Genomic DNA, 72089 nt, shown 5'->3' with positions numbered 1-72089 from the left:
TATTTTCGAAGAAGTTCCAGATGACTCCAGAGAATTTCTCCCCGAGGGACCCGCTGAAAAAAATCTTCTTGGTTGAGACTACATAATTCTCTTCCCAGAAATGTTGAGTGGGGTGAGGTCTATATCAGTCATGCTGAATTCCTTCATTACCCAAACTACCCAATGCAGGACTTGGTCTGTGGACCACTGTATAGGATCATAGGGTATCCCAAGACGTTCTTGCTCTTTTCTATAACCTTCCAGTGCAGCAGCCCATCTTGTCACTTGTTCTGACGTTTCATCTGAAATGGTTGTGACGTGTTTTGTGCCATCAAGGGTTATCACTTGAGCTTCCTCAGCAAGATGCGCTTCAGCTTCAGCATGGTGGGCATCTGGATCAATAACTACTTCAACAGTTTCTGCAGGCTTAACAATTTCAAGGATGTTTAACTTCGGCTCAATTCCTTGGTAAGAAATTACCTGTACACTGAGTTGTACAGTTCCATCTGTCTTTACTCCTTGGTCAAACAAACTTCGTTCAGGATCCAGCTGGATGTCTTGCAGGCAAATTTCATGAGCATCCAATGAACACTGTAGTCTTGGTTCTAGTAGTTTCTTTAAATTGCCTATTGGCTCATTGATATCTATGGCTTGGCTTACACATTCAGCTGGGGTGTAGGTCTGTTCTACAATGCTTTCTTCTGTACATTCTTGTTTCTCTGTTCCATCAATCTCAACTTCTATCAGCTCTTCTGCTTCTCTTTTAGTCATGGTCGACGTATTTCAAAGATCAATTCTGCTCCAGAATCGGCCCTGTCGCCCTCGCCCCTATTTCTCAGCCGGCTGAGACCGGTAGCAGCCCCGGCTCCACGTGCAGCGTCTCTCTGGGTAAGACTTGCAGGTCCCGCGACTCGAGAGTGAGGCCCCGGGCCCTTCCCGCGGAATGGGCGCTGAGGAATCCCAATCCCGCCTCCCAGGCGCCCCCGGGTACAGGACTACAATTCCCAGCAGGTTGCGCGACACAAACGCCCGAGGCAACGGGGGCTCACGAGGCACAACGCCCCAAATCCGTTTAGTATTACACTCTCTTGCTTTCCCAGTATTCATACACCTCAATAACCCCAAAGAACAAGGACACTGACTCGCACGGGGGTGTTGCGCTGGGGGGGAGAGGCCAAAGTGTGCATCTTCTTTGCTTTTAAGGACTTCAGTCATATTGTATAAAAGCCCACCCTCATTAATTTGGGCTCACCTTAACTAATAACATCTTCAAAGGTGCTATTTACAAATGGGTTCATCCCCACGGGACCAGGAGTTGGGACCTGAACATGCCTTTTCGTGGAGGGTGAGGGGGCTGAGAATGATTCAGTTCTCATCAATCCACACTCTGGACCCTGAAAAGATGTTTCTTTTCCCACATGCAAAATATATTTTTTCCATCACAATGTTCCAAAAATCTTAAATCATTTCAGTAATAATGCTAAGTACAAAGTCTCATCAAAATTAGTTATAGGTGTGGCCCATCCGGGAGCAAAATTCTCTCCAGTGAACATGTTAAACCTAGAAAACAAGTTGTCTGCTTCCAATATACAATGGTGGGACAGGAACAAGGTAAATAGTCCCATTCCAGAGGGAGAATTTGGTAGGAAAACAGGGGTCTCAGGTCCCAAACGAGTCTGAAACCCAAGCAGGACAAACACCACTAGATTTCAAGGTCTGAAAGTCATCTGCGACTTGATTCTTTGTCCTCTGGTTCTTCCAAGTACTTGTGCAGTGGTTGTGCTCTCCCCAGAACAATGGATTATAGGTCCCACCCTCTCTGAGCATTGAAAGGTGGCTAGGCAACCCATGAACACTGAAACAGAGGGCCCACCATCTTTGATCATTAGGATGGTGGCACTCTCTCTGAACAACAGGTTGCAAGGTCCACCCTTTCCAAGCATAAGAACCAACCCACCATCTCCACAGACATGGGGAAGTTAGCTCACTTCTTTGATTAGAGATCTCTTTGGTTCACACCTCAGCACATACAAATTTTGCACAAACCTAGTAGGCTTTGCATGCCGTTCAGTGGGATCCAAACCATCAAACAATAGAACTTTCCACAGATCCTTCCTGGATAGCTACATTTCCATTCCTGACCTCCACTGAAACGGCTGACAAGTTCAACCACATGTTCAACTTCTTTAGCAAAGTGTTGTTCATGTAAATCCTCACACGGAGCCCTGTCCTTTGGGGACTCACTTCCAGAAAGTTCAGGGAGGTCCCTGATAGAGCTGTTTCTGGTCCTACTCTCAGAGCACAGTAACCAAAAAGCTGAGAAGTTTCAAAATCAATAATTTTTGGATCCTTTGTGCTTAAGAGTTCAATTCTATGCTTAACCCTTTTCTCTTGCATTTTGCTATAAGCTGCAAGTAGAAGGCAGGCTACATCTTCCACACTTACCTTGGAAATCTCCTCAGCTAAATAATCAAGTTCATCCCATTCAAGTTCTGCCTTCTATTCAGTATCAGAACACAATTTTTCCAATTTCTCTTCCAATTTTTCCAATAACAAGGGTCACTTTTCTTCCAGTTTCCATAACACGTTCGTCATTTCCTTCTAAGGCCTCTTTAGAAGCACCTTCAATATCCATATTTCTACCAACAGTCTCTTAAAGCAATTCAGCCTTTTTCTATCAAGTACCTAATAATTCTTACAGCCTCTTCCCATTATCTAATTCCAATGTTGTTTCCACAGTTTTAGGTATTTGTCTTAGCACCTCACTTTCTAGTATCAAAAACTGTTTTAGTTTCCTAGATGGTAAAACAAATACTGTACAATGGTTAACACAATAACAGGAATTTTTTGGCTCACAGTTTCAGGGGCCTTTGCTGCCTTATCTCTTTACAGCAGCATCCCCAAACCTATGCAAAACTAGTGAGTCCCTGAAGCTGCCCTGCTCTCTCAGGGTAACATGTCTCTACCTGGAATAGTGTTTATTCAGTTTTTCAGGTGTACCAGGAAGGGGAAATTCAAAAGGAATGTGACATAATTCTTGTATCCAAAGGGCTTTACTTATTGGACAGGGTTCAGTACAGTCATCATGTGAAAACTTCCTTTACATCTGCAGGTAAACATAAGCACATATTCAGAATTCTACAACTCCTTTGCTATACCTCTGTCCATAACTGGACACTCTGTTATTCTGTTATACAGTAATTTATTTATATGTACATCTCCCCTATTCTTTTTGTAAGGTTTATTACTTTTTCATGGAAAAATATGAGCCCTCCCTGGTTCATTGCTGTTATTTTAATACTTTTAGGTGAATTAGTCATAAATGAATGCTAAATGTAAAGTAAAAGCAGGTTTTAAAATGTGAAATGTAATTGTAATATATTTATGCATAAAGTACTTCTTCCCTATTATATATTTATTGAGAGATGAATTTTAAAACTTTGCTTAAATTGTGTATTTGTCCATTTTTCCTTTAGTTCTGTTAATTTTGGCATTTTATATTTTGCAGCTATGTTATTAGTTTCATAAAAGTTTTGAATTGCTGAATATTCTTGGGGGATTGGCCAATTTATCATTATGAAATTCTCTCTTTAACTCTAGTAATACTTTCAGCCTTAAGGTTTATTTTACCTGACATCACAATAGCTACACAGTTATGTTTTAGTGTTGGATAGTATATATTTTTCTATTTATTTTACATTAAATCTTTATGTTTCCTATTAATAAGGACTTTCTTTTTTAAGCATTAGATATGTGTCTGTTTTCATATTCTCACACAATCTTTGTCTTTTAATTGGAGTGGTTAATCTGTTTACATTTAATGTAAATATTGATATATTTAGGTTTACATCTACAAACTTGCTTAAATAGCAGGTTTTCTATTTGTCCCAAATATTCAACATTACTTTTTCAGTCCCTTTTATTTCTTTTTTTGGGTTAAGTTTTATAATTAATTTTTCCCTTTCCACTTTATTACCTTTTTAGTGAAACAATATTGTGCTTTAAGTTTAATGAAAATTCTAGATATTGCAACATGCAAGGGAGATTATTAAACTCTAAAGAATTGGTACTTTTTCTAAGTCCCCGGCAATATAAAAACCTTAGAATTTATCCTATAATTACTCCCACCCACTTTTATGTTAGTGTTGACATGTATCTTGTGACATGTATAATTTAAAAACCAAAAACATCACTGATATATTTTATACAGTCTATATTCATTTATTGGTTTAATATTTTTAATTCATTTTTATTGAGATCTATTCACATATATCATGTATGCATGTATGCAGTCATACAAAACAAAGCATACATTCAATTGTTTATAGTACCATTATATAGTTGTGCATTCATCACCAAAATTAATTTTGACATTTTCATTACCATACACACAAAAACAATAAGAATAAAAACCAAAGTGCAAAAGAACAACCAAAGTGAAAAAAAACACTGGGTGCCTCCCCCCCACCCATTTTTCTACTCCTCCATCCATAAACTGGACAAAGGGGAGTGTGGTCCATATGGCTTTCCCAATCACATTGTCACCCCTCATATACTACATTTTTATACAATCATCTACAAGATTCATGGGTTCTGGGTTGGAGTTTAATAGTTTCAGACATTTACTGCTAGCTATTCCAATTCATTAGAACCTAAAAAGGGTTGTCTATATGGTGTGTAAGAGTGCCCACCAGAGTGACCTCTCGGCTCATTTTGGAATCTCTCTGCCACTGAAGCTTATTTCATTTCCTTCAACATCCCCCGTTTGGTCAAGAAGATGTTCTCCATCCCATGATACCAGGTCTAGATTCCTCTCTGGGAGTCATATTCCACGTTGCCAGGGAGATTCACTCCCCTGGGTATCAGATCCCATGTAGCGGGGAGGGCAGAAATTTCACCTGCCAAGTTGGCTTAGCTAGAGTGAGAGGCCACATCTGAGCAACAGAGAGGCATTCAGAAGGAGGCTCTTAGGCACAATTATAGGCAGGCCTCACCTCTCCTTTGCAGCAACAGTCTTGCCAAGGGCGAGTCCGATGGTACAGGGCTCAGCCCATCAAACCACCAGTCCCCAATGTCTGTGAGCACATCAGCAACCATCAAGATGGGGAAGCCCAATACCCCTGCATTCTCCACCAGCTCTTCAAGGGGGCTCTGCATATTTTTTTCATTGTTTTTCTTTTTTTAAACTTTTTTTTTGAATTAACTATATCAAAAAAAATTTTTTTTAAAAGATATACAATAAAAAAACATTTCAAACAGACCATAACAAGGGAGTCAGAAAAAGACAACTAACCTAAAATAACTACTTTACTTCCGACATGTTCCTACTCTACCCCAAGAAAATAATCTAATATAGCAACATTTTTGTGAACTTGTTCCTAACATACCCATCAGAAGTTAACAAATCATAGGCATTCCTGGACAGTCCCAGGACGTTAAATTTATCCATGATGGCTTATCTGTTTTTATTGGGTTGTTGTTCCCCCTTCATTAATTGCTATCACTAGTTCCCCTACATTCTACATTATAAACCATTTATTTTAGGAGTGTGTTGTTTAACCTCCAGGTGTTTGTGAATTTTCTAAGTCTCTGATGGTTATTGACTTCTAATTGTATTCCATTGTGATCAGACCATGTGCTTCAAATAATTTCAATTTTTTTTTTGTTTTAATTTATTGAGGCTTGTTTTATGTCCCAGCATATGGTCTGTTCTGTAGAAAGTTCTGTGATCACTAGAGAAGAATGCATACCCTGGTGATTTGGGATGTAATGCTCTATATATGTCTGTTAAATCAAATTCATTTATCAGATTGTTTAGGTTTTCAATTTCCTTATTGGTCTTCTGTCTCCCACAATTATTGTGGAAACATCCATTGCTTCCTTTAGTTTTGCCAGTGTTTGTCTCATGTATTTTGTGGCACCATGATTGGGTGCATAAACATTTATGATTGTTATTTCTTCTTGTTGAATTGCCCCTTTTATTAGTATGTAGTGGCCTTCTTTGTCTCTCAAACATCCTTTCATTTAAAGTCTATTTTATCTGAGATTAATATTGCTACTTCTGTTTTCTTTTGGTTGCAGCTTGCATGAAATATTTTTTCCATCCTTTCACTTTCAATTTCTTTGTATCCCTGTGTCTAAGATGAATCTCTTGCATGTAACATATTGATGGTTCATATTTTTTGATCCATTCTGCCAATCTATATCTTTTAATTGAGGATTTTAATACATTTACATTCAACATTATTACTGTGAAGGCATTTCTTGAATCAGCCATCCTATCCTTTGGTTTATTTGTCAGAAATATTTTTTCCCTCTCTCTCTCTTATTGTCCTTTAATGAACCAATATTGAATATCTTTAGTACTGAACCTTTCTCTATATCTCTCTCCTTTCTTTGTTTCTCTGTCAGTAGGGCTACCTTCAGTATCTGAAGTAGGGCAGGTCTTTTATTAGCAAAATCTCTCAGCATTTGTTTGTTTGTGAAAAATTTAAGCTCTCCCTCCAGTATGAAGGAGAGCTTTGCTGAATAAAGTATTCTTGGTTGGAAATTTTTCTCTCACAAAATTTTAAATATGTCATGCCACTGCCTTCTCCCCTCCATGGTGGCCGCTGAGTAGTCACTACTTAGTCTTATGTTGTTTCCTTTGTATGTGGTGAATTGCTTTTCTCTTGTTGCTTTCAGAACTTGCTCCTTCTCTTCAGTATTTAACAGTCAGATCAGAATATGTCTTGGAGTGGGTTTATTTGGATTTATTCTATTTGGAGTTGGCTGGGCATTTATTCTTTGTGTATTTATATTGTGTAGAAGGTTTGGGAAGTTTTCCCCAACAATTTCTAGACCTTTACCCTTCTCTTCCCCTTCTGGGACACCAATGAGTCTTATATTTGGACAATTTATTTTATATATCATATCCCTGGTATCTCTCTATTTTTTTCAATTTTTTCCCCATTCTTTCTTTGGTTCTTTCATTTTCTGTTTTGTGGTCCTCAAAGTTGCTGATTCATTGTTCAGCTTCCTCTAATCTTGTACTATGAGTATCCAGAGTCTTTTTAATTTGGTCAGCAGTTTCTTTTATTTCCATAAGATCATCTATCTTTTTATTTACTCTTGCAATTTCTTCTTTATGCTCTTCTAGGGTCTTCTTCATGTCCTTTATATCCTGTGTCATGCTCTCATTGTTTGTCTTTAGTCCTTTGATTAATGCTGCAAGTACTGTGTCTCCTCTGATCTTTTGATTTGGGTGTTTCGATTTGGGTTATCCATATCATCTGTTTTTTTCATGTGCTTTAAAATTTTCTGTTGTTTTTGGCCTCTTGGCATTTGCTTTACTTGATAGGGTTCTTTTAGGATATGTAGGATTATTCAAAGTCTATTCTCTGATTTGTCAGATCTACAGCTTGGTGGCATACACTTTCTCTAACTAACCAGGAGATGGCATCCATGATTCACCTATTCCCCTTAAGCCAATTCTCCCCATCTTTGTCTTTGTGCTGTGTGGGGGTCTGATTCATGTGGGGTCCAATTGGTGCACCAAATTTGGGTGTGTTGTTGGTGCTGTCCACCATGAATGTGGGGCATGTGTCTGAGTGGTTAGGGAGGGAGGGCAGCTTTAATAATCAAACCTCCCAGGTATTCCTGGAGATTTAAGGCTGTTACAAGAGTCTAAACCTTCATTTCAGTCTAGCCATACATTGTCTCTGCTGCTGATGCACAAGGCCTTGGTATTGGCATATGGTCCCTGGGATTTCTGAGTGGGCCCCTCTTCCAAGCTATGCCCTTCTAGGGCCTCTGCTGAGGGAAGATTGTGCTACATCACAAGTGCATGCCATCCCTCAAGGGAAGTTCTGGGCAGCTGGGCTGTGTAGTGCATTCCCAGCCTGCTGTAAGGATGGCTGTATGGGATGTGTTAATTTTCCCCTTTTCACACAGCCCCACCTTCTTTTGGGTTTTTTAAAAGAGAACCAGTCCACCTCTAAATGCCAACCCACAGTTTCCCCACATTACAGTGTGGCTGCTGGATATTCAGCAGTCTTATTCACTCATTTCAGAACACAGACTCCTGGTTTCAAGAAGGAAATGGTCCCTGTGGATTTAGGAGACCTTGTCCAGCTGTTGCATTGCTGAAACTAGTGTTCTGGGTCACTTTCTGGCTTTTATCTAGTATTTTTCATGGAGGTGATTTTTTGCCCTGTCTCTCCTAGCCACCATCTTATGTTCTCCTATATTCATTTAAATCTACCTATCTATTTAACCTTTCTTTTGTTCTTTGTTCCTAGCTGAATCTTCATGTTTTTCATCTATAATGACTTTTCATCTGCATAAAGGATTTCTCATAGTATTTCCTTTAATTCAAATGTTGTTGACAACTCCATTTTTGTTTGTCTAAAATGTAATTATTTAACTCATATACAGAAAAAATTCCAAAACTAACACACATGTATCTACACACACATGCATATAAAACTGTGTATCCCAATATTTGAAAATTTGGATAATTATAGTTTCTGATTTGATTGGTATAAATGGCACCACTTATAAATGGGTGGATTCATGAATTAATTAGCACCACAACCTATACCAAATACTTTTCTGCTCAATTTGTTACTTAATTACTAAGAATAATTTATTAATTTATTATTGCTCTTCTCCAGCAATTTTTTGGTCAATAGCAAATAATTTATCTTAAATATTGAAAATTTTAATTAAATTTACAATATTATTCACAAAATTGACAGAGAATTCCCCTTTGAAGAATTAGTTTCCTAAAATTTATTTTGATTTTTTTAATTAGATGAAAAAAAAAAGAACTGTTATTGAAATTAACTTGACTGATTTTCTGTTTGAAGTATCTGATTATACTGATAAAAAAAAAACTGGGAAAATTTAATTGTTTGAAGGACCTTTCTGGTAATGGAACCAAATCATAAACAGCTCTTGCTTCACTTTTCTAGGTGTACAAGAAAGCTTGGAAGAAAAAATAATCAAGCTTATCTCTGTAAAACAAAAGAATTAATCTAAATGAAAAGTCACACTTCACAGAGAAATGCGTAAATGAATTTTCTGCAGTTACAAGAATTAAACTGTCATCTTCAGGCACAGTCTTTTGGATGAAACAACTATTTTTTTTAATAGAATATGTTGAGGCTTTTTCAGTAAATTTGTGTGTTCTGGTTTTCACATGGTCACTGATACCATGAAGGCTACCAGGTAAATGGAAAATGTTGACATCTAGTTTGCATAGGTTATATATTCATCATCAAATTTGGAACACAAAAATCTAGTATTTTCTTTTCATTAAATATGCAGCTTCAATTTTCTGAACTTGTTGCTACTGAAAGAATTTATTGCAAAAATTTAAAAACTGTATTATTTAAATTAGTTAGTTATTAATATTCAAAGATTTAGACCTTATAATATATTATAAACCATTGCAGCAAGTGCATTAAGCCTAGTTTCACTAGAGTCTCTTGAGGAGAACTCACCCATATTTCATGTATATCTAAGCTATAATTTCTGACATTTTCACTGACCTTGCCAACCAACCACTTTGTGTACCTAGTAAACCAAATGGCTGTCACAAGTAGCACCATCCTTGATAGATTCATCTGTCCATACTCTCTTGTCGATGAGAATAATGAATACTCTCTTGAAAGCAGTTGTTAGTTACTTTGTGTTTGGAAAGAGTAAGGAAAAGAGAGATAGGTTGTCACTGGTAGTCTTTCCAGTTTAGCCAAATATTAAAGTTATAACTTTGTACACTGCACGTTTCTTAGATATTACTGAATGAGACCATTGGATGAAGCTAGTAGCACAAATTGATTGTATACCAAATATATCCTGGTTTATTTCAATGAAGCTGTTACTAAGAATGCTTCACTAAAATAATCCAGAATAAATACTAAACCACATGGGATGCCAGGACAGGCATAAACTGGGATTCTCCTGGGTAATTTGGGTATATGTTCTCCCACATTAGTTGTGATCCAACATTGAAAAGTGCAAGACACAGTGAATTCTATGACCATAACTGAATTTGGTTAGGGTTTATTGGTACTGTAAAGAAAGAAGAATGATCTATTTTTAGAATCTGTACTTTAAGATAACAGCTAAAATCATGCTTTTGTACAACAAAGGATTTTGTCAGAAAAGTAAAAAGGCAGCCTACACAATGGGAGAAAATATTTGGAAACCACATATCAGATAAAATTTTAATATCAAGAATGCATAAAGAGATCCTAAAACTCAACAACAGAAAGGCAAACAACCCAATTAAAAAATGGACAAAAGACATGGATAGACACTTTTCTGAAGAGAAAATACAAATGGCTAAAAACATATGAAAAGATGATCAACCTCACTGGCTAGCAAGGAAATGCAAATCAAAACTGCAATGAGAGATCATCTCACACCTACTAGAATGGCGGCAATTATCAATAAAACAGAAAATTACAAGTGCTAGAGAGGATGTGGAGAAAGAGGCACACTTATTTACTGTTGGTAGAATGTAGAATGGTGCAGCCACTCTGGAAGACAGTGTGGAGGTTCCTCAGGAAGCTAAGTATAGAATTGCCATATGATCCAGCTATTCCATTACTAGGTATATACTCAGAGGAACTGAAAGTTAAGACATGAGCAGACATTTGTAAACCAATGTTGATAGTGCCATTATTCATGATTGCCAAGAGATGGAAACAGTCCAAATGTCTATCAACAGACAAGTGGATAAACAAACTGTGGTATATACATATGATGAAATATTATGCAGCCATAAGGCAGAACAAAGTCATGGAACATATAATTATGTGGCTGAAACTTGAGGACATTATGTTGAGTGAAGTTAGCCAGAATGTCTCACTAATACGAAGTGACTTAATCAGCAAATTTTGAAAGTCAAAATCTGAGAACACAGTTTATCAGGAGATAGAAAGAGGGTAGAGATTGGGCATTTGATGCTGAATGAGTATAGAATTTTCAACAGAATTGATTGTATAGATCCAGAAATGGATAGCATAGTGCTGTGTGATGGTAGCACAATAATGTGAATACACTGAACATAGATGTCTGTGAATAAAGCTGAAAAAGGAGTGCTAGGAGAGGTATGGCACCAAAAGGAAGGATAGACAATAAAGACTGGGACTGTATGGCTTGATGAAACCTAGCATGGTCAATGATGGAGACTAAATGCACAAATATAAAAATGTTACATGTGGGAGAATAACTGAGTATCAACCTTGCAAGGTGTTGATAAAGGGAAGGTATTGGGGAAAAATATAATCAAAGCAAACTGGAGTCTATGGTTAACAGTAACATTGTAATATGCTTCCATTAAATGTAACAAAGGCAACATATCAAAGCTGGGTGTCTATGAGAGGGGGGATATAAGATAGGGATAAGTGATTCTTGGTTGTTGTCTGACCTTATTATTATGTTGTAATGTATGGTATTTTAATTTTTTTATCTTTTTTATTATTCTTAAAAATTTTTTTTGAAGTAATGAATATGTTCAAGTGCTGATTGTGGCGATGAATGCGCAACTATATGATGATACTGTGAACAATTGATTATACACTGTGGATGATTGTATGGTGTATGAATAATAAGCAGAGGGATACAAGTGCTGGAGAAAATATGGAGAGAGGGATGTACCTATTTAGTGTTGGTGGGAAAGTAGAATGATGTAGCCTATCTGAAGGACGGTGTGGTGGTTCCACAAGAAGCTAAGTGTGTGGGTACCGTAAGATCATGCAATCTCATTATGGGGTATATTCTTGGAAGATCTGAGAGCAGGGACATGAATGGACATTTGCACATTGGTGTTTATGGTCGCAGTATTCACTATTTGCAATAGATGGAGGTGGCCTAAAGTCACATTGACTAACAGAATGATGAACTGTATGTATGCATACAATAGAATATTGAGCAGCTGCAAGAAGGAATGAAGCTGTGAGACATGCAACTAGATGAACGGATATTGAGGACAGCATTTTGAGTGAAGTACACCAGAAACAAAAAGACAAACATTATAAACTCACTAATATGGACTAACTACAATGTGTAAACTCTGAGAATTGAATCTTAGAGCACAGCTTATCAGGGGAATGCTTATTGTAATGGTTCCTAGATTGTAAGCTCTTACAGCAGTCACACCTATTCCTGAGTTGTAATGGTTATCTCTAAATTCTGAGTTGCTGAGCTCTTTGCATATAACCTGATCAGTCTCTGGAACTTTGGGTAGTGACACCTGAGACCTAGAGCTAGAGCTTGGCAGCTATGAATGTCAGTATTACCTCATACAGCAAATATTTAAAAGGCTGAAAAAGAGTTCAGACTTCAATTAGAGATATAAATGAAGCAGATCTGGTTAGGACTAAGGCAAATGAGGCCAAAGGGTAAAGGATGATATTGACTTGTGTTTTGAAACTTCACCTTTTGTGTGAGACCAAGGGAAGAGATGTGTATTTGGTGCAGGATCTATATTTTCTGCAGCACACTAAATAATTTAACTTGTATGGTAAGTTTATTCAAATACCATAATTACACAAAGTTTGAATAGGAAGTGAGATCTGGTAGGTTTGTACAGGTTAGTCCAAATACATCCCAAAGTAATTTGGGCAGAAAGTAAAAGTATATTTGCAGCTTTCCCCTGAGAAACTGGGGAAAAATGCAGAAATGTTGGACTCCCCCTCTTGGGTTATTACTGATATTCTCACAAACATTGAGGACTAACAAGTTAGTAGGATAAGCCCTCAATCTTGGGGCTTACCCTTATGAAGTCTGTTACTGCAGAAGAGAGGCTAAGCCTTCTTATAACTATGCCTAAGAGTCTCCCCCAGAGAATCTCTTTGTTGCTCAGATGTGGTCCTCTTCTCTCTCTAAGCCCACATGGCAGGTGAAATCTCTGCCTTCCCCCCATGTGGGACATGACTCACAGGGGTGTAAATCTCCCTGGCAATGTGGAACATGACTCCCAGGAATGAGCCTGGACCTGGCATCATGGGATTGAGAAAATTTTCTTGACCTAAAGGGGGAAGTGAAATGAAACAAAATAAAATTTCAGTGGCTGAGAGATTTCAAATGGAGTCGAGAGGTAACTCTGGTGGGCATTCTTATGTGCCATATAGATATCCCTTTTTAGTTTCTAGTGTATTGAAATAGCTAGAAGGAAATACCTGAAACTGTCGAACTGCAACTAAGTAGCCTTGAATCTTGAAGATGATTTTATAACTATGTAGCTTACATGGTGTGACTGTGTGATTGTGAAAACCTTGTAGTTCACACTCCCTTTATCTGGTGTATGGACAGATGAGTAGAAAAATGGGGAGAAAAACTAAATGAAAAACAGTATTGGATTGTGGGGATGGAATGTTTAGGTGTTCTTTTTACTTCTATTTTTATTTTTTTTTTTGAATAAGAAAAATGTTCAAAAATTGATTCTAGTGATGAATGCACAACTATGTGATGGTACTGTGAATAACTGATTGTACACTGTGGATGATTGTAGGCTATGTGAATATATCTAAATAAAACTGTATTTAAAAATGATAACATCTAATATGCATAAAATTGTTCTGATTTCTTGAGCCAGGAACACTTTTTTTTTTTTTTAAGATTAAATTCCTTCTGGTAACCCTGAAATATTCTAATTTCATCTAGTTTTTCTCCCTGGGACCTACCTTCATCTCTCTTCCTATCCTGATTCTATTCTTATGTTTATACAAATGAAGCTTTTTGTGTGAATGAATTCTGGCCATTAAGAACAGAGGTTGAATGGTTGTGGCAAAGCCAGTCTCACAAGGATTGAATTAAAACTAAATCATGGGTTTTACTTATTTTTTTAATTTTTATTGAGATTGTTCACATACCATACAATTATCCAAAGATTCAAAGTACACAATCACTTGCCCCTAGTACCCTCATACAGTTGTGCATCCATCACCACACTTAATTTTTGTCAATTTTTAGAACCTTTTCATTACTCTAGTTAAGAAATAAAGTGAAAGACAAAAAAAAGGAAAAAAAAAAAAGAAAGAAAGAAAGGGAAACTTGAATCCTCCCATATCCCTAACCAACCCCCCTCAATTGTTGACTTGTAGTATTGGTATAGTCCATTTGTTACTGTTTATGAAAGAACATTGAAATACTACTAACTGTAGTATATAGTTTGCAATAGGTATATATATTTTCCCTATATGCCCCTCTATTATTAACTTCTAATTGTATTGTCATACATTTGTTCTGGTTCATGGAAGAGATTTCTAATATTTGTGCAGTTAATCATGGACATAGCCCACCATAGGATTCAGTTTTATACATTCCCATCTTTTGACCTCCAATTTTCCTTCTGGTTACATATATGACTCTGAGCTTCCCCTTTCCACCTCATTCATGCACCATTCAGCACTGTTAGTTATTCTAACATCTTGCTACCAACACCCCTGTTCATTTCCAGACATTTAAGTTCATCCTAGTTGAACATCCTGCTCATACTAAGCAAGCACTCCCCATTCTTTAGCCTCGTCCTATATCTTGGTACCTTATATTTCATGTCTATGAGTTTACATATTATAATTAGTTCCTATTAGTGGGACCCTGCAAAATTTGTCCTTATGTGTCTGGCTTATTTCACTCAGTATATTGCCCTCGAGGTTTCTTCATCAACCCATTTTTTTTTTTTTAGATGGTTTTGTTCGCATGTCATACATTCCATCCTAAGTAAACAATCAATGATTCTCTGTATGGTCACATATTTGTGTGTTCACCACCTTCACCATTATCTATATAAGGGCATCTACATTTCTTCCACAAGGCAGGAGGGAGAGTCAAAGAAGGTAGAAAGGCAAAAGAAAAAGAAAAAAGAAAGAGAAAAAAAAAAGACAGCTAGGAAGCAGCAAAAGGAAAGATAACCTTAAATCAAAGTAGAATAAAGAGTCAGACAACACCACCAATGTTAAGTGTCTAACATGCCTCCCCTATCCCCCCCTCTTACCTGCATTTACCTTGGTCTATCACCTTTGTTACATTAAAGGAAGCATAATACAATGATCCTGTTAGCTACAGTCTCTAGTTTACGTTGATTGCATCCCTCCCCCAATGCCTCCCCATTTTTAACACCTTGCAAGGTTAGCATTTGCTTGTTCTCCCTCGTAAAAGAACATATTTGTACATTTTATCACAATTGTTGAACACTCTAGATTTCACCATTACACAGTCCCATTCTTTATCTTTCCTCCTTTCTTCTGGTGTCTCACATGCTCCCAACCTTCCTCTCTCAACCGTATACATAGTTATCTTTGTTCAGTGTACTTACATTGCTGTGCTACCATCTCCCAAAATTGTGTTCCAAACCATGCACTCCTGTCTTCTCCTATCACTCTGTAGTGCTCCCTTTAGTATTTCCTGTAGGGCAGGTGTCTTGTTCACAAAGTCTCTCATTGTCTGTTTGTTGGAAAATATTTTGAGCTCTCCCTCATATTTGAAGGACAGCTTTGCTGGATATAGGATTCTTGGTTGGAGGTTTTTCTCTTTCAGTATCGTAAATATATCACACCACTTCCTTCTTGCCTCCATGGTTTCTGCTGAGAGATCCGCGCATAGTCTTATTAAGCTTCCTTTGTATGTGATGGATTGCTTTTCTCTTGCTGCTTTCAAGATTCTCTCTTTCTCTTTGACATTTGATAATCTGATTATTAAGTGTCTTGGCATAGGCCTATTCAGATTTTTCTGTTTGGAGTATGCTGTGCTTCTTGGATCTGTAATTTTATGTCTTTCATAAGAGATGGAAAATTTTCATTGATTATTTCCTCTATTATTGCTTCTGCCCTTTTTCCCTTCTCCTTCTGGGACACCAATGATATGTACATTCTTGTACTTTGTTTCATCCTTAAGTTTCCAGAGATGTTGCTCATATTTTTTCATTCTTTTCTCCATCTGCTCCTTTGCATGTAGGCTTTCAGGTGTTTTGTTCTCCAGTTCCTGAGTGTTTTCTTCTGCCTCTTAAGATCTGCTGTTGTATGTTTCCATTGTGTCTTTCATCTCTTGTTTTGTGCCTTTCATTTCCATAGATTCTGCTAGTTGTTTTTTTGAACTTTTGATTTCTGCCTTATGTATGCCCAGTGTTTTCTTTATAGCCTTTATCTCTTTTGCCAAATCTTCTCTAAACTTTTTGATTTGATTTAGCATTAGTTGTTTAAATTCCTGTATCTCAGTTAAAGTGTACATTTGTTCCTTTGACTGGGCCATAACTTCACTTTTCTTAGTATAGATTGTAGTCTTCTGTTGTCTAGGCATCTGGCCTCCTAGGCCATGCCAATCAGGTTTTCCCAGACGAGAACAGGCTCAGGTCACAGAAGGAGGAAATATTCAGTATCTGGTTTCCCTGATGGTTTTTCTTAGAGGATTGATACACCAGTGCTTTTCTGCCTGGCAGGTGCACCTGTCAGCCTGTCACCAGTAGGAGGGTGTGGCCTGTAGCTCTCCTCCCCTAGGCTTTGGGGTTGGTTCCGGAAAGGTGGGCAGTAGAGCTGGGCCCCTCCCTTTCCTCTTGGGAAGCTATGCCCCCCCCCAGAGAGGTCATCTGCATATAAATACAGTCTTTGTTTCTCTGACTCTGCTGATCAAAGTGTTTTGATTTTAAAATGACTGAGGCTGTTGTTACTGCAAAACACTGTGGGCTGAAATGGCTGAGACTTTCTCCACAGAGAGCGAAAGGGACAGAAAGCTCCCAGGTTCACCCGTCAGCCAGAAATAGCACCCGATCCTCTGGGCTCCCTGTCCTGAGACCAATATGTCCCCCGACTCTCCCAAGGTCAGTTTTCACCAAAAGCCTCTGTCTGCTTTTTGAGGATTCACTGTCTGTATTGAGCAGTTAACATTAAAACCCCAGTTGGAGCTGGGCTGAAAGAGTGCTGCTCTCTAGCACCACAAGGCTTCTGTGAAGGAGGGGCTCTTGGCTCTCGGCTCTCAGCTTGGGTCTGCAGTTTTACTTACAGATTTTATGCTGCGATCTTGGGCATTCCTCCAATTCAGGTTGGTGGATGATGAGTGGACAGTCATGTTTGTCTCCCCGCAGTTATTCCAGGTTATTTGCTAGTTTTTTTGGTCATTTATGAATTGCCCCAGGGGGAAACTAACAGTCTTCCACTCCTCTCTATGCTGCCATCTTGGCACCTCCATGGATTTTAACTTATAACAGAGTTAAGGTAGGAAGAATTTTCACTGTGCTTCATGTTGTGTGTACAATTTATTTTTCTTCAATATTCATTTCAAAGAGAAAGATACTCTTCCCCTAAGATGTGTGTGTGTGTGTGTGTGTGTATTTTTATTGGAGAAGTTGTAGGTTTACAGAAACATCATGTACAAGGTACAAAGTTCCCATATACCACCCTATTACTAACAACTTGTAAAAAGTGTGGTACACTTTTTACAATTCCCAAAAGAACATTTTTATGGTTATACTATTAACTATATTCCCTCATTTACAATAGGGTTCACTCTTTGTATTGTACAGTCCTATGTTTTTAAATTTTTTTCTAGTAACATACACACAATCTAAATTTCCCCCTTTTCACCACAAATAAATAATTCAGTGCTGTTAAATACCTTCGCTCATGCATATTTTCAAATACTTGTGTATGCGTGTGCATGTGTGTGTTTCTAACCAGGGTAAAATGCTTGTCTTCTTATGTTATTTTCTCATTTGTGCAGAGAGATTGATCATCATAATATATTTACAAATGAAATTATTTTTAAAAGGAAAACTATCTTTTCATGAAAAACAACATGGTGGTATCAGAATAAGAAAATTATACAATGATTATCTTTTTCGAACATTTACAAAAACTTCCTTTAATTTTGATACCCTGCATATGTTACCTAAAAAGAAATCTCTTTTGAAACATCATATTACAGGTGCATTACACTAATTCAATGTCTTTGGTTAAACAACTATTATCCTCCCTTTCTTTGTAGACAAATAGATAACATTAAAAGAAAAGATAGGTCACAAAATGTTTCATCTCTAGGGAAAAGAGTAAAATTGTGATAGTCAAACATGGGTGATGCTCTGTATTATGTTAGCATCCCTCTCCTGTGCTTAAATTCCTGAAAGAATGTTAAATGCATCACATGGCTCTTAAAGCTGTTTATGGTAAGATAATGGAAAAGAGAAATAAACTCATGAAATCAGTCTTCAAGTAGAACTTAAACAGCAAATGTAAGTACCAGAACTTGATAGATTGAGAAGTAAGACTTTTCCTCATCTCCACCATCTCAGGCCAGTAAAATTAAGGCATGACCTAGAGACATAAATCAAATCTAGGGTGGGGCTGAGACCCTTGTTAATATCTTTTAATGAATCAAAATAGTACCTAGAAGGAAAAAAAGAGATTCTACAAAACTCACATGCATTATTAAACCAGATATATGACAAATTCAAAATATAAGAAACTAAGACTAGAGGGAAAAGAAAGTCTCAAAAATACTGTGGATGTGGCTTTGGCAAATGAAGTGAATTCTAAAAGTATACACAGGAAACTCTCAAAATGTTTTGAAAGAACTATATTAGCACAAATTTCACCAGTAGTAATAAAAGTTACCGAGGTTCTTCACAATCTCAAAGCTGTGGAGCTTCAACTTCTTCTGTATAGGAATAAGACTGAGAAAGCTACTCTGTTGCCAACAAGGGCCATTTACTCAGAAGTTGTCAAGGAAGGTGATTGCAAAGAAAGGGCATATCAGAAGTTGGAGCTAAGAGATCTAGAGAACAATTCACCAAGGTGCTGCTTCCAGGGAACAGAAAGTTCCCACTCAAGGAACGTTGCACACAGGGTGGGGGGACTGGTGATATTTGTACAACAGAATCCCAGAATTACTAGTGACTGCTATATGTCTCTCATACTTCCACTTTCCAAATGGAAATGTTCATTGTAGTTATCCTGTTCTTTTCCTCACCATTGAATGTAGAGTGTGTGTATGTAGGAGAGTGGGGAACTGAGTGTGGAGCAAGTTGCTGTGTGGTACATCACGGGAATACAGGCTCTGGAACAACAGACATTCTCAACAAACAGCTACTTTATTATTACATGGTGCAAAGGGTTCAAAAGAGCCGGAGAAAAGTTCCCATCATGGGCAATCCCCTGGGGAGGCTAAGCATGGGTCAGGGTCAGTGGGTAGTGGCTTAACATGCCCTCCTTTGCATTGGAGATAGGGACCCTGTGCTGCCTGAATACTGGGTTTTTTATACACCTCAGGGTGAAGGGGAACTGCCACAGAACAAAAGCATATATCAAGCAAACTTTGTGCAAAGTTCCTGCCTTGGCAAACAGCTGGGGCTACTTGTTCCCATTTTTGGGTTCAAGGTATAGTCAGGCCATTCCATGTCTTGGTAGCTTCTTTGTAGCTTGCTTCTCACCACTGAGACTTAACATCTGCCCTGAGCTGTGAAAGGGAAACATATTGAAACAACTGCACTCAAATAAACAAGAGGGGAAAAGGATAGGAGTAGGCAAGGACTGAGATGGCCACTGAGCATGTCCATGCCTGTCCCAGCACTGAGTAATTGTCTGTTTAGTTCACAAGCCATTAGATCAAGAAGAACCTTTTAAGATCCTGGATTTCAAGCCTGTTGTCATCCATGATTAAATGAGACTATTGGAAGTCTGCATAGGATGAATATATTTTACATGCAAAAGGGATGAGAATAATTTTGCTAGAGGGTGGATAAGGTAAATTGCAAAAATGTTTCTAATTATTTACCCTTCCTGATTCCATGAACTCTGTCATGTAACTTGGTCGTGACTTTCTGTGCAACTTAAGCTTGACTATGTAATAGAGTCAATAGAGTGGTAGCAAATATGACAGAAGCAGAAGCTTGACAAGCAATTGCACATGCTCTTATTCTTTTACAATTATGTTCACTATCATTTGAGACTATGGTTAGCTGATCTACAGATACCTGAGTCCCCTCAACAGCCATCTGATCTTAGACGTACAAGGAAGCCCATTTGAGACTAGAAGAACCACTTAGTCTAAATGTCTGAAATCAAACTCATGAGCTAAATAAAATCTTATTACAGGTTACTAAGGTTTGTGGTTGTTTATCACACACTATTCTTTTGGCAGTAGTTTGCTGATACCTGAATAAATAAAGTTGGGTAGAATTTTTTATATCAGGAAGCAAGAAAAAGATTCTCCAAATCTGTCCAACCAGTGGGAGGAAAACTAGGAATAAAATCAACATGTTCTTACCCTCAGAATAGTGTTTTTATCACTACACATAAAAGCAATCTCCTGAAATATTTTCTGTTTCTGAAATGGTGTTAAAATGATTATTTTTGCATAGTCTACAGATATTTTTTTAAAGGCACCTAAAATCATAGCTTTCATTTTCCTTTCCAATGTGAATCCCCTTTTAGTTCATCCAATTTTCACATTCTTTCTTACCTTCTTATTTCATCTCCTAGCATCAAATAAGAAAAATGCTTTGGGAAAATGTCAATAGAATTCTCATTTATTTTCCTCTTTAGAAATGATGCACATTGATTTTATGTTTAAAGACTGTAAAAAAAAAAGTTTCTGCACTTACTATAAATTTAGCAGCTTATATTTTATATATATATATATATATATATATATATATATATATATACACACAAAAAGGGAACTTCTCTTTGAGTTCCCAGGGTCCTACCTCCATAGACAATATCTGGATTTTATTTGAGAAACTTGAGGTGTTGGAAAGGCATTGCCTTTAACTTTGAGTACCATCACTATACTGTGTCATTAATTAGTGTCTCACTACAGAGAATGTCAATAATCAAAATCAGTAATTAATGCCTTTCATGCCATTTATATAAGACACTCAATAGTAGCAATTCTTAAGGCTGGATGTGCATTATAATCATCTGGGGAACCTGAAATACTCCAAAAGATTACGATGCAATTGGCTTCAAGTGGTACTTAACTATGGGTGTATTTAAAATGCTTTTCCAGTGAGCCTCACTTGCAGCCAAAGGTAGAGAATGACTATTCCAAATTCTATTATTGCCCATATTTAAGGTAAAATTCTTTTATACTGCATGTTGAATTTATTCCTAGTTTTCCTCCCACTGGTTAGACAGATTTGGAATTGGAATTTGAATATGTTGGCTTTTCATAGCAGTTAGTGCTTTTGTTCACCTCTGCCTCCTTGGCACATATAATATTTTATCATACATAATGAGTGCTTAATTAATATTTATTGAGTAAATAAATGTATGAATAAATGAATGAAAGTAATACCCTTCTACTCAAGCTATAGGTGTCTTAATTTTTCTAGTAAATGACAGTTTCTCATAAAACATTAACAGAACCATATTTCATGATTTTGTGAATCTTGATTTTTTGTGGTTTTTCTTCACTTTAACTCAGTGATTCTGAAACTTCAGTGTATATTAGAATCATTTGTATGATTGCTAAAACACAGATTACTGGGCTCCAATCCCAGAGTTTCTGATTCTATAGGTCTATGTTGAAGCTCAAGAATTTGCATTTCTAACACGTTTTCAGTGATGCTGAAGCTGCTTTAGGAACCACTGCTTAGACTCACATGTAATACCTGCAGCTGACTCTGACCTTCTCTAACTTTAATATGTATTTTTAGTAATAGCTCTTTCTAACATCTATTGCATGTTGTCACAGTGCCTCAATGTATCTCTGGCTATACAATAATTTACATATCAGAAAGTGACATTCTAGTAAAATTTTCTCCACAGGCTTAAAAGTGTTGGGAAACAATTCTTCATGGGTCTCTCATGTTTCTGCATATCTTCTTTGTAAAGACAATAGCAGTTTTGCTGTTGTTTTTGATGTTCTGGACTATCTTTTTGAGACTGTTTGCATAGCAAACATGTAGTCTTTTCCTCTAGAGCTGATTTAATTACTGTCCAGAATAATGAAGATATTATCTCTCTCTGAGGCCAATGTTGGGCAGGTCTGCTAGCAGCCCTTTTGTATGAGATTGGGATTTTCTAATCTCAGGTGTTCTCTCCTGTTATACACCCCACTGTGTGTGTAGGCATCACACCGCCCTGTGCAATTTGGAGCTTGGGGTACTGCATAGTGATACTCTGGATCTTGCTGTTGCTATGAGTAATCAACTGTATTTGCTTCTGACCCAGAAATCTTGTATCTTCTGCCAATATTCTTTGAACTGTTAATTTGCAAGTATGGTAAAATTGCCAGTTAGTCACAGTGCTTGACAGTAGATATGAAATATTAAGTCAATTTCATGACTTTACTTCTTTACAGTATGGTGAACACATGGATTTCCTGACATGTCATAACATTGACATTGTGGAAGATCTGCAGCATTTTTAATTGGAAGCCCTGAGTAATTTACTCTCTTCAATACTTAGCTTTCAGTTTTGTGGGATTCTTAGAAACACACTTATCCTGAAAGGGCGGGGGGAGGGGAGGAGAGGGAGATGGAGAGGGAGAGGGGGAGAGGAATATACAAGTTTAGTTCCAATTGAGTCATAAGAAATGTGCTATGTCCAACTTCTTTTGGTGGCTAGTGATTCATTCATTTCAGATCTGATTCTAAAACACAACAGAACAACAGAAATAGATCAAAATGCTTTAAGAATCTTGCTGAACAGAATGGCCTACCCTGGAGAGTTTATGGCTGGCCTTTGAGATAATCTCAGCACAGGACATATGGGGTATTATCTATAGAGCTTCTGAGGCAGGACTGGTGTTATTTCTTTTTGAAATAAAGACAACATTTAAGCTAAAAAGACAAGAAGTCTCATTTTTCCTGTATTCTTATTCTCCTGGTGTATACTCTAGAGACAAAGGACATAAACCTCTTATTTATTTTCATACTTCAGTCTTGATTTTCTTCTCATTAGTGATTCATAACAGCCAATTTGATCCACAGGAAATTTTGTGGCTGACAAATAAAAGTAGTTAGACATATTTTTTTTTTCATTATTCCTGTACTGATCCTGTCCCCTTTCTTCTTTCTTGTGATGAATAATCACCAGAGAAGCAAGTTGTTAACTCATGTTTAAGTATCCTCTTGTGTTCTCTTGCTGAGATTAAGAAAATTTGACTTTGCTAATATTGTTTTTATTCATTTCACAATGACTCTAATTTTTTTTTCTTACAAAAGTATAAATTTTTAATTCTAGGTGTTTTGACTATTTACTCATAAAGACAGTGCTCTGCCATTCTCTTATTGGTCTAAAATTTAAAGGGAAGTCCAGACTTCCTCATTCATATATTTTATGTATTTAAACAGTAATTAAGTTTATAATATATTTGTGCTACAAAGTTCTGCACTTATTTCCTTGTTTAGTGGTCACTAAGCAAAAAGAAAATAAAAACATTTTTAGCACTTGTTTTTACTTTCAAGGTTGGGACTTAAACAGATGTTATATGACCAAACCATGACCTCTTCTTGAATCTTAAACTATATCTACTTTCCCTTTCAAAACCAATTTCTCTTTTACCTTAAACTCTACCTACTTCTTTTTTCTTAGCACATTATTTCCCAAGACTCCTTATTCAGGCTCTTAGATTTCTCTAGGCTCATGTCTTAGAATCTTTTCTTGAGACTTGATTTCCTGCATTTTGAGTAAAGAGAACAAAGAAAAGGTACTGGGAAATAAGCTGCCAACAATAATGACTGGTTTGGAAAAAATCCTACACTTTATTCATTGCCATTAAAACTGCAGTTCAGAACATTACAACATGTATACAAATATGGTCATGTAAATTTGCATCCCTAATGATACTGTTGCTACAGGATGATGTATATACCACAATAAAATGCCTGCCGAAAAGCAGGGCAAGCAACTCCTATTTATAAATATAAAGAGTACAATATATCTGGAGTTATCTATAATTTATCAAGTTTTCAAACAGAAAACCAAGAGACACTAAACCAGTATTGGTGTAGTTAAGATAAATATGGAATAAAATTTATGAATCTGGGACTGTGCTAGAAATTCAAGGTGCTGTTGTTACTTCAAGTAATTATTACTATTTTAAAGATTTTCTGGAACAAAGTGGTATAATAAGAAAAATGTATAAAAATAAGACAGATATTTTTACTTACCATATGTTACTAGTTATGGGCTTATGGTTAGATATTGCATTTTATCTTCTCTCCAAACCTATGAGATAGATGGGATTGCTTTACTTGTTTAGATGAGGAAATTTAAGTTCTAAGAAGTTAGGAAATTTGCTCAAATCTCATCTGGGCATGTGGCTAATTTGGAAATCAAAATGGTTTTCCTGAAACCTAAATCAGTTTTCTTAATGTTTGGAATATTTACCTATCTTGCTAGGTATGTAAGATTTCCATATATATTCTAATACCTGAAATAACTCTCTAAAATAGTAAACAAATAAAAATATAAGAGATTTGGCTCCACTTTAAGGTTTCGTAGTTATTTGCTGCTACTCAGGGAAATGTGGCATCACAAAATCAAGGCAAGGAAGCTAGTGGCTAACACGCTAGTGTATTTGTAAAAGCCTTCAGGAATACGGGACTGGCCAAGCTTACTCTCAAGACATCATTCCCTGGCATTCAGGAACTGTGCTGCTTTTCTACTTCATATCACTCCAACTTGTTTACTACATAGCTTGTACCACTATGTGAAATTGTTGCACACTTTGAATTATATTTGACTCCCTGTCAGCCTTCCATTGCATGCAAAAACACTGTGAAGCAGAGTCTTTGTCAGTGTTCTTTTCAACCAAATCCTCAGAGTTTAGGACAGTGATGGAAACATTGTAGCACTCCATACATATTTGTGTAATGAATGGATGAAAGAAAGAATGAGTGGAAATAAGAAATGTTTCTTGGAGGAACCTTAAAGAATTATGAACATAGAAGTCAAGAACAGTAAAAGAGACCTATTTGCTATATGACCACTTTTTCTTAGTCTGAAAAACTCACCGATTATTAGCATTATAAACGTAACTAGGAAACACTACTTGAACAAAAAAAAGGCAAGAGATGATGGTAAACAATCAACTAATGGTCACTTTATTTAGAGAAGATGGGGAAATAATACAAGTAGCAAGCCAGTGAAAAAAAAATTGTCTCAATATATGAAAAGAGACCAGATATCAAAATATTGGCAAAGGAAAAAAAAATCTGTCAGAGAATTTCTCTCTTCACCACTGAAACTCTATGACAGATGATGATATTTCTATCAACAATATATCTGGATCTTCTGAATATAAAATATTCCTTATTTTATGTAACAATAAAATATTTGTTACATCTGCCAGGTTTGTAATATGGATTGAAATATGGAATTGGTGATTCTCCTTCAAGAGACAACAGACTTATGGCTAACCAGGTGATGGATTATATTCTTGGAAAGTACAACTAAGATGTCAGAGAGACTCCCCCCAGGATTGGGAACCAAAAAACTCATTAACCTTTTCCCCAGTTGGGCTGAAACACATGAGAATAATACTGGAGCTTGAAAAAACCTCATCTGTCGCTATTGGTTTTCAGGTTTAGGAAAGAAACTGAAGGGCATGGACGCCAGGTGGTGTTTTCATCTTTTTTCCGACTTGAAGGTCATAACTTTGAAAGGGAAAAAAGAATATGAGAAATGAACAGCTGGTGGCCTAAATGACATAAAAAAACAGGATTTTGTTTTTTTGGACCACAATTATGCTAGTAGAACCACGAAATCTGGCAGAGATGGATCCAGAGAGGAAACAATTGTCAGGACATTCACTGATATAATCAAGAAGATTCTTAACTGTCAAGAGAGAAGCAAATGCCAAGAGGAAAGGGCAATAATAAATAACATGGTGGGCCTCAAGTATAATGCAGAGAAGGAAAACAGTGGTGTCTTAAGTGTTTTTAGAATACAACTTGTGGAATATTATCTTGATATTTCTAAAAGGAAGGAAAAGGTAGATTTTAGAAACCCTAGACTCGTATTTCCCAATTGTCAATCTGTTGCATATTTCTGTAAGGATTTTTGCATTACTATCAGTATTGGTCTTAAAAAGGATGTTTATATTACACCAGAAAGAGAAACCACATCACTTACTACAAATAGAAGGGGAATATTACAATGAATATAATTAATACAAATCCATGTTTTAAAATTCTGTCTAGAGGACCCTGGCTGACAAAGCTTCCTGAGTTTGAGATCTTCCTTATTTGTGTTAAATTTGGATATTTGCAAGTGTTATTTAAAAAGATGTTAAATGCATATTAATACCAAACTGAAACATCCTTGAAGGAATGAAATTTTATAATTGAAAAGGAAAAGATTGAATATAATTTATTTAATATATAATTATTCGGTTAAGATCATTTAAGTCAGTGTACTACATACAATAATTTGAAGTTTAGCAAAAGTCAATTTGAACCACCCCACCAGAATCACCTGGGGCATTTTAAAAGTATGCTGGTGCTTAGGCCCCACTTACAGAGATTTAGATTCCATTGATCTGGGTGGGGCCTGGACACAGGTATATGTCAAAGCTCCACAGGTGATTTTAATGTACAGCCAGGATTGAGAACCCTGCTCCAGAGCAACAGAATCAATATTTAGCAAATGGTTTGGGGCACTTAAAAAAATGAATTATTGGATGAAAAGATCCAACTTCATTTTATTTTCTGATACAATTTGGAGACTGACTATCAAAGCAAGTTCATAGATACATTGAATGCTGATGTCAGCAAGGAATTGAACAAAATAATGATTATATTGTAGTTAAGTTTTTAAAATTGAGTGTTACAACATAAAATTAGTTTGATTTATATCCGGTTAAACTAATATCCAAAGCATAGCTGAAGATTGTTTTTTGCTGTGTGTCCTATATAGTTCAACACCCTATTTTGACAGTTGAGGAATCTTTATCAATATTTTGGCCAGGAGACTGATTTGTAATAAAATGGTGATATGATGTTAGGAACAGCATATAATACGTGGCATGACAAAAGTCTACTATTAAAATTACCTTATACTGGAATGATTACGATAATGTTTATTGTTGGGGGAAAATCTGACTCCTGAATTTTGGGTTAAAAATTTGGCTGTGAAAGTACAGGATAAAGTTTATAAGGCTTAGCAATTTAAAACATGAAAGAATTTAAAAGTGCATATTTAATGTGAACCATTAGAGTGTTGTGGCTGTTAAAACAAAAAATACCAACCAAAACAAAACAAAACAATTCTCTGTAATATAAGCTTAGCAGCATAAAGGAAAATGATGTCACCATATCATAATATGTAATATTATCAGTCTACTTAGGTTATACTGATCTTAGAATACTGTATTTTATTCTGGATGCCAATTTAAGGTAACATTAAATAGAAGTTTATCCAAAGAAGAGTGACTAGGGCAAAGAAGGATTTTGAAGAGTTGTGATATTAAAAAATGATTCACTGAGTGGGAGATTTACAACTTGGAAAATAAAAGTGTGTGAGTGGTCCAAGACAGGTGTCCATGCCTATCATCTTCAAATATTTGAAGTGCTCTCAGATTAAAAAGGATTTTTGATAGAATTTTATTTGGGTGCAGTAAACAAAATTAAAAAGAAAATTATGATTATGCTCAAATCTAATGCCTCGAAGTACTCAGATGTGATGGCATGTCCTTAAAGTAAGGGTCTCCTTACAACCGAGGTTGTCATCCAAACCAGAGTGACTTCATTGGAGAAACGGTACAGACTGGACGGCTGCAGGGTGTGAACATTTGGATATTTCCTATTAGCATCCTTTTAGATCTAACTTTCATGTAGCACAAAGTTCAAAGGGGCAAGCAATTTGTTTAAAATTATGAAACTAGTTAACATAAATTAAATTAAAAGTAGAGACTTCTAATCCTCATGCAAACGGATGATTGCTTTTTCTTGGAAAACTTTGTTTATGTTTGCCAATTTATATATATCCATTCATCAACATTATCCTTCTATAGTCTATCTCAAATGGCCAAAGAGAGTATGAAGGATGTGGAAGTATGTTTTCTGTCTTGGAATAAAATTTTAATGTGTATTGCCAATTTTCAAATCAAAAGTGATTCAGTCTTTACTGAACTTCAACTGGGAGTCATGTATGCCTGTATACAAAAGGGTAAAAGTTCATCTTATAATGATCTATGTTTGATAGCTGTTGGGAGTATTTTACATTAAATTATAATATATTAGTCTGTCACAAAACTATCTTTACAAATTATGGCCTTAAACAAGTTCTTTTTTCTTCCAATGAATGAAATATAAGATTATTGAAAACAACTCCTTAATGACTTCCATTTATTTTTGAAGTCTGTAAAAGTGCTGTGAAAGAGAAATAAGCCTCAGTGTTTCCCTTTAAAAATTCCTCAAATTGTAGTAACTAAGTATAAATATTGCCCTAGTAAACTAAGCAGAAGTTAGATGTTTTTTCCATTGCTCAGGACCTCCTGCCCATAATCAAATTGAATGAGTGAAAGATCTATATCCCATATCACATTTTAAGTCATCCTCCTCTCATAAACTGCCTGAGATATAATTATAAAATGAAATAACTGTAATCTTTACTGAGGTGTCAGTTGCACATATTTAATTTTGCATGATTTTAAAGGTCAATAAATCAGATGAACAGAAATGTATGCCAAAGCCATAACAAATTTTACAATAAGATGAGGTGTTTTTTCTTTTACCTTAATAAATACTCATTTAGGCAGTTTCTGCTTACCATCACTATAACATTTAAGTATTTAAAATTATTTGTACCACTCAATTGATATTTACTATCTATTAGTTAAATAAATGAATGAAAAAGCCTGAACACCAAAATGAGATATGTTTTCTATAATCACAAAAAATAAATCATTTGAGAAATTTATATTTTGATTTTTAGAGATTTTACTTCACTTCACATGTCCTACATGCCTTTTATTTCTGTTGGTTTAAATCAATGTTCAGGTTACAGATGATCATTTCAGGAAAGAAAACATCTAATTGCCTTTTTAGAGACTGATGGCTCAAAACGTATGGTTAACGAGGATGGCCTTCGGAGTTTACATGGATCTGATTTGGAATTGTGGCTTTCCACCTTCCTAGGTGTGATTGGGCATGCTACATTTCCTCATCTGTAAAACTGGAATAACAATAATAGTACCTATGCATTGGGTTGTTGTGATAAATACAATATCGGTAATAAAGTTTTTACAATAGGCCTGGCACATAGAAAATGTTCAAAAAACCTTAGTTATTGTTGCTGCTGTTATCATTGGTGGTATCCCTCCTTTTGACTTTCTCTTTATTTAAGAATGTGTGGAAGTTGCATATTGGCTAAGCACCTATAAAATAGAGTCTCTCTTTAAGATGTAGCGTATCACCCTCTCCCAACCACTCAGACACGCATGGTTATGCACAAAAGCATAGGTAGGTATTCAAAGACAATAGACTTAGATGGGACTATTTGTAAGAAAAAAAAAAAAAAACTCACCATTAGGTAGCACTGAAGCTGTGCTCTAAAGCCATGCTTCCCAAAGCTGATACCTAAAATTGTTACTTATCACATGGATGCTCTGGAAAAAAAAGTGCAAATAAATAAAAGCCCACAAAATTTCGTAGCACATTTAGCAAGCAATACATATGAAACTCTTCTTGGAAATCCTGCATAACAGTGAATTTTGTTAGATTTAAGGTTATCAGGAATTCCCATTCTTTGGAAAACAGCACCCTGATCTTTTATCTGCAGTCTTAGTGGAACTGTAAATAAAAGGGTCCCTTTATGTAAAGAGAAGGGATGGATATGCAACCCAAAGTAGCCAATGGAAGTCTATCTCCTGTGGGTTTGAATCTAAACCTGAGTGACCCAGGGGCTGAAACAATCAACCAAATGCAATTGGATTGCATGCCATTTCATAGTAGTTTCCTGACAGGATCTTTGATTAGTTCTTGCTACCTACACCTTGGAGTTGCCTTGGCTCTTATATTTTCCAAGCCTGATTTTCCATCTTTCTAGTCAATTCCGTGAGTTACTAGAGATATTTCAATTGTATTTCTGGATATATTTCAATTAAATCTTTCCTCTGCTTAATTTAGGCAGTCTGTTTCTCTTGCTTGCAACCAAGGAAACCAAACTGATAAGCACAGACAAAATAAACAAACAAAAACCAATCCATGCCAAACCTACCAACCAGCCAGGAAACAAATATATATTTACATAATCTTGTTTAGCTATATATTACCCATATTTCTCAACCTGATTTTTTTGTTTGTTTTTTAGCTCCCTACTCTGATAATGTATTAGCTCCAATGAACATGTTTTGAGCAACCATGGAACTGTGTTATGGCTGGAGAATTGTGTCAGGTATACCATAGGTCATTACTACTTACATTCTATTCATCTTTTATATTCTATTACATCACATTTCTCAACTATTGAAAACCCTACACCTATACAGGAAACTCATTTTAATTTGTATCATCTGGGCTTTGCACAGGAATGTAAAAAAGTGCCATCTTTCATTAGGTTAAAAATGAGATCAAAACCTTACCTGGGGTTACTGGATTTTTCTTTTTTTCTACTTTCATCTGTATTGGTTTAAGGCAATTAATCAATAAGCTAGGACACAGGGTGAAAACATATGGTCTTTGATATTTGATAAATGGATTAGTGGAATCCCTTGCTTAATCATAAAAATTAATAAGCATTAGGTCCTTTACTTAATGAGGAATTTCCCTTTTAAAACCTGAATGAATTATCAAAAAGACCATGGCATACATTCAAAGGCATTTCCTGACCTTCCTGTATTCTGGCCAGCATGAATTTTTAACAAGACACTGTATATCTGGAAGGTCTATTAAAAATTGTCCACATGAAAACTATGCTTAAAAAAAAAAAAAAAGCCAAACTAGTGAAGCAAAGAAAGTGTCTAAGAAAGCAAGAGAATATTTAATATGTGGGAGACTGAAGTACTGAAAAAAAATTCAGTGTTTTGATGTAAAATATTAGTAGGGATTGACCAGAACTTTTAGTTTTATTAATGATTTTATCTCATACATTTAAAAATGGTTAACATCATAAAAAATAATAGAAATATAACTGTTATATATTTTAAGAGTAAAAATCATAGGTAAAAAAGATTACCTTGGTTCTTCACATTATATTACTGCTTTATAAAATTTGCTCTATGAAATATGTTTTTCAATATTTTAAAAGTCTAAAGAAAATTCTTATATTACATTAGGTTACAACATATCATATTTTCATATTAAAATATGGTGCATTGAAAAATGTCAAAAGAGTTTACAGGGTCTTCTAACATTTAATCTAAAATCATTAAGATTATACCCAAGCAGAGGAGTTAATAGGCCTTTCATCAACCCTGTGAGAAAAGTGGCCAACAGACACCTTCTTTGTGCATTCTGGTAATTTTGATTAAGAAAACATTCTTAGAATCTGTAAAACAACTGTATGATTTGGGTGAGGACTATTTACTACAAAAGACCCTCAAAAGTTTTTAGTAGACAAGAGGGATTCTTTATATAAATTTTATTCATAGAATTTATTTTTGCTCACTATGTTTTTGGGTTAAATGATGACAATGGTTTTTATAGATGATGATAGTCATTTTTTATTGTCTTTAATTTGCAAAAGTAAAATTTGGTAACCCCAGAAATCCAGAAAACTTGAAACCATGGATTAAAAATTTTTGTCCCATGGAATTCATTAGCTTTATAATTTTAGAATTTTAATTAAAGGTTTAGCTGAATATAGATGATGTTTAAAATGAGATAAAATTTAAAATACTTAAAATTAAATATTAAAATATTTCTTTCCAACTCTACACAAACCTTTATTCTAAGCAAATAAAATCATTAATATGAGAAATCTCTAAAAAATTGAATTCACAATGGTCCATTTTACTGATTTTTAACAAGGAAAGACATATTCCATTTCTTAATCCTTGATCCTTTTCATTCTTTTCTGAACATTGCCTGCAACAATGCCTTTGCCCATTTCTTTTTTCACCCTGTGAAAGAAAAAAGAGATATTATAGAAGGCAATTCTTTAAAAAACCTACTTAATTTTAAAAACCATATTGTTACAGAGCATGCTTGCAGTGGTTAAAAAATAAAATCAATGCTATTGAAGGGAAAGCTTTTAGGAACAGCCTTCAATCTTTGCAGAAGCAATTAGGATCATCTACCACCTTCCATCAGGTAATGCAACATGCTGCGTGGGTCCCCTACATTCTTAGGAGTAGGGGATGAAATGTTAAGTAGAGCTTGATAGTTGATTGGAGAGACACTAATATGTTAAGGAATCACCTAATCAGTGTTTCTTAAAGTTAGGTATAACTATAAATCTAGTTGAAAGGAATTTCTTGAGGATCGTCCCCCAAATCATTTTTATATTAACTTTATTTGAACATGTGTAATTCTAAAACTTACTATAAGCTCCTCCTATAGCTTTAAAAATTGAGAAAAAACAAAGCAAAATTACAAAATAAATATAAAAATAGCTAATAGTCAAAATTGAATTAAAATTAATAATATTAATCTACCAGAGGAGATGATATTTTGCTGAAACAAAATATCTGATTACACTGTAAATGTGGTGCTGTCTGCTATGGTCCAGGACTTTTGAGACTGCAGGGCCTAAATTATATTTTATAATATAATAACTCAATTTCTCATTCCGTATCATGAATGAACTACTGAAAAACTGTGTTATACCAAATCTTAACTTCATTTTCCTTGTTCCTGGCATGAAGACATCTTTTATTTCAGATGTCAACCTCAGTTTTTTTCCCTATATGCCCTCAACCGTTACAGACAGCTGCACTTGGTCTGAATAGGATCTTAAACATAAATCCAAAGTATGATTTAGGTCCTGTGGCAGAACATGGCTTTCTGTTTTCATGATTAGGAAGAAATCCCCTTTTAAACCTGAATATATTAGATTAATATATGAATGAAAGAGAATAATTTTAGGATTTTCACAGCCTCAGAGAAAACATTTGAGCATCCAGTTTGAAAAACAGAACTCGTCAGTTCAGATCTGTAGTTTTACACTTTCAGATCTGCTTTAAGTACAGATATCTCTGTGCTGGAAATTTTCTGAATGAAAATGAAAAGTGGAGAAATATGGCAAAAAATGATTGATAAGTAAAAAAAATGAGCATTGGCTGCAGGTTTGGGGAACCACCTAGAAAAGTTCAGCGTAAACAGAGGATGACAGAACATTTGAACTTTCAAAACTTTTATATCATATAGCCATATCTATCAATGTATAATCATACACATACCAAAAACACACACACATACACACATACATAGATACATATTCATTAACATACACACAGATATAAAACGTGTGTATATTTAATTATTTTAACACCTACTCTGTCATGATTGGCAATGATTGCTTAAAAGAAAAAGGGATCTAAAAACTTGTTTTTAAAAGCAATGAAGAAAAACAAAGTGGGAGGACTTACACTCCCTGACTTTGAAGCTTATTATAAAGCCACAGTTGTCAAAACAGCATGGCACTGGCACAAAGATAGACATATTGATCGATGGAATCGAATTGAGAATTCGGGGATAGACCCCCAGATCTATGGTCAAATGATCTTTAATAAGGCCCCCAAAGTCACTGAACTGGGTCATAACAGTCTTTTCAACAAATGGGGCTGGGACAGTTGGATATCCACAGCCAAAAGAATGAAAGAGGAGCCCTACCTCATACCCTAAACAAAAATTAACTCAAAGTGGATCAAAGATCTCAATATAAAAGAAAGTACCATAAAACTCCTAGAAGATAATGTAGGGAAACATCTTCAAGACCTTGTATTAGGCAGCCACTTCCCAGACTTTACACCCAAAGCACAAGCAACAAAAGAAAAAATAGATAAATGGGAACTCCTCAAGCTTAGAAGCTCCTGTACCTCAAAGAAATTTGTCAAAAAAGGTAAAAAGGCAGCCAACTCATTGGGAAAAAAATTTTTGGAAACCATGTATCTGACAAAAGACTGATATCTTGCATATGTAAAGAAATCCTACAACTCAATGACGATAGTACAGACAGTCCAATTATAAAATGGGCAAAAGATATGAAAAGACAGTTCTCTGAAGAGGAAATACAAATGCCCAAGAAACACATGAAAAAATGTTCAGCTTCCCTAGCTATTAGAGAGTTGCAAATTAAGCCCACAATGAGATACCATCTCACACCAATTAGAATGGCTGCCATTAAACAAACAGGAAACTACAAATGCTGGAGGGGATGTGGAGAAATTGGGACTCTCATTCATTGTTGGTGGGACTGTATAATTGTTCAGCCACTCTGGAAGTCAGTCTGGCAGTTCCTTAGAAAACTAGATATAGAGTTACCCTTTGATCCAGCGATTGTACTTCTCGGTATATACCCGGAAGATCAGAAAGCAGTGACACGAACAGATATCTGCAAGCCAATGATAGTAGCAGCATTATTCACAACTGCCAAGAGATGGAAACAGCCCAAATGTCCTTCCACAGATGAGTGGATAAATAAAGTATGGTGTATACACATGATGGACTACTACGCAGCAGGTAGAAGGAATGATGTTGTGAAACATATGACAACATGGATGAACCTTGAAGACGTAATGCTGAGCGAAATAAGCCAGGCACAAAAAGAGAAATATTATATGCTACCACTAATGTGAACTTTGAAAAATGTAAAACAAATGGTTTGTAATGTAGAATGTAGGGGAACTAGCAATAGAGAGCAATTAAGGAAGGGGGAACGATAATCCAATAAGAACAGATAAGCTATCGTGGGTAAATTTAACATTCTGGGAATGCCCAGGAATGATTATGTTCTGTTAATTTCTGACGGGTATAGTAGGAACAAGTTCACAGAAATGTTGCTATATTAGGTTACTTTCTTGGGGTAGAATAGGAACATGTTGGAAATAAAGTAATCTTAGGTTAGTTGTCTTTTTCTTACTCCCTTGTTATGGTCTCTTTGAAATGTTCTTTTATGGTATTTTTTTTAATGTTTTTAATTTTTTTTTATTTTTTATACAGTTGATTTAAAAAAAAAAGAGTTAAAAAAAAAAAGGAAAAAAATATGCAGAGCCCCCTTGAGGAGCTGGTGGAGAATGCAGGGGTATTGGGCTTCCCCACTTCAATGGTTGCTAATGTGCTCACAGACATAGGGGACTGGTAGTTTGATGGGTTGAGCCCTCTACCATAGGATTTGCCCTTGGGAAGACTGTTGCTGCAAAGGAGAGGCTAGGCCTCCCTATAATTGTGCCTAACAGCCTCCTCCTGAATGCCTCTTTGTTGCTTAGATGTGGCCCTCTCTCTCTAGCTAAGCCAACTTGGTGGTGAAATCACTGCCCTCCCCACTACATGGGATCAGACACCCAGGGGAGTGACTCTCCCTGGCAACATGGAATATGACTCCCGGGGAGGAATGTAGACCCAGCATCGTGGGATGGAGAACATCGTCTTGACCAAAAGGGGGAAATGAAAGGAAATGAAACAAGCTTCAGTGGCAGAGAGATTCCAAAAGGAGCTGAGAGGTCACTCTGGTGGGCAGTCTTACGCACAATATAGACAACCCTTTTTAGGTTCTAATGAATTGGGGTAGCTGGTGGTAGATACCTGAAACTATCAAACTACAACCCAGAACCCATGAATCTTGAAGACAATTGTATAAAAATGTGGCTTATGAGGGGTGACAATGGGATTGGGAAAGCCATATGGACCACACTCCCCTTTGTCTAGTTTATGGATAGATGAGTAGAAAAATGGGGGAAGGAAACACACAAACAAACAAAGGCACCCAGTGTTCTTTTTTGCTTTAATTGCTCTTTTCCACTTTAATTATTATTCTTGTTATTTTTGTGTCTGTGCTAATGAAGGTGTCAGGGATTGATTTTGCTGATGAATGCACAACTATGTAATGGTACTGTGAACAACCGAATGTATGATTTGTTTTGTATGACTGCATGGTATGTGAATATATCTCAATAAAATGAATATTAAAAAAAGCAACAAAGTAACTGGAAACTGGAAAGACTCAGTACAAGTCTGTGGCCAGTTTTGGAAGGTAAAATATATTATGTGAATATGAAAAGTAAAGCAACAATAAAAAATGGAAACAAAACAACAGCTAAAGCCATTGTGGCTACACAGGCACATAAACACCCAAAAAGTCATGTCCTGACTTCAATTAATTTATGTTTTCATAAGATAGAGTAATTACACAAAAAGAATTTTATGATACAGAGTAAAAAATTTTTGAAGAAAACTAAAATATGCATTTGCCATCTGTTAAGGATGCTGCTTTTTCATCTGAGAGCTACCTAGATGTGAGCACAAGTCAGACGTATGAAGTGTAAGGAAGAAAGACCTCTTTTTCCTTTCCTCCCAATCTCATTCACTCCACTATATGCTGCCAGTGTTGACAGTTTGGAGATTAAAGTATATTTTGGCATTCAGTTATGTGTGAAATAACTCCTCACATTTATTTTACTTTTCAAAATTTCTCAGCTTTTTGCATATATAATCTTACTGATAACTTTTAGAAACAGTTGAATTTATGGATTACCTCTGGGCAGAATTAAGAATTATAAAATAATTTGTCTTAACATCTAAGAGACTATCTATATTTTCAGGCTTTCTTTTTAGTTTCAATTTTATCATGTTTTTTTAATGGATTTTAGATGCTATTATAAGTTCTGTATATACTTTGTCAGAAACTATAAAACACTTTTCTAAGTGGGTCATTTGTCATTTAAAATCATTTATGCTGTCTTTCATAATAAAAAATTATTAATTGTTATATAGTTAAGCTGTCAAATTTTCATTTTGTTTCTTGGGTTTCATGTCATTATTGGAAAACCATCCTAGCCTCAAAAATTGTTTTAAAAACTCATAATATTTCAATTTAATCAATTTATATTTCATTTACTCTATTTAGATATTCCGTTGATTTGTATTCATTACCTATGGGATTTTCTGAGATCTTTAGGATGATTTATATTTGCGTGTTCTAGGTTCCTGAGGGTACTAACAATCCAGGAACATTTTAGATTATATTCTCAGTTAAAGGGTTTTCAGAAGGCATGAGGGGTACATATTTAGATCGTAAACTTTAAGAAGGCAGTCTTATTACCAAAAAAATCATGTGAAATCAGGTTTATGAATAAAACCACTTCAGGAAATATTCTTCTCTTATTTTACTCTTTCACTAAGGGTTTGGTTTCCAAAAGCCTTGCCTTTGTTTATTGGTTTGTTTGGTTTTGAGATCATTGTTCAGATTTCCCAACTTGTGTGGAGCCCATGAAAACATTAAAATCAAAGCTCTATGTGGCAAGTGATTTCCAGATGGTCTTAGGGCTACTGTCAGATTCAAATCTCCCAAGCTTTCTGGATTTTGTGGTTCTTTGACTGCACTGCACTGCTTGCAAAGACCAAATCATTGAGTGCAATATGGGAATTGTTACATTCCATGGGTACATTCTAGTTTTAGAAACTTGTGAGAAGGTACAGCCCACAGACACTGTGAAAACCCTACCTGGTCTTAACTATATCTTCCTTAATCATTCAGAAAATCATATTATCTTAAAAAAAATTAAAAAAAAAAAAGGCAAATCACATCCTTTGAGTCTGAAAATGCATCCTTCTAGAAACAACCCAGGTAGCTAGACATGATGATCAATATCTTCTTTCCATGTTATTTAAAATTTGGCCATGGTTATATCTGTATCGTTCCTAGGCATGGACTCTGGAAAGAGGGAAACAAGAAGATATGGGAAACAGAATACAAAATCAGAATATTTGTGCCTCTCCATTTGTATAACTTCTTGTGAACTGTGATTTTAATTTTATATGGCCATATTTAGGACACTTTCATGTACACAATAATTGAAAGAGAAGTATACACATACTTTAATAAATTTTGAGATCAAAGGACATGATGAGATGAGTGCTATAGGGAACAGAAGATGAAACGAGGTCAGGGCTAAATTTTGATTTAGAGAGAAGTTAGGGAAATAAAAAGTAATGGTTTTCAAATATATTTCAAGGAGTTCCTTGAAAGAGAAGCCACCATAGGCACTTTGACTTCCTGTCTGCTTTCCTTGTCTTTGATATTCTGCTACTGCACCAGGGATTGCAATTTAATAAAATTTATTAAAATAAAAAGTTAGGTTGATTTACATACATACATAACACATTCATACTTACACTTATTGAAAAGTATATTTTAAAGCTTTTCTAGAAAATATAGGAAACAGAAAAGACAGGCTGGTCCTGAAATAGGGAGAGTTGAGGAGTAATATTATTTTTTTATGTGTTCTTTTGTTTTTTCATAAAAGTTTTAAAATTCATAATACTCACATTAAGCTAATGCCTTATCCTGTTTCTAGTAAATAGGCAATTAAGTAATTAAGCCCTACAGCGCTACAGTTATCTATTACAATTTCACTGCTTCTCAAAAGACTTCAATCTCTCCCATTGTCTTCATATAACATATCAAATCACCAAAATAGCTTAAAATGTCCTTTATGACCTGATCCTTAGCTCTCTAGTACCATCTTCCTCCATTTCTCATTATACTCTAACAATACTGAACTGTTTTATTTTTTTAAACATTGAACATGACACACTTTTTCTTCTGGGCTTGTCACATGCTATTTCCTCTTTTGGTGATGATTTGCTTGTCACACTTTCCCTCACTAAATATTATTCATCTATGTCTTATGAACTTAAAAGTCACATGCTTTAATAAGCCGTCACGGATTCCCTAAGTATGGATTATGTTATACTCCTCCAATGAGCTATCATAGCAACTGGAGCATCTCTTGACTTGTATTTGCTATCAAAACATCTCCTTTATTATATTTTATTCTTATACCATTTTTACTAGTCTCTGCAACTAATGTTAGCTACTATTTATTGAGTAATTGTGATAAGTACTCAACATAATTACCATATTTCATAGAATTTGATGCACCTTTATTTTCTGTAGGAAACACTACCAAATGTAATTGGAAGACATCAATTATTATACATCATATTCTGATTTCAAAGATTTTAAAATGTGAGGGAAAAAAGGGGCTTCTTGGAATCAGTGGAATATACTCTTCCATGTAATCTTCATAGCAACCATATATGGAAGGTGTCATTAAACCTACATTATGAGAGAAGAAAGAAAAACTTAAAGAGATTAAATAATTCACTCAAGATAAGTGGCAGGGTAAGAACTTAAACATATGTTAAGTTTGATGCATTCTCTTCTCAATTTTACTTGTTCTTTGAGATCTGTAAGAACAACACTCAAGTCTAACTTGTCCAATATTGAAATTCCAATGTCTAGTACAAAATAATAACTCAAAAATTTTGGATGAATTAAATGATCAACACATTTAAAAGTAAATTATTAATTGTAGCACAGCTAAAACAAGAAACCAGGTATTCTCAGTCAGAACCTAGTACTTCACAACTATCCCACAATGTTCAAAGTCATCAATTTGATTTTCTCTAGGCTGAGAATTAAGTAAACTCCTGTACTCAAACATTTTATAACACTGCTGAAGAGTTAAGATTAACACCCATGGTAAAACAGAAATTGATAAAATAAAAGGAGACCACCAGAGATTAAGCATTAAGTTAAACTGTTATAATCTGGGAAGGGAATTATAGGAATTTAGGATTTGAGGAACACCTAGAATCTGACTAGGAGAGGTGTTTCAAATTTGGGAGAATAGAGAGATTAGAAGTCCAGAGCCATAGAAAAATGAAAAATAAAATTATTCATTCACTCATTTGAAATAAAGATTGCAATTTTGGAGTATTAGCATTAAGAATGTCTAAGTAGGAAAAAGTCATAATCCAAATAGCTTCGTTAAGAATGTCTAAGTAAGAAAAAGTCATAATCCAAATAGCTTTGTAGGACAGAGGTATCAGTTGTATATGATCAGTTAGGACAAAATGATAAGAAGTTCTTAAAGGTTTAAAGAAGGAATTCAAAAGATTAATTTGACAGGCTTTTGCAGTATAGGTCAAAGTGCAGATCCTGAATTTAGGTCAATGTTATGGCTCTGATAGACATCATGGTGTAAACATTGAAAATGACAAGGATGTGTGTGATGGCAATGGTTATAGGGATACAGTCAAGGGTCATTAATACCCCCCCACCCCCTTGCCACACATGCACGCGCGCGTACACACACACACACACACACACACACACTCAAAATCTCTGGGACCAGTGAATATGGCAGATAAAAGAAGAAACAAGTTAAAGATGACTTCAGTATCTGAGAAGAAATGGTTTATTGTCCAAAACAGAGAAAATGTGGGGGGGAGGGGGGGAGAAAAGTCAGGTCAATCTTCTCAGTTGTGGTTAAATGTATGTGAAACCAAATTTAAAATTCCAAGGTTCCAAAAGATAGATTGATCTATCTATATCTATCTGTCTGTCTATCTATCTAATCTAATCATCATCTATCTAATCTACCTGAAATGTTAATTACTGTTTGCAACTTAAACTAAGCATGTTGACACCACCAGAATTATTATTATTCTTTTATTATATGAATAAGGGAATGTATTCCATATCTATTAGAATACTGTGTTTTATTTACATTAATGGGATCAAAAGTCAATCTATGGATTGATATGAGTGTATGGATGTTTGCTAATAATGTTTGAGAAACTTGTCTCAGGACTCATTTGATTATTTTGGAGTCATTAACTTGATGCCATATGTGCAAATAGGTCAATTTTTGTCTTATTCAAATTTGAAACACATAATGATATCATGATTTGTAGTAATATCTGACCAATAAATATAGTCTATGGTTACACCCCATTCCTCCTTTCTACATTGTGTAATCATCTTAACCAATGAGCATATTTAATAAATTCAGTGACAAGTAAGATGGCATGATTCATAAAATAGCCATTGTTTATATCATTTAATTCTCTAAGGCTAGATTTTCTTATTGGGTCTTTTTCAACTATGATAAGGCAACATAATTATAAATGAAATGTTAGAACTTTAAAAATGTTCCTTAAGATACTTGACCAATAATCCTTTCATGTTTGTTCCTCATGGTTTACCACACATGGACAGGTTCAGTATTCATTGGAGATTTGAGGTTTGGTCTGCACTGCATCCATAAAATCAGAATGACTCTTTTTATGGGCATTCCCTTCATCTGGGATCTTAAGGATGAAGAGTGGGAAAATCACAGATTTAAAAAAACGGAAAATCAGGATTTGCTTCTGGAGTACTCATCTTGTCTTCTTTATAGGTTACACATCTTTTCCCATGTTAAAAATTATTTTTAAACTATGGGCTGTAGTTAATAGTACAAGTATAAAAAAGTGCTTTCATGAGTTGTAAAAATTTTCCACACCAATGCACGGTGTTAATAATAGGGTGGTGTATGGGGATCCTATATTTTATGCATGATTGCTCTGTAAACCCAGAACTTCTCTAATAAAACATATATTTATTTTTGCAAATAGCCTTATGGCCATACTAAGTCAGTAGAAAACAAGTATATCTAGTATACAAATAAAATAAAAATGAAAACAGAAAGAGCCCATTTGTGACTATTGCCATTATTGATAAAAATAAAATAACCATTTTACAATAACTTTTAAGAACTTACCTGAGATATAATAGGCATAAAATAACGTATGCATATTTAGAGTACTTAATTTGATGTTTTGACATGTGAAGACAAATGGGAAATCATCACTATAAACAAGTAATGATATATCCATCACCCAAATATTTCTTCATTCCCCTTTGTAATCTCTTCTTCCCACACTTTCCAGTGTCTGATTCCCAGTAACCAAAGATCTTTTCTCTGTTACTGTAGATTAGTTTACAGTCTTTAGAATTCTTTATCAATGGAATCATACAGCATGTGTTCTTTTACCCCTGACTTCTTTCAGTCAGCATTACTATTTTCAGGTTACTCCAGTTGATAGTACAGAGATCAACAAATATTTTTGCAAAGGACCACATAATAAATATTTTAGTCTTGGTAAACCATATGAGGTCTCTGCAGCATTTTTTTTTTTTTTTACAACACTTAAATATGTAATAAAAAAAGCACTGATGTACCCTACAAAAATAGGCCATGGGCCAGATTTAGCTCAGGGCCATAGTTGCCAATCTCTGTTATAGAGTTTCCCTTTTTATTACTAAGTAGTATTCCATTTTATGAATAAACCACAGTTTATTTATCCATTCACCATTGATGGACATTTGGTTTGGTTCCAGCTTCTGGCTATTATAAACAAAGCAGCTATGAACATTGATATAAACATCTTTATATGGAAATTTATTTCATTTTCTCTTTGATAAATACTTAATAGTAGAATGCCTGGGTCATACGGCAAGCCTATGTTAAACTATTTAGAAACTTCCAAGTTGTTTTCCAAAGGGTTGAACCATTTCTCATTTGTATCAGCAGTGTGTTCGTTTCAGTAGCTCTACATCCTAGTCAACAATAAATGCATGTTCAAATATACATATACATACATATGCATATATACATATACATACATATGTTGATATGAATGTTCAAATCTTTTACCTACTTTAAAAAAATTGGATTGATTGCTTTCTTGTTGTTTTTTGAGAATTCTTTTTATATTCTAGATACAATCCCTTTATTAGACATGTGATTTGCAAATATTTTCTTCCAGTCTGCAGCTTGTCTCTTCATTCTCTTAACAATGTATTTTGAATAGGAGAAGGTCTTAATTCTGAGGACACAAAATTATATTTTTCTTTTATACATACTGCTTTTGGTGTTTTATCTAAGAAATATTTTCCCAACAAAGTCACAAAGACTTTTCTCTTACATTTTCTTCCAGAAGTTGTATATTTGGGTTTTACATTAAGCATATGATTCAATTGGAATCAGTCTTTTGGTATATGGTACAGATAAAGATTTCTTGTAGTGCAGGTGTGTTGGTGGTAAATTTTATAGCTATTGCATGACTGAATGCACCTGTATTTTGCCATTATTTTTAAAATATTTTTTCACTGAGTATAGAACTCTAAGTGGACAGATTTTTAGTACTTTAATATCATTCTTCTACTGCCCTTTGGTTTACATTATTTGCAAAAATGAGTCTGCTGTTATTCTTATCTGTCTTTCTTTGCATGTGTCTTTTGATCCTCTGGATAGTTTTAAAATTTCCTCTTTATCAGAGGTTTTAAGCAATTTGATTTACCATGTGCCTTAATGTAGCTTTTTCACATTTCTTGGGCTTTGGGTTTCTTGAATTTCTTGGATCTCTGTGTGTTAATAATTTCCATCAGATTTGGGAGATGTTTAGCCTATTTTTCAAATATTTTTCTGTTTCTTCCCCTTGCCTCTCCTTCAGGCATTCCAATATATGTATATTTCACCACTTGAAGTTTGCCCACAGTTCACTGATACTATGTCTATTTTTATTTCAGTCTTTTTTCTCCTTGTTTGATTTTAGACAATGCCTACTGCTTATTCTTTGAGTTCATTAATTTTTTCTTCTATGACATCTAATCTGCTTTTGATTGTATTTGACTTTTTTTTTAACTTGAGAAACTGTTGTCTTCAACTCTAGAAGCTTAATGGCATATCTATTTTTTAATATTTAATGCTTCTACTAATAATCCTTAATTATTCATAGCTACTTGAACATATGGCAGTTACAATGACTGTTTATATGTCCCTGTCTACTATTATCATCTATGTCATTTCTGGGTCATTTTCAAGTTACTGACTTTTCTCATAATTATGTGTTCTTTTTTCCTGCTTCCTTGTATGCCTGATAATTTTTGTTGTATACTAAACATTGTGACTTTTACATTCTTAGACGTTGAATATTTTTATTCCTACAAATATTCTCTTTTTATCTTGCAATTTACCAAAATATAGCAACATACCATAAAATCATCCAAAGTGTACAGTCAGTTGTTCACAGTATCATCGTATAGTTGCATGTTCATCAGCACAGTCAATTTTTGGGCATTTTCATTACTATAAAAAAAAAAAAGTAAAAAAGAAGAATAAAAATAAAGTAAAAAAGAACACCCAAAACAACACACTCCTTTCATCCCCCCTTATTATGCTTTTACATTTTGTACTCATGTTTTTTACTCATTTGTCCATACACTGGATAAAGGGAATGTGAGTCACAAGGTTTTCTACAATCACACAGCCACACCTTATAAGCTATATAGTTAAACACTCATCTTCAAGAAACAAGGCTACTGGGTTGCAGTTCAACAGTTTCAGGTATTTCTTTCTAACTATTCTAATACACTGAAAACTAAAAAGGGATATCTATATAATGCATAAGAATAACTTCCAGAATGACCTCTTAACTCCATTTGAAATCTCTTAGCCCCTGAAACTTTGTTTCATTTCTCTTCCCTCCTTTGGTCAAGAAGCCTTTCTCAATCCCATGATGCTGGGTCCACACACATCCTCAGGAATCAGGTCCCACATTGCCAGGGAGATTTACACCCCTGGGAGTCATGTGCAATGTAGGGAGGAGGGCAGCAAGTCCACCTGCCAAGTTGTTTTAGAGAGAGAGATCACATCCGAGCAACAAAAGAGGTTCTCTGGGGTGACTCTTAGGCACAATTATAAGTAGGCTTAGCCTCTCCTTTGCAGTAACAGGCTTCATAAGAGAAAGCCCCAAGATTGAGGGCTCAGCCTACTAAATCGGTAGTTCCCAATGTTTGCAAGAATATAAGGAATTCCCCAGATGGGTAAATTTAATGTTTCCACATTTTCCCTAGTCCCTCAAGGGGGCTTTTCAAATACTTCATTATCTTCTGCCCAAATTACTCTGGGACCTACAAATATTGTTGAAATTTGTGCTGGGACACATTTAAGTTACTTGGAAATATTCTGGTTCTTAGGATCTTGCTTTTAAACTTTTTATGTGGGACCAGAGAAGCATTTAGACTAGGGCATATTCTGTGCCACCAATGATGCAAAACCCTTTTGAATACTCTATGCATTAATTATGAGGTTTTTCCACTCTAGCTGATGAAAATAGGGCCACATGCACTGAACAGTTTCCAGCTGAACACTCAGAGGGAAACTTTACAGATCTCCAGAGCTCTTTGTTATGCATCTGTCTCCTCTTCTACACCCTGTACTGAGAATTGTAGCTACCTCAGCCTCCTCAGGACCCAAGCTCTGTCTCCTCAACCCACAGAGAATGTTTTACTATGCCTGGGTTTCTAGTCACTGTGCCATAGCCTGGAAATTCTCTCCAGGCACTAAGGTGTAGCAATCATAGTGTTTCTCACTTTTTTCCTATCTCTCTGAGAAGACTGCCCTTTGTTGCCTAATGTACAATACCTTGTACAACTTCTTTGGTCAACGTTTTAGATGTTTCAAGCAGGATGGTAAATCTGGTGCCTGTTTCTCCATCTTGATGGATGCAGAAGTCCCCATTTTCAAATAATTTTACCGAAGTTAGTTTTCAACTCTTTATTACTATGCTCTAAAGTTCCTAAAAACTAGAGCATGCTGATCACATCTTTAGAAACCAATAATTTCCTCATATATGTTAAACAATCACTTTATGGTTTAGCACAAGTATTTTGGTTTTATCAGTTTTCAGATTTTGTTGTCAATTTTTAAAATTGATTTAAGCCCCAGTTTAACATACACTAAAGCAATAAGAATGATACAAAATGCAAAACACTAAAATTAAAACTGAGGATTAACAGTAAAGGATAGTAAAATTAATTTTGTGGGAAAAGAAATACATGTTGTGAGGTAACTGAACATTTGCACCAAAATCATGTTTGAGGTTTTTAAACACGAAGAGAAGTGCAAGCCATGATAAGATACGCAGTGTGCCTGAAATAAAAGTGCACCATTCCTCACAATAACTGAGATATCAGAGCCACATGGACTGAGTCCTAAGGAGGGCTGTACTCATCATCTATAGAGTTTTCCTCATTTTCTACACTTACCATGGAATAAATAGTGATTTCAAAATTTTGAAAATTATAAAGAAAGAGCTATAATAATCTGAAATAGAATGTGCCTACCCCTGTAATTAATTCTTTAAGAAGAAAATATTACTTACAACCCACAAGGCTTTGAAAACCCTCCATCAATATTCAGGAACTGACCTGAGGGAGAAAGTGAATAGATTACTGCAAAGAAAATGGTAAAGAGAAAAATTTGAGAAGGCAAAAATAAGAGATGAAAATAACTAATAGGAATAATTAAATTAAAAATGTTTGTTTAGCCTTAATTGCAACTCCTTTGTTAATAAGACACATTTTCTCATAAACTTGTAACTCTCAAATAGAAAATGAACAAAAGACTAATGAGGTAGCTACATAGGGAGAAAGGCTATAATATGGGGGAGAGCTTGCATATTAAACATGATTTTGTGGCTTCACAAAATGCAACTTATCTTCACACAGAAGTCCACAGTAGTGGTAAGGTTGGTGAGGTATTATAAGGAGAATGGTCTGATGGCTATTCATACTTCCATCATGATTAATATGAATAGATGAATGAAATAACTTAGTGCCTTTCATTAGCATATGCTCTAGAAATGTTTGTTGAAATGCATGCCACTCATCCAACTCTTCTCCCATCATTTCTTCCAGAACAAGTCTGGCTGAGCAAGAGTGAGAGTGGATGTGAATGACAGAGATTTCCAGGGTGGTGAGAGTGAGATGGAGAGAAAGAAAAGGGAATGATAGTAAAATGTTCTCCATTGCTCAGTGCTGTCTAAGAAGTTAATATGTAGATACATTTTCATTTTGAAATGGGAGATAAATTTTGTATTTAGTCTGAAAATTTGCAGCTCTTGAAATGCTAATATATGCAAATTGTATCTTTAAGGCTTTACATCCATGAATGAATGAAACAAGGTTTCCTCTCGTGGTCACGCAGGGTATGTAGTAATGGCACTATCATTGTTGCTGTCAGAACATGACTCTTAGTAGCATAACTGCTCTTCCTCCGGCCTTATACGTAGTCGAACGCACTCTTTGTGTGTAATACCACGGCACACACCTATTTTATCTTCCTCTTACAATGCGAAACATTTTACATAGCCAAATATAGTGACTTTAAAAAAAATGAGCTCATGGTTTGGTCAAAGTCTTTCATATAGTAATAACTCAGCTGAATCACTAGGCATTGCAAACACACACTCATGACATTATACATATCAAACAAACACACAAACAAAAACCTGAGTCAATTGACGCGTGGAGGTTAAATCCTTGCAGTACATAGCAATGCAGGTCCTTGTTTGGTATCGGAACTTCTCAAAAACTTTCTGGAATTTCACCAACTCTGTCTCATCAGAATTCATTTCCCCTGCCAAAGCATTCCATAAGTGTGGAAGAGATAGAGCTGCAACACAGAAACATATGGGCAGAAGATAAAAGGAGATCAGTGAGCAGGAAAATATGTTTCTTAAAATCTGTGCTGCAGTCATTTTTTTTCTCAGTTTTGTTGTTTGTTTTGGCATTGAATGCCCATAGCCAACATCAAGAATGTTTCTACACAAGAGCAAAAGAATAAATCAATTCATACCAGAAAGAGTCAATTCAGTTAATAAAATAAAAACAAAAAGTGGACATCAAAATACAAATTTGTATTTTGTAAATAATTTGGTTGATTTGTTTAGGTGTTGTGTAGGCACAATCTGAATGAACTAGTAACAAAGGTAGGTTTTTCATTTAGGATTTGCTTTACCTGCAGTCATGAGTACTTTAAATATTCATGTTCCATTGTGCTTAATGTAGCATTTAATATCATGACTTCCTTATCTTTTTCAAACTATTAGATCTGAAAATCGGGTAAGTTTCCATAAAGAGGAAAATGCTGCCTGAGAAACAGTCCAGTGGTTTAAGGTAAGCTCCCATGAATTAGTGAGATGGCTGATAGATATTTATCTAAACACAATTGTCCTAAATCCATTTATTTTCTTTGTTGTACATAATGTTAAAGTCATTGATATAAAACGTTTCAATATTTGATTTTCCTCAAGAATAAATTTTCAATTCTATTGAATAAACTCTTTCATGATGTTACAAATGGTTGGACAAAGTCTTTGACCGGTTGATTTGCACTTGGTACAGTACTCATTTGTCACAAATCTGCATTTTCCAGGACAACCTGGAAATGCAAATATTCAAAATGTATTTAAACTACTTTTTAAATAGTACCAATATACTCTGAAATATTCTGGACATCTAACTAGTAATAAAATGAAGAATTTAACTAAAGAAGAACTGAAGAAATAAGCAACAGCTTTAAAAGAAATGTATACATTGAAAACATTGCTTGCCATAAAATACGGAGAAATTGACTGAAGACATGTCATAATTGTTCAAAAAAAGCAAGCATTTTAGCCTATATTTTTAAAATTCCATACCTAAATATATGATGTGCATACTAGGAGAGCTTGTCAAATCTTAAAGAGAAAATTGTAGAAACATAACTGATACCACTATGTGAATGGAGCTTGTCTGTCATAACCTTAAAATAAACTGCCTTTGAGGGCAATTTTAACTCATAGGAACTTAGACAAAGCACGAGAGATCACAGAAAAAAAGTAGCTTTTCAAGAGAGGGGACAAACTAGCAACTAAGGTAATTACTCTTCTTATAATTCAGTTTTTAATTTCAAATCCTTTCAAGCAACTTGAAAATTCAGAATGACCTGCCTTATGCCTTGTAAGGGGCAGACTTTACAAGCTTCTGATAAATGAACAGATTAATGAATGAATATGCTTCAGGCTAAGTGATCAACAAACAAATTATAAAAAAGTCTAATGGATCTTTTGGATTAGAACATTTAAATACAGCTGTTAATAATAGTTGCTCATTAAATCAATAAGTATTTATTGAGACCCTGGTGCCATTTGTGCTGAAGATATCTTGATAAAGACAGAAAAACATTTCTTCTCTATCCCTGACCCTCACCAAAGTGGAAATACATGCAATGATTTAAGAAAGGGATAAGAGCTAAGTAGAGAATTAAACCAAGATGATGCATTGAAAAATAAGATAGCCTCTTTGAGGTGATGACATTTAAGTTAGAATCCAAATGATAAGGAGAAAATACCCATGCAAACACTGGGGAGTTATCATGACAGGCAGAATGAAAAGTTAGTGAAAACCCATTAAGCTAGAAGTGAGTGCCATAGTGAACAGAATTTAAGCTGGTGTATCAAGAGGTAGGGAGGATAATTCGTGACAAGGCCAGAGAAGGAGGTAGCATTTAAATCTTGTAAGGCTTTTAAAGAAAGGGGGTAGGATGGTGATTTTTGTCAAGAAATTAGAAGAGTTTAAGAAGAAGAATATAAATAAAATAAATAAAAATAAATAAAACTGGAATGTCTGCTGTTACCATTGTTTTGATTGTTCAGTCATATTTAAGGTAAATTTTTAGTGATATAAATATTGGAAGAAGCAAAACTATATTTATTTACCAATGATATTACTGTATGCCTAGAAAAACTAAGAGTCTAAAAATCTAAAAAGCCACTAGAACCAAGAGCAAATTTGGTAAGGGGGTTGATTCAGGGAAAATAAAAATAATCAATAGCTCTTCTTTGTACTAGCAATAAACAAAAACAGAAATAGAAAAATACATGCTATTCAAAGTAGTAACAGAAACTATAAACTACATAAGAATAAATGCATTAAGAAAGAACCAAAACTTATTAAGGCAAATAAAAAATTTTGTAGGACATAAAGTGAGACCAACCACCCATAGGAGTATTTAATATCACAAAAATGTGAATCTTTGCCAAGTGAAGTTGGTTCTTGCTATCTAAAGCCATGAAAAAGTAGATCAAGATAAATTTTCAGGTGAATCTGTTTATCTCTCACAATCTGCTACCCAAAATTAAACGGTCAAATGCATCTAGAATTCAATGTAGGATATCTTGCTATTCATGTTTGCTATGTATACTCTTAATGTCTGAACTTAAAGGAATAGATTTAGAGAACTAGAGATGGTTGCAAATTTAAGGTATTTCCTATCAGAATCCCAGTGTAGATGCTTTGAAATGGATAACAAAAAATTTAAAGTCACTGTCTGAGAATAATAAAGAATATTTTGGAAAAGAATGAGAACTTGACTTACCAGGTGTTCTGGTTTGCTAATGCTGCCATTATGCAAAATACCAGAAATGGATTGGCTTTTATAAAGGGGGTTTATTTGGTTACAGAGCTACAGTTCTCAGGCCATGAAAGTGTCCAATCAAAGGCATCAGTTCTCAGGCCATGAAAGTGTCCAATCAAAGGATACCTTCACTGAAGAACAGCCAATGGCATCTGGAATACCTCTGTTAGCTGGGAAGGCCCATGGCTGGCATCTGCTCTGTGGTTCTGTTTCAAAATGTTTTTCTCCCGGGACGTTTCTCTCTAAGCACCTGGGGGTCCTGTCTTACCATATCCCAGGGCAAACTCTGGGTTTCATCTCTTAGCCAAATGTCCTTCTGTCTGCATCTTTAAGCATCTCTCAGCATTAGTGTCAGCAAATGCCTGGGCCTGTGTGGCTCTTTTGAAAGGACTCCAGTAAACCAATCAAGACCCACCCTGAATGAACAGGGCCAAATCTCCCTGGAAACATTCAATCAAGAGATCACACCCTAATCAAAAAGATTAATCAATCCGCAACCATGAGATTGCATTAAAGAATATGGCTTTTTCTGGGGGACATAATATATCCAAACTGGCTCACCAGGTACCAAAACATATTTTAAAATCTATTGAAATAAAAGAGTGATTCATCTGTTTTTATGCAAGTTCAAATAAGTAAAATAAGTATCAGTAATATTTTCCCATTGAATATTGAAGTTTTTTAACTGATTGAGAAATTTCATTGATTATTCAGATAATATAAAGGGAAACAGAACAGTATTCCCCATTTTTAGGTGAATTTAATGATGCAGACAATAAATCAGGAAGCACAACTTCCTCATTCAAAAAAAGCAGCATGATCTCAAAATTTGCAAGTGAATTTGGTCTAGTAAAAATATTTTATAATTTAAAAAACTGAATGCTTTTAAAAAATTTCAAGTATGTTTAAATTGTGTAGGAAAAAATTAAATAACATTATGGCCAATTTTACCTTATAGATTAATCTTTAATAAACAGATATATTAGGGAGTAGTAAGGTAATTTCCATTTAAAAAATTCCAAATAATTTTTGCGAAAAATCTTAAAAGATATCTTTGTCTGTTATGATGGAAATTGCCACTTCATCCAAATATGCAGTGGATATTTTCACTGAGTCTAGTGGTTTGGTATAATCTGGAGATCACCCTAATATTCCAAGCATTTCTTTTTCATTTTATAAATTGGAATGATATGACTTGGAAAACAAATGAGTTATTTTAGATGGTAAACTCATTAAATGAACAAACAATACGATGAGCTTATACTATATGCCAAGTTTTGTCATTTTGAGCCCTATTGTGCAATTAGTAATGAAATGGATAGAAAATGAGAAGGCTGATTAATCATGAAGTATTTGTCCAATATACACTATGTAAACAAAATTAGAACATATGACATTTCAAAATCTTCCATAGAATTTGGATTTGTAAGAGCACCGTCACATCATCTATATTTGTTAAAGGGTGTGGAGTTCCTTTCTTTTTATACCATCCTTGGCACATAGTTGTCCAACCATTGGGTATTGGTAAGTGGCAGAAAACTAACTTCCTGGTAGAGTAGCCCATACTATTGCTCAGTAACTGAAAAAAACTTGTGTCAATTTTTATCACCACTTTATTAATTTGATTGTAAGATACTTTAGTTTGGTTTAGCTTTTCTTGGTTTAATTTCACACACATTAGGGTTTGTTCTTTCTGAGATTATTAAAAGTCAACTTTAGGTTTTAACTATAGAAATGCTAACTATATTTTTTGGTTCAATCACAAGTATATATATTTAAAAATTTATTTCTATCTTTATATGTGTATCTGTACTGCTATAAGATGGAATAGCTGACTGACAATTTTCAAACTAATTATTTAAGTTTAATTTTTAAAAAGCCTAGAATTGGTTTAAGCTTATAAAATTTGCTTTTAAAAACCACCTATTGCATTCGATTCCTGACACTTATATCTTGCAAATGTTGAGATCATGCTTTTTTTTTTTTTTTTATGAGGAAGCTGTACTTTCTGATTTATTGTCTACATCATTAAAGAATAGATGAGCTTGCATGTGGAACAGATGATTTTTTATTCTTAATTTTATATTTTTGAGAATTAGACCAGATTTTTAACCTCCCAAGGGTTTATGCAATCATATGTCAATAGCCATAAAAGAAACAGCTCTTGCAACTGTACGAAAATGGGTTTGTTTACTTATTTAGCATTCAGTGAATATGGGGTATTATACACCAAGAAGCTATAACATTTTCACAGAAATTTAGTGTTTCTTCCTGCTGACTACAGTAATTGATGTGATAAAAATAGCTTGCACTTCAGCCTACGTACTCAGAGGGAATACTTCCATAGAGTTACATTGAATGATATTTGAGCCCAGCATATTTATTGTCATGGTAATATGAAGATATGTTTATATTCTGGCCCATATTAGTGTGCCAAGATGTGAGAGGCAGAGTATTTTCCTGTACAACCATCTGTCAACCTATCAAATGGCTCAGAGGAGAAACAAAACTTGTATGACCCAGATTTTCCAACTGATTTTCCACTATCTACACTTGACACATCTTTGGGAGAGGGCAGAAAGGAGAGATTAATGGTATAATGTAATATTCTGAATTGAGAGCATGATAATTTATTATCTATACCTGCTGATGTGGACCACATTATTTCAAGGAATGCACTGGGTATTTTAGTGGTCTCACGTGTGATTTTCCTGAGAAGAAATTCAAGAATTTTTTTAAAAGTTAGTAACATATTTCTCTGTATTTTCAGTGTATATGTCTTTTATCAGATAAAATTCATGAGCCTATTTGATCTAGGAACTTTAAAAAAATGTTACGTATTGCTTTTCCACCATTCTTTTCACTATCTTATATTGCCCAAATTATTTACATTTATCAGTGCAATATTCTCTAAGCATATTTGTTTCATTACGGTGTATGCGTGGGAAAACTGAAAAAAAAGTGTTTCATATGTTCTTCCAAAAGCCAAATAAAATATGAAACAGTTTGTCATACTAATGAAGAAGTTTTTATAACAATGATCCTATCCAAGTATTCTCAGGATGAAAAATACCTAAAAAATTTAAAACATCAATTGCAAGTTCAAGCTATTCTGTTATCACCATATTAAGATTGTGGGCACCCTCAGAGGGGAGTGCCGCATACATTCCCAAGCACTGCTGCTATCCAAGCTGCCTCTTTGTTTTGTGGAAAAGCCTTTTAGCTTTATAAGACATGTCCCAGAATCCCAAGTTCTCCCAGGATTATTGGTCTCTTTAGCATTTATATAAATGCTCCAAATATTATAATTTTTTTATACTTGATCTAAGTTTATTAAACAGTATACTGTTCTTTTTTATAGTGTGGGCCCTGTCTGTGGTAAGTGACTTTTTTTGTTGTTTTCGACATAAGGTTCTGTGTGAAAAAATTTCTTCAGGTATTGTTGCACTCAAGTTTATGTTGTACAGAGGGGGAGGCTTAGTTAGCCATCACCCATAGGCTTTACTTTTGGCTTAAAAATGGTAATTTATTGGCTCACAGTTTCGGAAGCTGGAAGTCCAAATCAAGGCATTGGCTAGAAGGCTTGATGCTTCCAGGGGTCAGTAACATTCTGGCTGACCAGAAATCCTTGGTTCCTTCACTTTCACAGGGCAATGTGCTCAGATTTCTCTTCTGGGTTTCTGTTGACTTTGGATTCTGGCTCTCACCATGACTTTTTCTCCACTCTTTATTATTATTATTGTTGTTAATGTTATTATTTTATTTATTTTTATTTTATTAAAGAAGTTGTAGGTTTACAGAAAACTCATGCAGAAAATGTAGAGTTCCCATATATCCTCCCTCAAACACATGGTATCTATGTTACAATTGATGCAACAGTAGTATTATTATACTTTTAATTATAGTCCATATTTACATTAGGGTTCACTGTGCTGTTCAGCCCTATGTTGTTTTTTGGTAAATTATTCTACTAACATATACACTACTTAAAATTTCCCCTTTTAACCACACTCAAATACGTAATTCAGTCATATTAATTACATTCACAATGCCATGCCACCATCACTAACACCAGTTACTAAAACTTTGCCTTCAGTCCAAATAGGAACTTGTTCCAATTATGCATCAACTCCCCATTTCTTACATCCACTCCAGCCCATGGTATTCTGTATTCTAGTTTATAACTCTATGAATTTGCCTATTATAATTATTTCATTTCAGTGAGATCATACAATATTGTTTTCTTTTGTTTCTGAATTATTTCACTCAACATGACAACTTAGAGGTTCATCCATGTTGTCACAAGTATCACAACCTCATTACTTTTTATGGTATATTTATACCACATTTTGTTTATCCATTTATCTGCTGATGGACACTTGGGTTGCTTCCATCTTTTGGCAATTGTGAATGACGTAATGAACATTGGTGCGCAAATATCTGTTCATGTCCCTGCTTTCAATTCTTTGGGTTGTATACCTAGAAATGGGATTGCTGGGTCATATGGAAATAACTCTATGCTTAATTTTCTCAGGAACTACCAAAGAGTTTTCCACAGTGCTTACACCATTTTACATTCCCACCCAGAATGAACGGTCATTCCTATTTTTTCACATCCTCTCTGACACTTGTTATTTTCCATATTTTTAAATGGTAGCTATTCTAGTGGGTGTGAAATGGTATCTTAGCGTGGTTTTGATTTACATTTTTCTAATGGCTAATAATATTGAGCATCATTTCATGTGCTTTTTGGCCATTTGTATATCTCCTTTGGGGAAATGTCTATTCAAGGCTTTCGCATATTTTTTACTTGGGTTGTTCATCTATTTGTTGTTAAGTTGTAGGAGAGATTAATGATATAATGTAGTATTTTGGGGCCCTGCCATTAGGTGCACATATATTTATAATTGTTGCATATTCTTGCTGAATTGACCCCTTTATCAGTCTATTGCAGCCTTCTTTGTCCCTTGTAACAGCTTTTTATTTAAAGTCTATTTTATCTGATTTTGTGATTACAATATATGTGGGAATGTTCCAGTTGGCTAAAGCTGCTGTTATGCAAAATATCAGAAATGGATTGGTTTTTATAACGGGGATTTATTAGGCTACAAATTTATAGTTCTAAGGCCATAAAAGTGTCCAAACTAAGGCAACAACGAGAGGATATCTTCACTGAAGGAAGGCTGATGGTGTCCAGAACACCTCTGTCAGCTGGGAAGGCATCTGGTTGGCATCTACTGGTCCTTTGCTCTTGGGTTCTTGTTTCAAGAGAGCTTTCTCCAAAATGTCTCTGGGCTTCTGTCTCTCTTAGCTTCTCTGTTTCAGCTCCTTGCTTGTTCTCCCAGGGAGTTTCTCTCTAAGCATCTGGGGGGGTCCTCTCTTAGCTTCTCCAGGGCAAACCCTAGGCTTCATATCTTAGCTTAGCATTTCCAAACATCTTTCTGTCTGCATTTCCAAGCATCTGGGTCTGTGTCACCTCTTAGCTTCTCCAGGGGTAAACTCTGGATTACGTATCTTGCTTCTCTCCAAAATGTCTCTCTCAGCTTCTCTGAGCTCCTTCTCTCCATGAGCTCTCTTAAAGGACTCCAGTAAACTAATCAAGACCCATCCTGAATAGTTAGGGTCACATCTCCATGGGAATAATCTAATCAAACTTAACACCCACAATTGGGTGGGTCACATCTCCATAGAAACAACTTAATCACAAGGTCCCACCCACAATAAGTCACCTGCACCCACAAGGCTGGATTAAAAGAGCATGGCTTTCCTGGGCTCCATAATAGTCTTAAACTGGCACAGGGAGTTTTTTTGTTTGTTTGTTTGTTTGTTTGTTTTCATCCTTTTACTTTCAACGTACTCGTGTCCTTGAATTTAAGGTGAGTCTCTCATAAGCAGCATATAGATGGGTCATGCATTTTTATCTATTTTGGCAGTCTCTGCCTTTTGATGGGAGAGTTTGCTCCATTTACATTTGAAGTCATTACTGATAATGTTAACGCAGAACTTTCTTGTGCCATTTTAATATTTTATCTTTGTAAGTTTTATACTGTTTTTGTCCTGCAATTCTTGTTATTGCCTACTTTCATATTAGTTTGATTTTTGTAACATTTTGAGCCCCTTCTATTCCTTCTCTGTATATATTTTTCATATATTTTCTTTGTGCTACCATGGAGCTTAATTTGATTTGATACTAACTTAACTTCAATAGCATAACAAACACTACTCCCATCTGATCCCCTACATTTGTGTTGTACTTGTTACAAATTTCATCTTTATGTATTGTAAATCCACAACCATAGATTCATTGTTTCTTTCTATGCATTTGAGTTTTAGAAATTTTACAGGAGGTCTTTATTTCTTTATGTCACTTTGATACACTGTTTGCTGTCCTTTTCTTTCAGTCTGAAGAGCTCCCTTTGGCATTGCTTATAGGGCAAGTCTAGTGATTTGTTTATCTTTTGTCTATCTGGCATTATCTTAATCTGCCCTTCATTTTTTGAAACATTTTTGGTTGGCACTTGTTTTCTTTCAACATGTTAAATATTTTGCCTTTGCGTGTTAAATATTTTGCCTTTCTTGCCTCCATGGGTTCTGATGAGTATATTGCACTTAATCTCACTTGGGTTACATAAGAAGTTGCTTTTCTGTTCTAGCTTTCAAAATTCTCTCCTTGTGCTTGGCATTTGACAGTTTGACTACTATGTGTCTGGGCAGGATTCCCTTCAAGTTTATTCTTTTTGGTGGTAACTGGGCTTCTTGAATGTTTTCATTCATGTCTTTCATTAAATTTGGGAAGTTTTCTGCCACTATTTATTTGAATATTTCTTCTGCCCCTTTCTCTCTTTGTTCTCCTCCTGGGACTCCCATAATGCATAATGAATGATGGTGTCTCACAGGTGACAGGCTCTGTTCACTTTTTTTTTGTTTAATCTTCATTTTATTGAGATATATTCACACACCACGCAGTTATACATAACAAATCGTACATTCGATTGTTCACAGTACCATTACATAGTTGTACATTCATCACCTAAATCAATCCCTGACACCTTCATTAGCACAACACACAAAAATAACAAGAATAATAATTATAGTGAAAAAGAGCAATTGAAGTAAAAAAGAACACTGGGTACCTTTGTCTGTTTGTTTGTTTGTTTCCTTCCCCTATTTTTCTACTTATCCATCCATAAACTAGACAAAGTGGAGTGTGGTCCTTATGGCTTTCCCAATCCCATTGTCACCCCTCATAAGCTACATTTTTATACAATTGTCTTCAAGATTCATGGGTTCTGGGTTGTAGTTTGATAGTTTCAGGTATCCACCACCACCTACCCCAATTCTTTACAACCTAAAAAGGGTTGTCTAAATTGTGTGTAAGAGTGCCCACCAGAGTGACCTCTTGGCTCCTTTTGGAATCTCTCTGCCACTGAAGCTTATTTCATTTCCTTTCACATCCCCCTTTTGGTCAAGAAGAAGTTCTCCATCCCACGATGCCTCTGTTCACTTTTACATTCTTTATTCTTTCTCTTCTTCAGCCTGAATCATTTCAGTTGTCTTTCATTGAGTGCACTGTTTCTTTTTTTTTTCTGCAAGTTTAATCTGCTGTTGAAACTCTCTAGGAAATTTTTTCATTTCAGTTATTGCAGTCTTCAACTCCTGTATTTCTGTTTGGTTCCTTTTAAATATTTCTATCACCTGATTGAGGTTCTTACATTGTCCATTCATCATTCACCTGAAATCTTATAGTTCTTTCTCTGTGTTTCTTTACCTCCTTGATAATAGTGGAGATCATTTTTTTAAGAGTCTTTTCAGTTATGTCCAAAATCTGGTCTTCTTCTTTGATGGTTCTGTATTTTTATCTTGTTTCCTTGGATGGGCTATCATTTTTGTTTCTTTGACTTGTAATGTTTTTTGTGCACTGTACATTTTAATATTTTTAAGTGTTAACTCTGGGATTTAGTCCCTCCATTGTCTATTCCTTACATTTGTATCCAAATGGTGATATGACAGAGATTTCCTTGAGTGCCAGGAGCTAACAACAACAAACCAATGGAAAAAATACCCTTTACAAGTCTTTGAAAATTGGTTGTGCATTGGTTGATACTCTTCTTTAGAGTTTACCTCTCTTTTCAGGAAGATCCGCCTGTGTCTTGCCCTGGGCTTGTGTTCACTCATAGCCTGAGAATTTTTCTATTTATAGGAATCTGGATGTTTTTCCTCTAATCCCTATGAAATGGATCTCCCCACCCCATTCCTGGGCAAGCTATTGTATGTCTTAAAACCATTAATCTGTAGCCCCAGAATGCTTTGCCTTAATTGTTTCTTACACTGCTTTAGCTGTCTGCAAGCTATTTCTGCCTGTAGTTGAAGTTCTGGGAGGGTGAGCCTGAGATAAGTGTCTTGGTTCAGTCCTTCATGTTGCCACCTAATAGACTGGTACTATCATACAGGAACCCTAGTAAATGTATTGTGGTTACCCTGCTCCCTCCAGAAGAACGCCATGACCCATAATAAGAGTGCAGCCTGGCTGTACACCATGCTGGGGTGGGGGTGGGAGAGAAGCCAACAAGAGTGCCACAAGCTTTCCCTACCTTTTTTAAAGCTGAGTTTTCTTATTTAGCACTTTTCAGTTACTGCAAATTTTTAACTGTTTTCCAGAGTTTTGAGGAAGATGGCTTTGCCAAACTTTGCTAGTTGTTCCAGTATTCTGTGGGGGAACAGCACATTGGAGCATTTACACTGCCATTTGGTTTATTGGTAGCCCACTGTCTCTGGCAGTTTTATTTACAACAATGATCTCATCTTCTGATATCACATGTATCCTAGCTGTATGTATTGGGTCCTTTTGACTTATATAAGATTTTTGTTCTTTATTAGAACATCTATCAAATATTTCATGTTTGATGACCATTAACTTTTAAACCTTACTTGAAATATAAATAAAATTAATGATTTTGCATACTCACCTATGCCTTTCTAGCACTAGAACTTTGCAGTCAGGTTGATTCTCAGCATGAATTTCATCAGAGTATCCAGATCATTAAGAATGAAATTTATTTCTGAAAATTTGTATTTGCCTGCCAATCTGAGTAATATGAACTATTTTAACAATATACATAGGAAGGATATGTTACTCTTCTCATCTATGCATGAGAAAATTTAGTGTAGGTGAGATTAGTGAATTTCCATTGGTTTTACAGCAAGTAATTGATGGACCTTTGATTCAATCCAGGTTTCAATCCAGCATGTGAAAGCCAGGGTGTTATGGGGGTGGGGATCCTGAAACCTGTTTGGTCCCTTTTGTTTAAGTTCCCATCATCATCATCTTCCTTCTGTTTAAATGGTTACTCTTGCTTTAAGAGTATCTTCCCACAAGGAATACAAAGAGTATTAGATATGGCTTTATTATATGAATATGAATTATTATTATATGAATAATTGTAAACAGTAGAGGCTTTGTCAATGCCCTCCACTCAAAGAACACCTGAAATATACCTATAGTTGGATAAGTTTAGTTTATTACTTGTTGCAGCAGACAATTAAACTTTATGTGGAAAAGGAAAGATTATACATAACAGAAAACTGCCCAAAGAAAACAATGTATTACCACAGTTCAGTACTTTGAAATCAATAAATTAACTAATAATTGAATACATATTTATTACCATCTGTTTAATGTACTGAGATAGTTGCTGGCTGTCTTTGTGTCTATGTATCTATTTATCTGTTTATCTATCTGTAACCAATTAAAGTATGAAAGAATTCCTGATACCTCTGAAGTACAAATTTTGACTTGATCTTTACCATGGTCATAAAAGTTTTGTGAATCTTTTTGCCACCACTCTGTGTCATAAACACCTCTGATCTTTGAATTGGGGAAATTACTGCTTTGTCTCACCCATTTTCACATTAGCAATTGTACTCTAATCATGAAATAGAAATTTAGTAGAAGATACAGATTTTAAGTGCTAGTAGACTTAGAATGTCTATTAAGAAGCCCAATTAGCAAAAAACTAAACAAACTGATAAACAAATTAATAAAAACTACAGCAGCTGTTGGCTACTTAGGTATTTGACACAGATTAATGTGGACATTCCCAACTTATCTCTGAAGCTATGGGTAATTAAAGATAAGCTGGGGGCATATTTCTTTATTCTCTCACTGTAAATCATTCATGAGGCAACTCTCACTATTTCTATGCATTGCCCATACATCCTGGCTCACCATGCTAGAGTAATCTTCAAAATCTCTACAATGTTAAATTATACTTCTAGATTGATAGCTCAATCTTAAGTTATTTGGAAATGGTGGATTATCAACTAGTCTTACAAAAATAAGCTCATTTTCAATGATTCTAAAAAATGAACTCAACTAGGAAATTTCTAGAAAAATAGCATCTAGAGAAATGACATATAATGTTTCTGAAATCCTGACAGAAATGAACAAATGAATATAAAAGTGGATGAAAATTTATATAAGGCAGTATACTATCCAGAAAGGGCAGACCCTGATAATTCCTTCCAAATATACTGCAGATAAGATCAGATTGAAAGAAACAGCAGGTGCCCAGCCATAGGATGCAAACAGAGCTGACTCTAGCCAAGGTATTGTCAGGGGTGTGTCAGGATGTTGACATTAATCATTGGCTAAAAGGAAAATAAAGTCCGCTTTCCTTTAAACAGCACACTAGCCATTATAAGTAGCTGCATTAGGCTTTTCGCAAGCAAACTTGAACATCTCTAGTAAAAAAGCATCCCTGATACAAAGACTTTACCTTAAAGACTTTGTACCAAGTGAAGCTGCAAATGGCCCCATACTGGACATAATATGGGCACTGGATCAAAGAGATAAAATATCTTAAAGATATTATGAAAGTTCCCCCTGGCACAGTGGCTTATCTAGATCTACGAAGAGATTATAATAGAGAAATTCTACTCCTGAGGTGATAGAGCCCATACTCGCAGCCTCACAGGTCCCTGGAACACTGACCTGGTAATATATTCTCATATTAACTAAAATCAACTAGTCACATAGGTCAAAGACACAAGGCTACAAAATGGGGGAGGTGTTTGACTGGATCAGTAAGGAAGGTTTGTTTAATATATCCATATTGACTTTTGAGCGATATAAACAGAGAAGAGAGAATTTTTTTTATTACCTTTGGAACATTACCAAATTTTTATTATGTTGCTCTCATATGTTCAAAAACTTAACACATTTGTATAGCCAACCCTACAAGTCACCTATTTTGGCCAAAATGCAATAAAACTGAAAACTAATACCATAAAGATATGTAACATTGCAACTTATAAATATGAAAATTCACTCAAGATTTCTAATAAATGATGACTTCTTTAGGTAATTAAATTCAATGTAAGCATTACATATAATAATGTATGGGATTAGCAAAATCTATTATCAGAATAAATAGCAAATTCTAAATACTTTACATATTAAGCAAGAAGAAATGAAATCAGTAGTCAATTCAAAAAAATTCAAAATATAATAAACATAAATAATGTTAGAGAATAAATTAATAACTATGGCTAGAATATAAAGGATAGAATTAATAAATAAATCCAGCAGATAGTAAGCTAGAAAGAGTAGAATTAAAAAATACATCCCAGAGCTTTCAAATGGCCAATATTCAACAAGCAAACAGACAAAACTCTGTCAAGGTTAATCAGTGGGGAAAAAAAAAAAAAAAACTGCAACATTGGAAATGATAGAAAGCTTAAAACCTCAAACAAAGAAACAATGAAAAATATCTGAAAAATATAATTTCCACTTTTGGTACTATGGCAGATTGGATACCCTCAAAATTTCTTTGGCAAAATACATCTGCATCATGGATAAATATCAGCAAATATACATTTTGATACTCATCCAGATTTTCTAAAAAGTTATGGAAATCCCCCCAAAAAGAATACACAACTGTAAAGGAAGCAGGAAGTACTGAGAGTTAAGCCAACTGGAAAAGTGGGTTTGTCTTGGAGGCAAATACCTCTATCAGACCTAAAATGGAATTGTTATGTTTTGTGTTCCTAGGAAAGAGGTGGAATTGAATTTAAACTTGGAACTATCGAAAGTGCAAAACAGAAAGTAGCATTTTATGGCTTAGAAAATAAACAAATAAAATTCTTGCTGGAAGATGAAAGAAAGGATTTAGATCTTCAGCATGCCACAAAATATAGCTCAAAAGTAAATAAACAAAAAAGCAAAAAAACCATACACACATACAAACAAGCCACTCTAAGTGACTATGAAGTGACAATGAAGTTTGCGCTATTTACCAAAATTGCATATGGGTGTACCTTTTACTCTTCCTACTTCTAGCACTCTATCTAAAAGATCTATTAGCAAAAATAAAAAATTTCATGCTCAGAAATAAAAAATTTCATGCACAAATATTAGCTTTATTTTTAATAGCTGAATGTGGAGCCACGGAAGGCCCCCTGGCTTAACAAACTATAGAGCAGGGCCTTCCCAAAGCTACAGATGTCTGAAGGAGGACACTGGAGCTAGGGAAAGGCCAAAAGCCTTGCATGTCTGAAAGCGGACTGCAATTTAGATGAGGGAATAATCTCTGAGCTCCTGCTGGGCTCCTTCCATGCTCCTGTCTCCTGCCCCCACTGCTTCCCATCTAGCCCCCAAAGAAATTGTCCCTTAAGACTAAAGATATGTAAATACACCTCATGGCTTTAGAAAAAATGTACCTGAGAACAGTCACATAGGAGACTATATTGTATGTTATAGAGAACTGCAGAAATGAGTAGAATAAAACTTTCTTTTGCATGGACATTGAAGATAGAGTGTTCTCCTCTTCTTTCACAATTGGTGCCCCCTGTGAGGCTCACCAATCCTGACTACGACGTTTGGAAACTGTGCAGTAAGTACAAGCGAGTTGTCTCATAGTTGGTCAGTAGTTTCAGTCACTCAACAATATGGGTCAGTATCTCAGTGTTCCCCAGCACCAATATGTGTTAATTTTACAATGGCTGCTGCAGGCTAGTGGAGCTTCTGTTTCAGAAGAAAATTTGTATTCTTTATTGCATGAGGTGGTTCAGTATAACCCCTGGTTTCCTGAGGAAGGCATGTTAGACTTAGATGTGTGGGAGCTCATTGGACAAAATTTAAAGTGCCAGTTTAGGCAAGGACAAAATGTTTCCTTGAAACATTTACTACATGGGCTCTTATTCACACTGCCCTGGTCCCTCTTCATATTGCCGAGACTGAGAGTTCTGAAACTGAGGTCTCTAAAAAAGAAACTGCTGCTCTCCCCGATTATTCTCCTCCCACTGTAAAAAGGGGTTTCATTGGGCTAATCAAACCCTCTGCACCCATACCACCAGCCGATAAAGGTGGCAGGAAAACTACCATAGCCTCGCTCCCTCCCCTTTCTCCTTTACCTTAGCCTTCGCAGCTGCCGCTGGCCCGGTGTCACCGCCGCAGCCACCACCCACTTCCAGAGGTGCTGCGCCTGTTTTACAAAACTGTCTGCGCGAAGCAGCGTTAGCTGGTGACCTTGTATGCCCCGTTATGCTTAACCAGCAAAACCAAAGAAGGTTTGAGCCATTATCCTATCAAACTTATAAAGAACTCAGAACAAGTGTCCGAGAAAACGGTGCCACAAGCCCATTTACTAAAGGGATACTGCAAGCCTTGTCTGAAAGCTATGTCTTAACCCCTTGGGATTGGAATTCCTTAGCACATACCATTCTAGAGTCTAGTGCTTATTTGCTGTGGCGTACAGAGTTTGATGAATGCTGCATGGAACAGGCAGGTCATAATTGCTTAGCGAGGGTAAATATTACCACAGACCAGCTCCAAGGGTGCGGCCAATATGAAGATGTTAACCAACAGTTAAATTGGCCAAATAATGCTTATCAACAGGTGGCACTTTGTGCCATGTGAGCATGGGAGTGATTGCCAGATTCAGGGACAGATGCACAAGGCTCTTTCATTAATATCCACCAAGGCCCACAAGAGTCTTTTGTAGACTTTGTTCACCGGCTAACAAAGGCCATAGGATGACAGGTTAGCCATTGTGGCATGGCTAATATCATTTTTTTACAATTAGCCTTTGAAAATGCTAATGCAGATTGCCAACAAGCCATGCATCCTACCCATGCTAAGGCACAGACTATCGGTGATCTTATCAAAGCATGTCAATTGGGGGCCCTGAGACTCACAAAGCACAGGTTTTTGCCACTGCTATGCATGCCCCCCAGAACCATGTCCAATGTGTGTTTTCGGTGCAGCCAGCCAGGACATTTCCAAAGACAATGTCCTCAAAAAAACATGCCTCTGACAGACTCCCAAAATAGGGAGCCCTCTAATAATGTCTCTAGACCCCCTAAGCCCTGTCCCCGCTGTAAAAAGGGGTTTCATTGGGCTAATCAATGTAATTCTAAATGGAATCGTGACAGAGCCCTGTTAGACTCGGGAAACTCCCAAGGGGGCCAGCTCCAGGGACCCTTCAACACTGGAGCTTCTGTCAAACTGCCACAAACAGAGACAAACAGTGTATCAAGTTACCAACCTGAGCAACCCAGAGTTGATGCCCTTGCGGCTGCCACCTCTGGCAGTGCAGGATTGGACCTACTCTGTTTCCATGAATTACTCATAAAGGAGTCAGATGGCATTAGAAAAGTTCATACCGGTGTTTATGGGCCACTCCCGCATGGTTTAGTTGGATTGGTCTTAAGAAAATCAAGTCTAACTTCTAAAGGTCTTTTTGTTCATGCGGGTGTTATTAATGCCGATTATTGTGGTGAAATTCAAGTTATCCTTTCTTGCACAGGTATCCATCTTTTACCTGCTCAATCTGCTATTGCACAATTGCTCTTATTGCCTTTTTGGGTCCCACAGGCTAAAAATGCCATGCACGGTGCTAAAGGGTTTGGTAGCACTGGACCTAAAGTGTGTTGGGTTGAGAAAATTCAACCCGGCTGTCCTACGTTAACCATTTACATACAGAGACAAGCCTTTCAGGGTTTAATCAACACTGGCACTGATATTTCAATCATTACCTTACAATCCTGGCCATCTACCTGGCCAAAAGTCTTACAAGATACCCCAGTTATGGGAATTGGGGGAATAAATTCCTGTGCCCAAAGCACAGTTCCCCTTGAATATCATGATGCAGAAGGCCATTCTGCTACAATTCAGCCTCTAATCTTACCAATCCCCATTAATTTGTGGGGACATGACTTATTATCTCAATGGAATATGACAATTCAGACAAATTTATCCTAAGGGCCACTGCTCCAAAAATTATCATTGAACCTTTGCCTTTAACTTGGCTCCAAGACAAACCTGTATGGGTGGAGCAGTGGCCCCTTACCTCAGAGAAATTATATCAAGCTCATCAATTAGTTCATGAACAATTAAATCTTGGGCACATTGAGCCATCTACCAGCCCATGGAATTCTCCTATTTTTGTCATAAAAAAGAAATCTGGGAAGTGGCGCCTCTTGCATGATTTGTGAACAATTAACACTTGCCTTGAACCCATGGGGCCCCTTCAACCAGGAGTCCCTTCACCTGCTTGCATTCTGCAGCAGTGGCCAATAACTGTAATAGATTTAAAAGACTGTTTCTATTCTATTCCCTTACATCCTAAAGACAGAAAGCGTTTTGCATTTACCTTACCTGCCATTAACAACAAGGCCCCTGCCCAGCGGTTTCATTGGAAAGTTTTGCCACAGGGCATGCTAAATAGCCCTATAATGTGTCAGTCTTATGTTAGTCAAGCTTTATGTCCAGCTCATGACAAATTCCCGGAATGTAAACTCATCCACTATATGGATGACATTTTGCTTAGTGCGGCCAACCGATCATCTCTTGGCTCATTTATTATCATTTACAAAAGACCTTCTCACAGCAGTGGGCTTGTTTATCACCCCTGAGAAAATTCAACAAACAGAACCTTGGAAATATCTTGGCCACTTAGTGTCCCACGCTAACATAGTGCCCCAGCATATCTGCCTTAAAATTGCTGATCAGCCTACTCTTAATGAATTGCAAAAACTCTTGGGTAATAGTAACTGGCTCCGTCCCTCGCTTGGTATCCCAACTTATCAATTACATCATCTCTTCTCTTTGTTAAAGGGAGATTCCAACCTCAACAGCCTCTGCACTCTTACTGCCAACTGCCGACGAGAATTGCTTCTTGTTGAACAGGCCATTCAACATTGCTCTCTTAACCACATTAATCCACAACTTCCTGTAACCTATTTTATTTTACAAACAGATCACTCTCCCACCGGATTAATTGGACAACTTTCACCTGCACTCCGCATTCTCCAATGGCTTTTCCTTGGGCACTCCCCAACGAAATCTCTTTCCCCATATATTGACTTACTTATTCAGCTTGTCATCAAAGGTCGCAGATGTGTTATTCATCTTACCGGTAATGAACCTAATTGTATTTATTTGCCTATTACCAAAGATCAGTTTACTCATGTGCTTTCTTTTCCCACCTCTTTACAAGCAGCTATTTATGATTATCATGGACAGGTTAATTTTCAGCTTCCTGCAGATCCTTTATTAACCTTTTTTTGCCTTATGCCTTTTGTCTTTCCTCGCATTACTTCTACTTGTCCCATTCCTCACGCTATCACAGTTTTCATCGGCGGATCAGGAAAAACTGGGAAAGCAGCCATCTGGACCTCCACTCTTTCTCGCATAGAACATAACTATCCTACTACCCAACAAGCTGAACTTGGTGCTCTCGTTTTAGCATTTCAAACTTTTCCAAACGACCCAATCAATATTGTTTCTGATTCTGCCTATGCAGTTTATTCTGTGCAAAACATAGAAACTTCTCTTTTCAGCTGTAGCTGCTCAGAGCCTATTCTCCTTCTATTCCTTCAATTACAAATGCTAATCAGAGCCCGCCATCACCCCTTCTGTATCATGCATATTCACTCTCACACTTCTCTCCCAGGATCTTTAACATATGGTAATCAACAAGCTGATCTCCTTGTATCACCACTCCTGCACCCCGCTGTTGAGTCTCATCAATTCTTTCATCAGAACTGGCGCAGTTTACAAAAACAGTTTGATTTAACAGCTCAACAAGTCAAAGATATCATCCGTAGTTGCCCTTCCTGCCAACTACATAATTTAGCACCACCTATCTATGGCACTAATCCCCGCGGCCTTCAGCCCAATGCCATTTGGCAGATGGATGTCACCCACTTCGCCCCATTTAGTCCTCTCCATTTTCTTCATGTTGTTTTTGACACATACTCTAGATTTCTCTTTGCACTCCCTCTCTCAGGGGAAATTACAACTCATGTTTGTCACTTTCTATTACAGACTTTTGCTGTCCTTGGATGCCTACGTCAACTTAAAACCGACAATGGCCCTGCCTGCATTTCCTCTCGCTTTCATACTTTTTGTTCTCAATGGTCTATACAATATATAACTGGCATTCCCTTTAATCCTACAGGACAAGCTGTCATCGTACTCGCTCATTGCACTCTAAAAACATGTCTTTTAAAACAAAAAGAGGGGAATATGGATCCCTCTACAAGAACAGCTAAAGCCCTATTCTTAATTTTTTAAATCTCTCAGATGATGGACTGACAGCAGCACAGTGCCATTTCCAAGTGTTGCGTGAAACAAAAAATACAGAAATGGTGAAACCTCCTGTGCTCTGGAAAAATAGACAAACCGGACACTGGGAAGGACCAGTGCCCTTATTAACCTGGGGGTGGGAATATACTTGTGTCTCCACCTCAGTAGGTCCCCAGTAGATTCCAGTGAGACACATCAAACCGTGGCATGGCATGGATGAAGCTAAATCTGATTCCCGAACTCTGCAACCTGAAGATGGAGGAGACAGCTCCGCCAACAATGAAACTGCCGAAAACCCAGAAGGCCCCGTTGATGACGGACGTGGGGAGCCCTGAAGAAAACTACTCAAAAGGCTGAAGCAGTACTTCAAAAAACTGGCACTTCTGTAACTCCAGAAACATTATTCCTGGCAATGGTGTCTAGTATCCATTGCCAGAGCATGGTAACATTTATCTTTACAATCTTATTACTCTCTCCATTTCAATGTGTTTCAGCCCACCTGTATTAGGCACACATTTTGGATCCTCCTTTATTCTGCCCCATTACATGGGTGGATTCCCCCTTCCCTATTTCTAACAATGTAACCACTTGGCTGGGTGGAATAAATGTACCACCTAGCGGCTCCTTACTTAATGGCAGCCACTGGATGTTAGCAAATAGTAATATATCCTTTGTCTCCTCTATGCTGCCCCTCTGATATCTCATAATGTAAAATACTGCATCAAACCCCAGCTTAACTCCTGGCCGCCTCAGCGTACACTCTGCAGCTTGGGCATGTTTTTTATAGACTAACTATTGGGCGTAATATGTATAACTCTACAAAATCATTTGCAATAGCTAGACCCAAGCTCCTGGGGTCACATGTTTTCTCTACCCTCTCTAACTAAATGGCTCCTGCCTATTGCTGTGTTTTGTGTTTTGCTTTTAGAACTCCAGTGTGGATGGACCAGCCTAAGAAGACACAGCACCCATTCCCAGAACCCCCATGATAGCCCTATGAATAAGCTTTATGTCACTACACCAAATTGTAATCATAATAAAAAGGGGGGAGATGTGGAGACACGGAAGGCCCCCTGGCTTAACAAACTATAGAGCAGGGCCTTCCCAAAGCTCCAGTGTCTGAAGGCGGCCACTGGAGCTAGGGAAAGGCCAAAAGCCTTGCATGTCTGAAAGCGGACTGCAATTTAGATGAGGGAATAATCTCTGAGCTCCTGCTGGGCTCCTTCCATGCTCCTGTCTCCCGCCCCCACTGCTTCCCTTCTAGCCCCCAAAGAAATTGTCCCTTAAGACTGAAGATATGCAAATACACCTCAAGGCTTTAGAAAAAATGTACCTGAGAATAGTCACATAGGAGACTACCTTGTATGCTATAAAGACCTGTAGAAATGAGTAGAATAAAACTTTCTTTTGCATGGACACTGAAGACGTAGTGTTCTCCCCTTCTTTCACAGCTGAAGACTGAAAACAACCTAAATATTTATCAATATGTGAATAAAATCTGGCATATAGGCAAATGAATTATAATGCTTTTATTAAAGGATTGAAGAAGGTCTGCATATTGCCACAGAATAATCTCTGGGATACTTTTTAAGAAAAAAAAAAGCAAAATACAGACTAGTGTTTGTAGCATGCTTTATGTAAATAACATTTTTTTGTTAAAAGGAGGATATGCGTGTATGTGTATGTATATGCACTTAGCATATGTGTGAATATGCTAAAAGAAATGATGGTAGGATAAGCAAAAAAAACTAATAAATGGATAGTTGTGCAGGAGGGAGGAAATAGGGATGGAAGTGAGGCTTTTATGAATTTAAAACTTGCTTTACAATTTTGACTTTGTAACAATGTAAATATTTTACCTTATTAAGCATAAATCAAAAAGGAGAAAGCATGACTAAAAATTGAAAGCAAATGGGGAAAAAATTAGTCCAAATCTATACCAAATTGTTAAAAATTATTTTCTTTTCACAAGTTTGACAAAAATTGACTTCTTTCCTGAAATCCATTCCCAATTGTTTGACATACAGATGTATCATGGTCTTTTTTTTTTTTTTTTTTTTTTTCCCCCATTCATTGGTGGTCAGTGTCCTTAGTTTTGGAAAATTTCATATATATATATAACATTTTTTCTCCTTGGTTTCTCAATTACCACCCCCACCAATGCCTAATATCCTGAGGTTAGCTAGATTCCTGGAATTATCATTTTAAAAAAAATCATTCCAATCTTTTTAAAAATAATTATTTTGCTGTTGCCAAAATTTTCAGTAGGTCCATCACACATAACTTTTGTGTATTTTGGCATTTGATATTCAAAAAATTTTTAGAAATCTCATTCTTTTATCTTCCTTTTCAGGGTTATTTCTTTACTTTTTAATGTGCCTGGCTCAGCCAGATATTCAATTCTCAGTGGATATGCTTATACCTAAAACACTTTTTCAATGATACTTTCATCATCTACATGAAATCTGTAGCAGTATTTGTAAACTTATTTTGCAGTGATTGTGAAATTGACCCTAAAAGATTTTGATGTGATGAATAGGCATGCATGTTAGTATTAAACAGAGGGATATTTGATAGGAAACTAATTTTTTTAAGTAAATAGAGACAATTTTTTCTTCTCTATCCAAAATTCCAACTGCTAGGATTCCTATGTTAAATTCTCAGATAGACAGGATTTTCTGTAGTCTTTATTTTATGGATAAGATAAAATATCCAAAATATTTTTTCCCAAATCCTATCAATCAGTCATCCATCCCTTCACTCCTCTATTCAACAATAGTCTCCTACTATGAACCAGATATATAGAACCAGAAGAAGTAATCCAAATGCTGTGGCTCTTTAATTTAATGCTCATTCTACTACATTGGACTATATTCTTCTTACTATTTCATTGTTTTTCTTCCACATTGTTGACAAAAAATTATCTGAGCCTTGCTCCTAGGAAGGGGAACAAGGACAGTGTTAATTTCACAGAAATGATAATTTCTAGTTACAAAGCAGACAACACAGTATATAGGATTTAAGTTTGATGTGGTTAGGTAGAAAGATATTAAGAAGCCATATATTACTGGTATTAACAGTCAACCATTATTGGAAAAATAGAATCCTCTTCCTTCTTTCCAGTATTCAGAATTTAATTTTATTGATGCATGAGAAGATTCTACTAATAATATATCATCTCAAAAATCATTATATTTAGAAAAATTTGCTTTCTTTTGATGCATTTGAAATCATGTTGCTGTGTCCTTTTCTTTCTTGGTAATGATTTTCTGTATAATGGCTATCTTGCCCTCAAAAAAATTCTCATTAAAAAATAGATTTAGAAAATTGCAGTACTTGGAATTCTAGCATCATCTCATTCACTGGAATTCTGTAACACAGTTGCTGAACAGAATTTGGCTGATTGCTTAAACATCAGATCAAGCAAATAGAAAATAGAAGCAATAGAACAGTTTGATTTCTTCTATATGAGCTTACCAAACCTCATGCCACTAGTGAGACCACTTTGTAAAAGCAGGATAAGAAGCTATGTGCTAAAAATTCAAAACTGATCAAACATGAGAGGAACCATTACTGAAAATTCTCCCCTGGAGGAAGAGGAGTGGGTGGGCTTGAACAAATGTACTGTATGTGTGCAGAGCAAGGGCATGGAAAGCTAAAGGAAGAAATATTCTCCAAACCCTACAGATTGGCAGAGAGGCCAGTTATACCCTGGCTGATAAAGGCCTTGGATATCTGAAAGGAAACACTCTTGTGGAGAAGGTCTCTCAGGAGGTTGGCAACCAGTGTCTGGATACTGAAATGATGTGTGAATTTTCCCTTTACTTAGACCCATTGGAGAGAACCTCATGGGCAAGAGAGGATGCTCCTTTCCACTGTAATCCAGAACAATATTAGGGGGAAAATGCTTACTTGCAAATTTTCTAAAATAAAATCAGTGAAATAATAGACCCAGTGAAGTAAACATCCTCATTTAATTTTTTTTTAAAGGCCATCTGGAAGGAATTCTCCATGGATACTCTTGGATGTGTCTTTTGGTAGTGTTTTAAGATGAATCATTGTTCCCAGCTAAGTGTCACGCTGAATTAAAAGGGGAAGGGGAGTAGGACTGGGAAGGAGAGAAAGAAACAATGGGATAAGAGGAAACATCTGATGAAAGGAAGTGGTTTTCCCTTTGCTGAGAAGGTATAAACAGCTCAAAACAATTGGGTCTGAAGGGAAATTGCACAATTGATGCTGTTACCTACACATTGAGTTCTCTTAACTTACTCAGAAGTTTGGTATTTGGGATAAGGTAGCAGAGGACTATGATATTTCATAAATATTCCTAATACTTGTCCATCGTGTGTCTGATTAA

At 35.8% G+C, this 72089-nt stretch overlaps 1 protein-coding gene and 1 long non-coding RNA gene across 4 annotated transcripts in view; both read right to left on the bottom strand.

The window, feature by feature from the left end:
* The window catches only part of LOC119526856 (GA-binding protein alpha chain-like), a 1528-nt gene extending 616 nt beyond the window's left edge, over nt 1–912 (bottom strand). Inside the window, 2 exon segments of the mRNA XM_037826345.1 lie at nt 1–95; nt 97–912. The exon segment at nt 1–95 is cut by the window's left edge and continues 616 nt beyond it. Coding sequence (XP_037682273.1) covers nt 1–95; nt 97–750 — 749 coding nt within the window. The 5' untranslated portion in view covers nt 751–912.
* Nucleotides 913–31779: 30867 nt separating this feature from the next.
* On the bottom strand, nt 31780–67151 carry LOC119526767. 3 transcript variants are annotated; one of them, XR_005215254.1, is made up of 5 exons: nt 67085–67151; nt 47198–47361; nt 46070–46115; nt 43899–43992; nt 31780–31974 (listed from the first exon to the last, which is right to left on the bottom strand). It is a non-coding gene; the product is annotated as an uncharacterized LOC119526767 (long non-coding RNA). The 3 variants fall into 3 exon arrangements; XR_005215253.1 differs by lacking the exon at nt 67085–67151 and adding an exon at nt 66513–66570; XR_005215255.1 differs by lacking the exon at nt 67085–67151 and adding an exon at nt 63556–63853.
* Nucleotides 67152–72089: the final 4938 nt, after the last annotated feature.

This window comes from Choloepus didactylus, chromosome 1 (genome assembly GCF_015220235.1).
Source record: "Choloepus didactylus isolate mChoDid1 chromosome 1, mChoDid1.pri, whole genome shotgun sequence".
Lineage (NCBI taxonomy): Eukaryota > Metazoa > Chordata > Mammalia > Pilosa > Megalonychidae > Choloepus > Choloepus didactylus.
The sequence above is the reverse complement of the archived record's forward strand: the minus strand, read 5'-3'. Positions and strand labels throughout refer to the sequence as shown.